The sequence below is a fragment of the Sapajus apella genome, unplaced genomic scaffold, assembly GCF_009761245.1.
Source record: "Sapajus apella isolate SASKATOON/1434 unplaced genomic scaffold, GSC_monkey_1.0 scaffold132, whole genome shotgun sequence".
In the NCBI taxonomy this organism is placed as follows: domain Eukaryota; kingdom Metazoa; phylum Chordata; class Mammalia; order Primates; family Cebidae; genus Sapajus; species Sapajus apella.
Window position 1 is genome coordinate 519,045 of NW_022437072.1, and position 72,089 is coordinate 591,133.

Consider the following 72,089-nt stretch of genomic DNA (forward strand, 5'->3'; position numbering starts at 1 on the left):
TCTCCAAATAAAAAGAGCTATTCATGACAAACCCATAGCCAATATCATACTGAATGGGCAAAAGCTGGAAGCACTCCCTTTGAAACCAGCACAAGAGAAGGATGCCCTCTCTCACCACTCCTATTCAACACAGTATTGCAAGTTCTAGCCTGGGAAATCAGGCAAGAGAAATAAAAGGGTATTCAAATAGGAAGAGAGGAAGTCAAATTGTCTCTCTTTGCAGATGACATGATTGTATATTTAGAAAACATCATCGTAACCCAAAATTTCCTTAAGATGATAAGCAACTGCAGCAAAGTCTCAGGATACAAAATCAATGTGCAAAAATCACAAGCATTCCTATACATCAATAATAGATTAACAGAGAACCAAATCATAGTAAACTCCCATCACAATTGCTACAAAGAGACTAAAATACCCAGGAATACAACTTACAAGGGATGTGAAGGACTTCTTCAAGGAGAACTACAAACCACTGCTCAAGGAAATGACAGAGGACACAAACAAATGAAAAAACATTCCATGCTCATGGATAGGAAGAATCAATATTGTGAAAATGGCCATACTGCCCGAAGTAATTTATAGATTCAATGCTATCCTTATCGAGATGCCATTGACTTTCTTCACATAATTAGAAAAAGCTACTTTAAATTTTATATGGAACTAAAAAAGAGCCTGTATAGCCAAGACAATCCTAAGCAAAAAGAACAAAGCTGGAGACATCACACTACCTGACTTCAAACTATACTACAAGGCTACAGTAACCAAAACAGCATGGTACTGGTATCAAAACAGAAATGGAGACCAATGGAACAGGACAGAGGACTCAGAAATAATGCCACAAAAATTATTTTAACACATTAATCTTGCATTTCAACAATGTAATTCAACTGTGCTTAGTGTCAAATAATTTGCCTATATGACCTTTTTAGATTTTCTTAGTAAGCTGATAGTCCTTCCCTATGACAATAATAATTTTGTCTCTTTGCTGCTATTATTTATACTTGTTTGCATTTTGCACTAGGTGTGGCCTCCAGCAAAGGTTTAATAGTAACAATGATAGTAATAGGATAATGCTTCAAATGTTTTATTCTTAATATGACATTTGCTGTTTTTCATAGAAACTCTTCATAGGATTAAGATATTTCTCCTTTATTCCTAGTCTTCTTTATTGCGAGTATTGCATATTTCATCAAATACTTTATCTGCACTTATTGAGACAACCATAGGGCTTTTATCTATTAATGAGAGAAATATACTAAAATATTTTATAATAGTAAAACTTCCTTGCATTCTAAAATAAACCCAATTTAGTTCTAATGTATTATTTTACATATTATTAGATTGGATTTGCTAGTATCTTAGGAATCCTGTATATAAATTCATAAGAAAGATAAGGTCATAATTGTCTTCTCTCATGTTGTCTTTCTTTGGTTTTGGTATAGTAGTTTTACTAGTTTCATAAAATGTGTTTAGAAATTTACTCATTTTCTACTCTTTGGAAAAGTTCATGTCACATTTGGATTTCCTGTTCCTTACATATTTGATTAAACTTCCTGTAAAAGTAACTGGAGTTGGCTTTGTGTTTCCGTGAGTGTGGATGGAGATGGCAGCATAGGAGGAGGTGTGCTGATGCACTAGGAGATGAAGATTTTCAACCTCTTATTTAATTCCCGTAATAGGTGTAGGTCTACTCGCATTTCCTAATCATTTTTCAGTCAGCTCAGGTAAGTGTTATTTTTGTAGAAATAGAACCATTTATTTTTTGGTCATAGTATTCTCCTTTGGTTCCATTTAATATCTACTAGAACTGTAGCTCTGTAGCTGTAACCTTATTTTATCCCTAATAGTGTTAAAGGTCATCTCTCTATTTCTCCTGTATCACTTTTGTCAGAAAGACTTCCTTTTATGTAGAAATAAAATTTGTTTCTTAATCCCTTTTGAATTCCTTTTCTATTAAATTATAATAACAATTGTTTTTATTCCATTAATTTGTGCTTTTGTCTGTACTATTCCTTTCCCTCCAACATCTATTATTTTGGTACTATTTCCCTATCTTCTTGTGTTAATTGCATAGCTCATTATTTTACAGTTTTCCTTCTTTTTTAAAATATAAGCATTTAATGCCATAAAATTTCTTCTTAAAAAAATCATTTTAGGCCTGACACAGTCATTAGCCCCTGTAATCCCAGTACTTTAGGAGGTCAAGCTGAGAGGATTGCTTGAAGCCAGTAGTACAAGACCAGCCTGGGCAACATAGTGAGACCCTATTTATACAAAACTTTAAAAAAATATAGCATTAAAAAAAAAAACGTCATGGTGGTACATGCCCTAGCTACTCTGGAGGCTGAGATGGGAGGATTCTTTGAGCCCAGGAGTTCAATGTTACCGTGATCTATGATCACAACACTATGCTCCCGCCTGTCTCTTCAAAAAACATCATTTAAGCATTCTCCCACAAATTCTGACACACAACATGTTTATTATATTTTATTTATATTTTCCAGTTTTTATTTTGATTCCTTGTTTGATCCATTCATTATTTAGAGTGTATTTTTGTTTTGTTTTGGCTTCCAAATGCATGAGGAATATTTAAGATATCTTTTAAAGATTAAATTCCGTCTTTTAAATTTTATTGTGGTGAAAACACGTGACATGAAATCCGCCCTCTTAACAGAATTTTAAGTGTACAGTACAATAGAAAGTACTGTTAGCTACCGGCACAACGTTTTACAACAGATGTCTAAATTTATTCATCTTGTGTAACTGAAACGTTATCCCCATTGGTTAGCAACACTCCATTTCTCACTTCTCTCGCTCTCTGAAAACCACCACACCATTCTCTGCTTTTAGGAGTTTGACTATTTTAGACAGGCTATTTTTGATAGAAGTGAATCACGCAGTGTTTGTCATGTGACTGCCTTACTCCACTTAACATAATTTAAGATTCATCCATTTTGTTGCAGAATTTCCTTCTTTAAGGCTGAGTAACATTCCACTGTATGTGTGTACTACGTTTGCTTTATTTATCCAGCTCTTTAGGTTATTTTTATATATGGGTCATTGTGAATAATGCTGAAATGAATACGGAAATGCAAATATCTCTTTATAATCCTCATTTCAATTTTTTTGGATAAATACCCAAAAAAAAATTATCCAAATTTTTTCTAGATCTCGTTAGTTCTTTTTTTTTAATTTTTAGAGGCAACTCTTTACTGTTTTCCACAGTGGCTACATCATTTGGCATTCCCATCTACAACATACGAGGGTTCTGATTTTTCTACATCCTCACCAACACTAGTCTTTGGTTCTTTGACAATAACCTCTTAACAGGTGTGAGATGATAAAACATTCTGGTTTTGACTTACATTTCCCTGACAATTAGTGACATTCAGTAGCATTTAATATACCTGTTACATGTTTTTATGTCTTTTTAAAAAATATGTCTATACAATTATTTATTTATTTATTTATTTATTTATTTTATCATACTTTAAGTTTGGGGAAAATGTGCCAAATGTGCAAATTTGTTACATAGGTATACACGTGCCTTGGTGGTTTGCTGCATCCAACCCCCTGTCATCTACTTTAGGTATGTCTCCTAATGTTATCCCTCCCCTAGTTCCCCGCAACCCCTGGCAGGCCCCTGTGTGTGATGCTCCCCTCTGTGTCCATGTGTTCTCATTGTTCAACACCCACTTATGAGTGAGAACGTGCAGTGTTTGATTTACTGTTCTTGGTATCAGTTTGCTGAGAATGATGGTTTCCAGATTCATCCATGTCACTGCAAAGGACATGAACTCATCCTTTTTTATGGCTGCAGAGTACTCTGTGGTGTATATGTGCCACATTTTCCTTATCCAGTCTATCTTTGACGGGCATTTGGGTTGGTTCCAAGTCTTTGCTATTGTGAACAGTGCTGCAATGAACATACATGTGCATGTGTCCTTATAACAGAATGTTTTATAATCCTTTAGGTATATACCCAGTAATGGAATTGCTGGGACAAATGGTATTTCTATTTCTAGATCCTTGAGGAATCACCACACTGTCTTCCACAACGGTTGAACTAATTTACACTCCCACCAACAGTGTAAAAGTGTTCCTATTTCTCCACATCCTCTCCAGCATCTGTTGTCTTAAGATTTTTTGACTGCCATTCTAACTGGCGTTGATGATATCTCAATGTGGTTTTGATTTGCATTTCTCTAATGACCAGTGATGGTAAGCATTTTTTCATATGTTTGTTGGCCGCATAAATGTCTTCTTTTGAAAAGTGTCTGTTCATATCTTTTGCCCACTTTTTGACAAGGGTGTTTTTTCCTTGTAAATTTGTTTAAGTTCTCCATAGATTCTGGATATTAGCCCTTGTCAGATGGGTAGATTGCAAAAATTTTATCCCATTCCGTTGGTTGTGTGTTCACTCTAATGATAGTTTCTTTTGCTGTGCAGAAGCTCTGAAGCTTAATTAGATCCCACTCGTCTATTTTGGCTTTTGTTGCCATTGCTTTTGGTGTTTTAGTCATGAAGTCCTTGCCTATGCCTATGCCCTGAATGGTATTGCCTAGGTTTTCTTCCAGGGTTTTTATGGTGTTAGGTCTTATGCTTGAATCTTTAATCCATCTGGAGTTAATTTTTATATAAGGTGTAAGGAAGGGTTCCAGTTTCAGCTTTCTGCCTATGGCTAGCCAGTTTTCCCAACACGATTTATTAAACAATTCTTTTTAAATTGTGTTTTTGTGTTATTGAGCTGCAGGAGTTCCTTACCCTTACAACCCACAAAACTATGGCAGGAATGTACACATAGCAAAGTATAAAGATGATTTTTAAAATACCTACTTTATTCCCACTACAAGGATGACAGGACACCTTAGCTCTCACCAACCTCTCTTAACCTGCTCATTATTGTTGGCAGCATTTTATTTCCACTTTGTTCATATCACTGATTATTGTTCATGCAAACAATAGTTGTGTATGTAAAACTCCACATGTACCATTTTCTCTTCATCATTTCTTTCTTGCATCTCAGTCTTCCTCTTGCTCTAATTTTCTTCTTTCTTGAGTATATATATTTGAATCTTTAGTTGAGAATCAAATAGTATGTATAGAACTTTATATACAGAATGTATAGTTGTTTTCTCTTAGTATTTGAAACAATTTTTCCATTATCTTCTTGTTTCTATTTTTGCTACTGTGTTAACTGAAATTATTATTTCAAAGCAATCTTTTATTTATATCTAATTACTATTATTTTTTTCTCTTTCACTTTGGTAAAATTCTACATTTTTCTCATGATATATCAAGGTGTGGATATACTGATATAAATATAGATGTATAGATAGATAAACAGATGGATGAACAAATAAACAGATAGATAGACAGATAGATAGATAGATTTCTGCTTTAGGATTTAAACATAGTGAATCTTATTAACCTTTTGTTAGTTATAAAAAATTCTCATCAAATTCCCTTACATACTTAATCTTGTTACATATCATCATCCTATTTTTCGAATAATGTTCTTAGGTCCATCTATTAGTTCACAAATCCCTCCTTTAGCTAATCTGTTGTTTAACCTGCCCACTAATTTGTTTTTAAGTTATTATATTTCTCACCTGCAGAAGTCATCTGTATTTCTTTTTTCACATCTGCCTAATCTCTTGAAATACGGTTTTGTTGTTTTCAAAATTTAGAATCCTTTTTTAAAAATAGATTATTCAGTTTAAATATTTTTGTTTTATAATTTCTATTCAGCAATTCTATTAGCTGAAGGTCTTAGGAATCTAATCTTACTTCTTTTTTAATTTGGTGTTTTTTCATGAGGGTTTGTTTGCTTGTGTGTTTGTAAATGTTGGATACTAAGCTCGTCTTCAACATGGATTTATCCATAGGAGTCGTGTGTAGCTTGTGTTAACAGATGTCATTCCAGGGATATATTGTCTGCCTTCTGCCAGGTGCCCCAAGGATGTTACACCAGCTCATACTACTTTTTATATTGATTCCTCACTTGAGAATTTTAGGAGCTCATGGATAATGTGAATTTAAATCCTATTACCATGATTACAAATTATCATTGGAGGCTTCATTTTTTTTTTTATCTGCAGCACAAGGCCAAGACAGTTAATTTTTCTTCTTGTCTCCTATGCCACTGGAAAGATATTTTCTAGTTTGACCTGTTTCTAATGGCTATCCCTCTGAAAAACACAGATTAGAGGGTTAGGGGTTCTCAGTCAATACACATTTCCCACATGTACAGACCCAAGGCACTATTTTCTGTTTCAGTGCAGGCGTCATATCCCAGATACTGGCTTCTTTCTTTCTCCTTAACCAGGAAAACATATGATAATTAGCCAGAGTGAGTCACAATTTCAGTATTCTGTCCTACTATTATGATTTTCAATTCCCTCTTTGTTTAGGAAATTGAGAATTTCCTCTCTTACTAGAAAGAGCAGCCATGAATTTAAAATAATTTTATAACTATTTTAGCCAGAAAATCTCTTCATTTTATAATGGAAACATTATCAGTTACTTGGTTCAAAAAATTGCTGTAAATAAAAACAGTCATCTTCTTTCCTATTCAATTACAATCTCCTTGAGTTGCCAACTGTGTACATAATAAGCTAAAGGTAACTACAGATAAAATATTCCTTCTATTATAAGTAAAAACACTGTTCTCAAATAATGACCATGATTACTAATCTTTAAAGGTAAATATTGTGAGTTGGCATTATCATGGGAAAATATTATCAGCAACAAAATAATATTAATAAAATTTATCAATTATTAAGCACTTGAGTTATATTAGTTATTACTAATATTTATAATAATTTTCCTCAGGAAACTAACATTTATAATATTAAGAAACTTGTTAATAATCATGTGGACAGTTTGGTGACTCAGCTGGGAATATAGATCCCTCTCTTTCTAACACCAAAATTGGTTCTCTCTACATCAGGGCCTTCCAGATGTCATAACTGACCATGATTCATGCTGCCTATTTGGGATTTGTTTACATGGGAACTCTTTAAGTCAAGCTTGCCGAAGTTAAACTCTCTCTCTTTGTCTTATTCACTATATTCACCTCTATCAGCATGTATATTCAGAACTTATTTAATCTGTAAACCTGCCTAAATTGTTGCAAATAGAGATTAAAGTCATAAAAATATGCAAAATGCAAATAAGCATACAGAGTGTGCCTTATTTATCTGTGTAATCTACTGTCTCATATAATACAACTTTTTAATACATAAAGTCAAAGTGATCTGAAAATAATTTAACTCCTAATACCATAAATATTTTTCTAAGTGCTTCATAAACTATCCTATAGCTTACAATAAAAATATAAATATAATCTTTCTCATAAATATTGAAACCTCAGCCCTGAGCACTATGTCTATAAAAACCTGAAACATTTATTTCATGTAAAAATAAAGAGAAGAGCTGAATTTTAAGATTTAAAAATTTTAAATAGTAATTCAAGTAATAAGTGTGTGAAATTTAACAAATTTAAGTGTGCAAAAAACTTTTTTTTTTTAAGTGGGCATATTTTCGGTCAGAAACTTTAGACTTACCATGAAATAAAGCACAACGTTACTTAAGTCACATGGTTCCGGGAGGAGCGTGGCATCCTGCTGTGATCCATGGTGCTAACCAGAAAATGGGGCACATTTCTGTCATTCCTCACCCTCCTCCCCTTCCAGGATTGGTCTGGGACAGGAAGGCCTAGCCACCCTGAGTTATAGCTAACTAACAAATGTTAGTTTCCTGAGGGAAATTATTATAAAGATTAGTAATAACTAATACATTCCATTGCTTAGAAACTGGCTCTCACCTTCTCAGGAAAGAAGCTTCTTGCTTCAACTTAGGCTTTTTTCTTTCCTTCTCTAATACTAAAAATCTTTATTTAATCTGGGAACAGAGGTGGGAAGAATTCTACTTGCCCTCAAAATTTACATTTTATATTCTGATTTAGGCATTTGAACTTTGAAAGCCAGTAATCCTAATTTGTTGTTGTTGTTGCTCTGCACGCTGTGTATCATCCTTCCCTGAAGCAGTGAAAGCCACAGGTCTGGCTGCCCAGATGTTTGGGATAGGTGGGAGTGGCAGAGTGCGGAAGGGTAAAGAAATTTTTAGAGAAATAAAGTGATTTGCCTACATGATCTACCAAGAAGAGACAAGTTGTAGAAGCCAACAAAAGTTGGCTTTAAACAGGAATAAAGATAATTAGCTCGACCACATAAAGTTATCCATATGCTACCATTTTTACCTTATAAAAACACAATTTCATATGGTCCAACCTGATAATGTTACATGTTATGAGTCAGTTCATCTTGCATAATGTATTCTCTCTTTAGCAGAGATAAAGGACCATTCTGAATCTATAGTTCCTTGTCAAGGAGGAATATAATTTACTTTATAATGTCATCCTAAGAGAGGAGGGTTGTAAACTCTCCATCATCGAAGAGTTTTTCCATTTCATTATAATGGAAAGGCTATTTGGGCAGATTGTGAATGGCTAGGGGGGGTACAGCATACTTCAGGGTGTAAGAGTATGCACATTGAAGCCACATGGCCTGGATTCTAATGCCCAATCCACAATCTACTATTTGCTGGATGTATAACCTTTCTATGCCCCAATCTTTGAAAATCTATAAAGCAGGGATAATCACAGTTATCTATTTTATAGATTTGTTATGAGAACTAATTGAGTTATGTAAGGCTTACAGATCAGTGCTTATTGTATTCTGTACCAAATGAGTATTATAATTGTTACTATTATTATTATATTTTATGGGTTGAATTATGCCCTCTATCCTAAATTCATCTGTTGAAGGCAAATCCTTAGAGACAGAAAGTAGACTAGTGCTTGCCTGGGACTCAAGGAGGGTGGAGAGTGGAAGTGGCTATGTGCGATGTTATGGAAGTGATGGGTATGTTCTAAAATTAGATTGCGGTGGTGGTTGCACAAATCCTATATATTTACACACAAAATCATCAATTTTTACAAGATGAATGGATTTTATGGTATGTAAATAACTCCTCATGAAAGCTATTAAAAATAACTTACTAATACTTTTTACCTGAAATACATTTTGATACTATTTGTATTTTCATAGCCAATATCATTGAGCTGTAAACATGCAAGGCAAATAGAGAAACTTAGCTTTGTGGACAACGCTGTTGCCGTAGCACAGCTAATTAACATCTTTAACATCCCATTTTCTTTCTATTAGCAAAAAAGTCTCTGGACTTCCTCACCATAGAAACATTCCTACTGTTTAATTACGTGTGTTACTTTATTGTGTTTTATAGTTTTCATCTAAGGAAAAACTGATTGATCCACTGTGGAACTGATTCCCTAATATCCAGACAGCATTCACTGTATTTATGTTCAGGATATTGTCACTTGAGAAAGGATTATTTACTGTGACAAATCTTAAATGGGAAATGAAGCAAGATTTAATTAGTAAAACATTTTCTGTGCCAGCATCCTATGTGCATTACAAGAAGGAAAAACAAACTTCCCTTGAGAGTGGTTTTAATTATTCACAGTCTCTCTGACGTGACTTCAACGTAACTCAACACAAAAGCTGCCTGATTTTTCTTTGCCAATTTTGGTGAATATTACAACAATCCACTCCACTTTTCAGGGAAGAATGCTTTCCCTTTCCAAACCTCATGGAGTCCATACTCAAAGCATTCTGACTCCCCATGAAAACTGCGTCAACTAAACGGAAACTTACATTAGTTGGGGCAGTTTCCTAGGAATCCCTGCAAGCCTCTTTGGATCCTTTCTCGGAACAAACTTTTAACCCATCTATGGGACCAGATAAACATACTCTAAATCCCCAGGCTCATGGACTGCTGGCCACCTTATTTGAAGCCTTTACTACTCCTCTAGCAAAATGCAAAGTCCCACACGACCTTCTCAATATTATAATACTATGTTGCATAATTCTTTTTCTTTATCTTTTCTCTTTTTATTTTTTGAGATGGAGTCTTGCTCTGTCATCCAGGCTGGAGTACAGTGGCACAATCTTGACTCTCTGCAACCTCCGCCTCCCAGGTTCAAGCGATTCTCCTACCTCAGCCTCCCAAATAGCCAGGATTACAGGTGTGTGCTACCATGCCCAGCTAATTTTTGTATGTTTAGTAGAGACACGGTTTCAATATGTTGGCCTGGTCTCAAACTCCTGGCCTCATGTGATCCTCCTACACGGGCCTCCTGAAGTGCTGGGATTACAGGCGTGAGCCCCTCCCCGCCCATCTGGCCACTTGCATAATTATTTCTTACTTGCTTTCTGGAGTTCACAGTTCTCTCACCTATTCATTTCCACTCAGGACTCATTTCTACCAATGAGTCTTGGCTTTCTTAAGGAAAGAGGCCATGCCTTTACTCATTTTCAAATGGACAGCACGTAAAACTGTTAAATGCTGCCCGTTTTTCAAGGGCCTTTCCACTGCTACCTCTTTAGTAATATACTTCCTATATCCACAAACAAATCTAATATTTTATTCCTTTTATATCCTCTATATATTGTACCACTTTGATTATATTTATGTTCTCTTTCTAGTAATTTGATTACTCTTCTTATTACTCATTATACTGTAAGCTTGTGAAATATAATACTACCTGTGTTCATCATTCTGCTCCAACCCTCAATCCCACTCCGTATCATTCTCAGAAAGTATTTGCTTGATAATGTCAATTAAATCACATAGTAATGATTATTCCATCCTTACCTATAATTACAACATTCAAGCATAATGTTATATCAATTCAAATGGCAGAAATAATGAACAAACAAGCTTTTTCTGGTTTATTTGTTTAAGGAGCAAGAAATTATTTGCAGTCAATGAAAAGAATTTCTCTGTGAAAATTTTGAAGGGGCTAACTCTCTCTGCCAATGTTCCTTTGCCAATATATCTACAAACTTCCCCATCTCTCTTTTTGCAAGTTCCCATCAGTATCCAGGGTGATTTTTATATCACTCTACCTTCTGATACACAAAGTAGTGTAGCATAGGAAATAAGATATGTGCTTTGAAGTTACCTACCAATCCCAAATTACACAGCTCAGGTGGAAGACCTAAGTATGCTGCTTACCCCATCTGAAGTTTAGGTTCCTTATCTCTAACATAAAAGACTGAAATAACAATTTCATACGGTTGGTGTGAAGATTACGTGAGAAAATGTGTTTAAGGTACCCTTCACAATGCCTGTCATGTTGAAGATACTTTTAAAAGTTATATTAAGAGTATTGATTCAATTAAACAAATATTTATTAAGTACCCATTGAGGGTCATGCACCAATTTGTTCCAAGGACCCAGTAATGAACAAGACAGACACACAGCCTATTCTCAAATTGCTTAGAGTCTGGTGAAGGAGGCAGACAGCTCAGCATGCAAATGTAGTACATGGTGATAAGCACAGTAATGCAAAAATAAAGACAAGAGTGCCTTAGGGTACAAATGAGGAGCACCTATAAAATCAGAAGACTCATTCTTCCTATAATTTCAAATCGCCACCTAAATTCGAAAACTCAGTATGTACAAACTGTGGTCATTATTAACAATAAGATCTATTTGATGATTCAGTGATGAAGGAACAATGCAAAGTACCAGCTATCGTATGATCCTCTTACAGAATTATCATGCCTTCTAGGCTAATATCACATTCTAGAATCCACAGATAGTCTTGTAGAGAAATAGCAATCAAATTACAAACAAACATCTATCCTTTAGAGATACAGAAAAGCCTCAAGATAAAAACATATTCAACACACAGGTCATGTATTTGCATATTTTTCTACTTTGGCAGCAACTGAAAATTCAAGGCAAAGAGACAGGGAATAATAAGTAGTTTCTGCAAAGCAGATGCCTTTGTTGTGCTTCTAAAGCCTGGTTTCTATATACTTTTTTAATAGCATGCTAATTTTAAAAGGCAAAATAATAAAAGACAAAGAGGGTTGTGAACGGAAAAGTTTCAAAACTCACAAGGCCAATTTCTCATTACAAGAGGCCCCTGGGGAGAGATAAGAAACTGGTACTTCATTTGTCAAACAGGAACCTGTGCTATTTTATACTCTGCTTTGCTTACAGCAGCCTTAGCAGACCACGAATGTTACAAGGGAAGAATGTTATAGGGGAAGGGTTTAGGTAAATTAAGTCTAATGGCTTTGCTGCTAATGTAAATGACAGCAGTTGACGGTAGGGCCCTAAGTTCATTTCAGGGGATATGCTCTCTGTCTCTGAACAGGGTGGGCAAAGAGCTGCAGCATAAAGGGGACACCCAGGTGATAGCACCTCTCCCCGACTGGCATCTACCACACTCCTGGGACTTCTACCCTGAGCTTCTCTGCTCCCAGCAGAGGGGTGAATATGTATGTGCTGACTTTTGCTTACCTTTAGCCTGAATGCCATATGACTTGGGCAAGTGCAACCTAGAAATAAACCTTTTATTTCCCTTAGGTGTCCTTCCATTTCTAGTCAGCTCTGCTTAAGTTGATTTCAAATATTGTCCTTTCTTATAATCAAAATATTTTGCTTGAGTATGTCTTCCATTGTTGGCAGATACATATATCACTAATATATTTCCATAAAAGTGGTACCCTCCTAGCTCTTATTAATTCCCCATTCCTCTCACCTGGATTCTTTGTAAGAGTGAGTATACTCTCCAACACAGAGATTAATCATGAGGAGGAAATTGTCTTCTATGTCATCAACTGGAAAAAAGGAAAAATTAAATTTCATTCATTAATTTAAATAATACAAAGAAAAAGTCTTATTTTAGTTCACTTATTTTCCCCTGCTTATTCACAGCTGTAGCATCCCTATATATAAATAATTATAAATTATCGGTAAGGTACCAACATAGGACCAGCTATGATGGGGTTCATAATGACTCCTTATAACAAAGCCTAAATGTTGCAAGATAAGTACCTTTGTAATTAGTGCCCTAGTTTTTGCTTAATGAGGATATAATGAGAGAGCTTCCACTAATGTTCTGGAGTCTGTTCAGAGATGAATAATCGCCAAAAACTACTGGAAGGTGGAAGATGTCCTAACGTTTATCTAATTAAGGGCCATGTGACATTGAGTCTCAATTTCCCCTTCTGAAAAATGAAGATAATAGAACCTGCCTCTCAAGGATGTTAAAAAGATTAGGTAAAGTTCCTAGCTCATTGTGCCTATTTCGTGCTTTATGTAATGATAGTTATTATTATTATTGCTCTGATTCATAAATACTTCATAATAGTGTTGGGGACATCTGTAAACACAAAAGGAAACAGAACTCTTCAAATACAGCCATAATGAACCTGGCTACCTAGAAAACATGTGTGAGGGCAGACAAAAGCCCTGACCCAGCAGTGATAGACATGGTCACTGGGTATGTCTCTCCATACTTGACTGTGAAGCCTGGGCCAATCACAACCTTTCTCTCTTTCAATTTTGTCATTTCAAAATTTAAGGAGTCAAGCTAAATTGTTTGCAATGCTCCAAGAGCTTACAAACTGTCATTTTTATGAATCCTCTAGATTAAACAGTGCCCATCTGCAATATCTGAGAGACCTTATATCTTGTGTCTGAACTCATCCTCAATTTTGTCAGGAAATAAATATAACTAGATAATATATTAGAGTTTTTCTGGGGAGGAGGAGCTACTATATGTATTCCCCTATAGACTACCAACCAGAACACGTGAACTCCATACCAAACCATATCTTACTAGGCAACCCTACAGATTCCAGATTCACTTATTTCTGTTGAAAGAATAGGCTACTGTACCAACTGATAAAGAGCCTATCTCTTAGGGACTCAGAGCACTTGACAGATTCTATCGCATTAAAGCTGTTTGTTATTGAGGAAAGCTAATATGGAAAATCATTCTGATAAGTAATCTAGAACACTTGAAGTTAAGTGACTTTGTCTTCAGTGCCAGTGAGTAATGGAGAACAGACTCTCTAAATTCTATTTACTCATCAAGCCTCCTAATTAGATCAACTGCAATTGTCCAAGCAACTTTAAGGACCCTTGTTAGAAACTTCTCACCCGGCTGCTACTGCTGTGCAGTAGCCCTCTGAGACCCCAGCCCTGACACTGCCTCCCCCACCACCTCATTGCTCCGACCCAGTGAATCTCAACACTATCCTTTATTCACCCAGGAACGTCACCATCAGCAACAATGTCAATGTCTCGCCACTCACTGCAACTTCACCGTCAAATGCCCTCGTGATATTTTATCCAACCATAATGTTAGGAGTATTATTTGAATGCATTTCCTCTAAACCCTTTAATACAGAACAAAATTTTTCACATCCCAAATTAAAATGTACACAAAATTTGCCTTCTGGTATCTGTCGCTTAGCTTATGTCCCCTTTCAGCAAAACCAGCTAAATAATTTGTGATGCCCAAGGCAAAATGAAAATGAAAGGTCTTTGTTTCAAAATCAAGAATTTTAAGATGGGGCAATGGAGTACTAAAACCAAATTCTGGTCCTGTGTAACTGTGGCCCATGTCACATACACATGAAGCTAAACCAGTCTGTCTTATTCCTGAGTTCTAAACTCTTCTAAACATGTGTACCATGGTGTCTTCATCAACCATGAAGTCTTTCCTCTCTCCCCACAGCAACCTCTCCAGTGAGATTTTGCCAATCCCTTGGCTCCACTGGTTTATAACATGGGCTGTTACCATTTGATAGTCCCATGTCTCAACCCCTCAGAGACCAAGCTACCTACTAATTCATTCACTAGACTGATTGTACCTGGAAGGTCTTCTAATCCTCACATTCCCATTTCAAGCATGGCCTCCAAAATTTCAGCTGCATTTTTATTGACTAATCCATCACTGATTGGCCAAGGGAATCCCTGTGTGTGTGGACAGTGTGACTCTCAGTATCTTCAAATAATTTTGCCTGTGGTCCCACTAAGAATAAGGCTTGACCCTGGGCAAGCTCTTCTCAACGGAGTAATCCATTTATTTTTTTCCAGAATGACAGATAAAATGTTTAATTTCTCATTATGTAGGCCCAATGAAGCATCTGTAGGCTAAGAGTAACTATGCCAGTTAGCAGAAGTGACAGCTTGAACCAATGAACTGCAGCCTAAAAACAAAGCCACATGGTCCCTTTGAAACACTGCTTGACTTGAAACAGATCGAAGTGGAATATTCCTTGGTTACCACTGTTTCACAATACTTTTCTGACTCCTTTTTCTCAGGCATATTTGATTTTCCAGTGTATTTATAGACATGCACGTAAGCAATTTAAATGTTTCCCTGAGCCTTGGCAGAAAGTGAAAATAAAATAATAAGAACTATATTATTAAGTATGTTATTGCTTATATTACCAGATATAACAAATGTTTTGAGCTGCTAAACTTCTTTGTTTAGAAAAGTTTGGGTGTTTTTTACTTATCACCAAATTCAATATGCATAAAATGCATGCAGAAAATTCATAAAATGCATAGAGCAAATTCATAAAATGCATAAAGCCAATGCATTTTGCTTTATGCCATGTGCTTGAATACTGGGCATAAACTGAATTTCAGGATTTTAAACTAGAGGAATTAACTAAAGGCATTCTTATGAAATTCTTTTGTAAAATAAATCATTTTCAATGATAATCATCATCCTTTATATTCTTCTGTCAGATATTTCTTTATAATTAGGCAGCATATATTGTATCTTTAAAGATGCTCAAATTGCATCATTTAAGGCAGAAGAATTAGATTCAGAAGCATAATATTCCATTTACTCAACTCAAATAGAAACCATGTTAATAACAGTTTATATATGGAATGAATTACAATGAGTAAAATAATGTAAGAATGGGGGAGAATTCATGAAACCACAGCATCTTGTCACATGTCTTTCTGGTGAAGAAAGAAGAAGAGGAGATAGATACATAGACACATGGGCCTGAAAACTCCAGGCTATTCTCTAAACCGAGATAAGAATGTAAGATATACACAATTCATCAATTTTCAACCACAAGTAAGCTGGAAAATAAATGAGAGACATTAAAGTACACAGAGTGCAGGGGTTAGGCAGCCTGGGCTGTTTTTTTGTTTTTTGGTTTTTTTTGAGATGGAGTCTCACTCTATACCCCAGGCTGGAGTGCAGTGGCATGATCTCGGCTCACTGCAACCTCCGCCTCCTGGATTGAAGCAATTCTCCTGCCTCAGCCTCCTGAGTAGCTGCGACTGCAGGCACGTGCCATCACGCCCGGCTGATTTTTGTATTTTTAGTAGAGACGCGGTTTCACCGTGTTGGCCAGGATGGTCTCAATCTCCTGACCTCGTGATCCACCCGCCTCAGCCTCCCAAAGCGGTGGGATTACAGGCTTGAGCCACCATACCCACTCAGCCCAAGTTTTTAAAGCATACAGAACGCAGGGGTTAGGCAGCCCGGGTTTTTGCCTCAGCTATGTCTCAGCTACTGCGTGGCTCAGGGCAACACACAAGAGATCAATTTCTTTCTTCAATTAAATGAAAGCTTTGAACTAGATTTTCTAAATTTCCTTTAACCTCTAAATGTCCATGGTAAAACTTCTACTTTAAAATGGGGTTGGAGAAGCAGTCTCTGAAACAAGCCCTTCCACTTTCTACACAGAAAACCAACATTTAAATGTAAAAATACCTTATCAGAAAAGTTGCCTTCACAAAGCTGTTTGCCAACGGTTATAAGGAAAGGAAGCAATCGATACAAATTTCCCATTTCTGTTTACTTGCTGCCTACTCACTTGGAAAAGCAACAAGATGGAATAAATTCCGACTGATCTTGGGGAAAATAGAACTAGAAAGCCATTTTTCCTAAGTTCCTTTGTTTGGAAGTTTTTTAAAGAGTTAAAATAAGTTTTATGGTTGACTACATATTATTTTCTGTAGTGTCTGAAAATGTTTTAGGGGAAAATTGGTATTTGTTTTTAATGCCCTGAACATTTTCAAACAAAAGTCATTCTTCTTGTGTCTCGGTCCCCTTTTTCTTCCCATTCTGCCCCTTTGCTCAGCTTCATCTATAAAAATCACTTGCATAATCTCTGTTGACCACATGCTGTACATTCAAAACGCCTTATGCAGCTCCAGGCCTCTAGGATTATGCTTCCTATAACACCAATCATTCTTCATTTTCCTTTGGATGTTATTTTCTTTGGGCAAAATTACTTTTCTTTATGTAAAAATGTTTAAGGAAGTATTTTCCTTATCTGCAAAAAGCATGTATTTGATGCACTAGTTTTAAAGTTCTTAAAGCAACTCCTCAAATATTCAAACTTGAGGGGGAATGAAAAAACACTTTTTTATGGAGGAAAGCATATAAAAGGAGGTTTCTGAAGCTTCTGAGATTGCAATTTTTTTAATTCTTTGCCTTTTCTACAAAACTGAACTTGTTTTATCTAATCTTATTTGCATTATCATGTCCTTCAGAGGTTTTACGATATAGTGTCATAATCCTAAAGGAAAATATCTGTCTTGTATTTTATTCTAGTTCCTTATTTAACTGAGTCACAAGGACACCATTGTTTAAATTTGCATGCCTCATAAAGATATATGTTTGTGTAAATTATACTTACAAAGTATTTCCAGATATATATCATTAACCACTACACAAATTATAGGTGATAAAAAGGCAGAACTACTTCTTAGGAAAGTACGAGATATGGGAACCCTATATAATATAATCCTTCCCAAACTTCACCCCATAATTTTTATCTAAGTAAAAATTGGTTAAAATGAACATTAAGGGTCATTTTTAGTTTGGATAACCTTGTTGGGAAAAAAACTATATCCATCCATTCTTCAAATATTTATTGAGCATCTACTACATCAGTCTAAATGCTATGTCCACATATGCATTTGAAGCGAGACAGAGAAAAGCAGGAGATTCCTTTGGAAAAGAAGGGAGGAGGCTAATTCTGAGCTCTATGTTGTTTTAGGTCTCTCCTAGCAGCTTACTGAGGTACCTATTTCTCTTCAGATTTTCCTTGCCTCTGATTCACTACCTAGCCATCTTCTTCCTTGAGTCACTAAACACCACATAAGTTTCCATGAATGGGTGGGATGGGGCCATTCATCGCCATTCACCATTGTCCTGGGGATAGATTTGTTTCAAGATTAAGACAAAACGTATTTAAATAGTGATCTACAGAAAAACCATTTTAATTTCTGTGATAGGGAAAAAAAACAGGAAATGTGGCACAAGGACGTCTGTTCTGCCCTTCTGTAGTAGAAAACTTATATACTTTGCACGTGGCAGAACAGGACAGGCTTACCTAAAGAATAAAGGAAAGCGAGTTGATCAGGAGATTGGAAATAGGCCTTGGCTTGGCAGCCGCACATCAGTGGGCCTTGTATGTTAAAAGCATACCTCATCTACAGAAGCAAGTAATGATGCTTTCCATCTGTGATAACAAGGAAGTACTAAAGTCCCAATTTCCTTGATATTTTATTGTATTTACTTTTATCTAAAAATGAGTATATAACATTATCTCATATAAAAGGATACCTAAAGCATGGCAGACAGGACATATCTTGAAAATCTCTCTATCAGACATCCAGAAAGACTAGAAAAACATATAATAACCCCATTTAAATGCATAGGCAAGCTTGCAAAAACTAAGAAAAATCAAGAAAAAAAACAGGGAATCCTAAATCAGCATGATAAACTAGTATTTAAAGTTTAGCTGAGTTGGGCATTTGCTAATCTCAGCAACCTAGAGATCTGGCTTTTAAGAGTTGCTGCAAGTCAGAAAACAAAATCAAAGGCTGTCCTCACTTGAGCCAGGAGCTCCTGAACTGCTACACCATTAGTGAAAGAGCAGACAGAAAAAAACAAGTCACCTACAAAAAGTGATGACAGGGAAACATGTCTATTTCAGCATAATACCAGGTCTATAATTTAAATTTACCCTACCTGTGTGGTCCAGGAGACCCAAGCTAAGAAAATAACAAAGCAGCCTTGGTTTGGAGAAGTGCCTGGGCTGTCTGACAGAGCAAAAGCAAATCGTCTTCAAAGGGGCATACCCTTAACCCCATCCTTTGAGAATTTTACAGATCAAACAACGTGAAAGTACAAAACTGCTAATAGACTCATCTCAGTGCAAATTAAACAGCTGCCGACCGTCTCCATTCTTTATTCCAGGAAAAAGAACACTTTCCTATCTATGTTAATGTTACCCTATATACACTGGAGGAAACAATAAGATTTAAATGGATTCCCCAGAATTCAGTCAGGAAGGACAGGATAATCCAAGTGCTCAGGAGAAAACAGAAACCAAGTAGGACCACTGTTTGTTTTCAATTACACTCTGGAGATCCGAAACCGGAGAGCATTGCTGACTTCCTGGGAGGGCCAAGAGAATGGATTTACAGCAGCTACCAAGAGGAAACTCGGAACGATTGGGAGTTAGTGACTAAACTTTATAGCCTAACAGGATGATGAGTATAATTAAAGGCATCTTTAAAGCAAGTCATCTGAATAAATGCAGACAGAATCAGTAACTTTATTTGCTACTGAGGTTTATTTTGTGCTAACCACAATATTGAGCATTCAGTAATCTCTTTCTAATTTTTGTTGTCAGTATATTTTATGTTCACACAAATCAAAAGCTAAAGTTCGATTGTTTCTAATTGGCAATAAGCCAGAGAGGACAGGTGACAGGCCAAGTCTCTGAGTTGTCCACTCCACGATGTGGACGCTGAATCTGTGAAGACAGAGGCTGCTCTGCGAAAAACCATGGAAGACAATGAAGGCTGAGAGGACAGAGCTGAAAGGCTGAGAGGGACAGATCAGTCGATGGAAAGCAGGAGCAGACACCAGTCTTCTTCCAAACATTGCCACAAACTGCTGCCTACTGGACACATTTCACCAGAGGATTCACCCCAGTGTCCTAGAGTTTATCTTGCTTCCGGAATACATTGGAAAGTGCCACCCTCTGAACAAATGGCAACAACTATATAGTACAAATTAGTACAAATAGGATGCACTGAAAATAGTAGGCTTATTTCTTAAGCTGCCATCACCAATTCTATCTCTCCCCTCTTTGTAGAAGATATAAATGGCAAATTCTGAATTTATAATTTCTAATACTTCATTATTCTGCTCTTGCAAAGTTCATTTTGAACTTACAACATAAAAATATTAAATATTTTTTAATTATGCACATTCAAACTTGTGTTAATTTGGACTTATTTTGGCTGAAATTGAAATACAGTGAAAGTGCTCTAGAGTAAGCAGATCAGTTAACCAGAAGGACAGCCTTCCAATGGAAAGGGCATTCCCAAGCTGCACCAACGAAAGCAAAATCCTGTTACCTGCCCTAACCTGACAGCTCTGAATTAGTTGGATCCGTACAAAGCATTATATTGAATTAGTTGGATCCGTACAAAGCACTATATTGCTCTGATTCCATAAACTGAACTTGAACTTCCCTTTTTCAGAGAAACAAAAAAAGTTTAGAAATCTGTCACAAATATCTAAACCTTGCTCTTGAATTCCTCCAGGAATTTCCACCTCCTCATGCTGTTACTCTTCACTCTATGATTTGTTTCTCAGTCCCTGTTGACACTTAGTTTTACTCTGTAGGGAGATTCTCATGTTTGACTCCATTAAGCAAGCTTTGAAACTGACACCCGCACAAGGTGTTACTTCCAGAATCTTCCTGCCAACTCTTTGCATCCAAACCATAAGAAAGAGCAAACATTCCTGAATCCCCAAAAATGAATTATTTTGGGTGAGGGAAAGCCTTGACTACGACACTGAAGATTTCCTGAAGAGATCCAGCATCCCAAATGTCCTGAGGTGGGGAGGAAATTGCACAACTAGCAACCAGTGAAAATGAGTGCTATCCACAAACAACCCAGATCCTCCCCAACTACGGCAAACCTGCCCTTTACTTCCTACATCATTGCCACATCTATACAGCTTCCAACTTTCCACAGTTTACTTTCCTTTTCTAGTCCCAAACTTATCCATCAGGTTTGATAAATTCAATTTCCTTGAGTTTGAATCTCAAAACTATTAAAGAAAAGTAAGGTTAATCTTCTATCTCATTGGGCTCCTAAATATTTTAAGAAACATTCCATCAACCACATTTTGAGCTTCTTTACTGCTGTTTTATTCCAGCATTTCTCCACTCCCACCACTCTGTCCCACACTCTCTCTCTCTCTCTCTCTCTTTCTCTCTCTCTCTCTCTCTCTCACACACACACACACACATACACACACACACACACACACACACACACACACAGAACTGGAGTAGATCCAGGCAAGGACATTCATAATCTTACCATATTCTGTTTTCATCAGACTTCATCTCAAGCACTGTGTTCAACTCAGATTTTGAAGGCATATTAACAAAGTGTAGAACAGTGGAGTCCAGAACTGCTATAGGGGACCAGCTGAAGGAACCAGAGAGGCATAACTAGGAAAGAAACCTTTTTAGGTCCTTCAGTTGTTAAAAGTCCCTAGTCATCTGACTATTACAGACAGATTGATTTTAATAGTTCTCAACTATTTGATAACATGTGCTTGCAGTGATGTCCTATGTGCTTGTTCTCAGTTCTCTGTCTTTTTAAAAAGGGAATTTTACTTTATACATTTTGTAAAACTAGAAATATTATTTTGGAAAAAAAGTTTGAGTATTACTTTGATATTTAATGGAGCTGCTGCTTCCAATCATCTGATCACTTCAGAGCTTCTGATAATGTTAGATAAAACCTCTTTATCAGTAATACACTGGAGTCCTACAGCACTACTTTCCATATTCAACAAAACCTCTCTTTGCATAGATGCTTGTGTGTAAAAACACGACATTCATACTGAGGCCAGAGTGCCATTGAAGGTAATTATAGAGACAGCAAAATCCTTTAATGCTGGGAAAAATAAAATGCTGGGTGTCTCATAAGATTTCAGAACCTGATTTCAAACGAATTATAACAAAGAGGAGATAAAATTTAGCATGGTGGACTATTCGACAGGCTACATTTGTAAGTATCAGATTCTATAAAATAGTTGATAAATATAAGACTATTGGTTTGATAGAAGTGACTAGCTGATAAATGGATGCTGATTTCCACAGTAGGACTGCTGGGAGTGTTAGTTTTTCTAAGAAGAGAACAAACTAACTAACACATACTCTTTTGCCTGGCTTTCTATAGTTCAAACAAAACTTACAGTCACTATATAAATGAATCTTCTAAATTGGGCAACAGAGGAAATACTACAGTTTTAAAGTACATTATTTTATTATATATGGTTTTTGTGTATGTGTTCATTTTAAATGTTTTCCATTTTATGTTTAGATTAAAACATATTATAAAATCAGACATTTCTGAATTGTTTTAAAAATCATGCATTACCAAATTATTAGTTCCATTACTTTATTAGTTGTACTGAACCCAGGTGTGATTATAAGGTTTATCTGAAATATTGTTAATCTTTATTTTATAGAATTCTTTTATGTTATGCTTAAGCATAACTATGTACAAATTTCCTGCATTTTTTAAAGGATAAGAAATTTGTGTGCTGCGGTAAAAAAAAAATTGCTAAAATGTAAATTGCTCCAAATTTTACTAAATTTTATGTAACATGCTTTATCATAAAGAAACATTTAAATGCAGACATATGTAAACAAAATTGCTTTAAGAAAATTTATTTATTTTTGTAACACTTTAAGATTTATTTTAAATAATAGAGGAAACAAATCTATTTCTGGCATACTACTAATACAACTCAATCCATTACCAATGCATTTATAATCACCGAGGATTAGATTTTATCAATGAAATGTATTTCTTTTAAATAATCATCAGGAGAAAACAGTGGAGGCAAAATCATTATGGAGACATAAACTTGTTCTAAATACTCTATGCTTAGATTGTAAACGCACACACTAGTTTTACCAAGAGAGTATTGAAAAATAAAAAAGATAAGCAAATTAATACACAATGTTAAGATAAATATAGATTATTTAAAGAAAAAGCAATGGAAAAATACAAATTAAAATAGTACAGAAATTTTTATAATAATAATCCATCAAATTAACACAGTTTTAGATAAAGAGTTAATAAAAAATGGGAATAACCACAATCCAGAATTTATGAGGTGGAAAAATTATTTACTTAAAACTTAAGAGTATTTATAGATATCCTTGCCAAATATGCATTCGCCAGGAAGTACACAATAATCTTTTTGTTTTTGTTTGATTTTGTTATTATTTTATTTTTAGGTCAATGGAATGTTTCCACATATTATACCACCAACATGAGAAAAAAATGATCACTTTCTTTGAAGCTTGGTAAATTTAACCACAATTTAAATCAGTTCTATGTCATGACAATTTAGATCACTCTTTCACTGGAATACTCTTTGTTCCAAAGTGGATTTATAGTTCTATAAAATATTTGAAGTTAATTATTTTTTTAAATTTTTTTGTTGAGATGGAGTCTCACTCTGTCGCCCAGGCTGGAGTGCAATGGCACCGTCTTGGCTCACCGCAACAGCCACCTCCCGGGTTTAAGCTATTCTCCTGCCTCAGCGTCCTGAGTAGCTGGGATTACAGGCACGCACCACCATGCCCAGCTAATTTTTGTATTTTTAGTAGAGATGGGGTTTCACCATGTTGGTCAGGGTGCTCTTGAACTCCTAACCTCATGAACCACCACCTCAGCCTCCCAAAGTGCTGGGATTACATGTGTGAGCCACTGCATCCAGTCATTAATTTTTATTTTTATCAGTGTTGACTATTTTGAAGGGTATAACTAAAGATGCCCTTGGTTGGATTTAACTGATAAACAAAATAAATTTATCAATAGGATGTTTTAATGAAATCTCATCCTAAAGAACATGACTTTTATAAAAAAAAAAAAAATTAGAATGTAGCCTTTATGGAATTACCAAAATATTTCTTTAGAAGTTCTCGATTGTAAATGTGAGAGGATTTCATTCTACCACTCTATATTGGTGTTATTAAACTGTCGATTAAGATGTATTATTTAATGATAAATATTGTTGAATGCAGGATTACAGATACTTCTTTTTAAACCACTGGTTATTTTGCAAATTACTCATCCTCAAACTGTGGATTATATTTTCTAATTTTGTCAGATGATATCCCAAGGCTGCCTTTTCTCTTCTCATTTTAGAGGTATGAGAATTTTAATTTCTACTTCTGAGCATCTGCCTTTCATCTTTGGAATATTTTGTCATTTTTTTTCTCATTGTTTAATCTCCTTTTTCCTTCAGGTTTAAGTCTTGCATGTTCCTTTACTAAAATATTATTAGTGCTTTGGTTGGAAGAGATAATAAACTCAGGTGGTCAATCTGACCTTTCTTACCTGAAGCTGGGTTAAATATTCATGAATTTGTCTCTTAGTTTCAATGTGAAGAGAATTATAAGGATGCTGAGTGGGGGGTTCTGTGATATTCCACAAAGTCCTGGTACATGCTGTTTATGAATCCAGTGTAATCAATAGAAAGAAACGCAGACATGTGGATAGATTTTCAGTCCTAGAAATCTTAGAATACAGGTGGGAAGGCACCAGGCTCTGGGGACTGGAGCAGTCACTGGGACAGTGTCCAGTCTCCAGTCCCATTTCCTAAAGGGCAGGAACAGCAGAGAACTTCTTATGGTCTATTTGTTCTGTGCATAACATATCTCATACACAATTCTGTCACTAAATATTTTCTGCAATTTAATCATTGATGCTTTTATGACATATCTATTTGTATCCCATAATTTAATAAATTTGTTTGACTTAGAATGCTAACCAACATATAAACAACTGCTTATATGTAATTATCAAATCACATTCTAATGTAACAATTTAGGGAACTTGAAGTCTCGTAGCAGCAGATAAGTCAGAAACATAAATAACATTATATATGTATTACTTCTTTTTCAATGTCACCTAATAAGTGGCTTTGACCAAGGGACTTCCACTGAATCAGTCACGTAGCTGAGCACAGTGCTGCTATTAGTCCACAAAGAGTCTTGACTGGAATTATTAAAAAGTAGCCTTTTCACCACATGGAGGAAGCCCCACTTGGCTCCACACTTGGCAAGGGGAGTCTGGGTGGATCTCGGCCTTCTCTCTCCTTTTGGACCAGGCATCTCCATAGAGAGAACAACCTGAGTAACTGGATTTAGAGGGAAGCTGTGGCTGGGCTATCTTCTTGTCCCTTTTTTCTGTAACACCCAAACATCCCTAGGCTCTCTGGCAGCCCCGACCCATCAGTGTGATACATTCACACAGCCAGATGTCTGTGAATCACTGTTGTAGACCCAACTAATTCTGAAGCTGGGACTCAGCCACTGCTATAATGTGTGAACAACAGAAATATAGAAACACGGGAACAATAAAAATTCAGAGAAGGAGGATTTGCAGATTATATGGTGACATGTTGAAGAATGAATAAAGTTAATGGGGAAACCTTGTGAGATCTGAGATGAAATTTAAAAAGAGGAAAAAATGCAGTCTAACAGAATATGTGTTTCCTGGTACATACAAAAGAACTTAGGACTATTTCCTGAGTGGCACTATGCAAGTACCTGAAGGAAAATCAAATATAAAGAAACAGAAAATTTTTGCATACATGCAATTTTTCTAATCTTTACAGTTCTATTTTAGAGAAAAGGAAAAGGAAATGAGTTCTTCCTCCAAAATGAGAATCTGAGGTTTACTTAATACACCTGAGGTCACACAGCTAATAAGAGCCTGGACTCAAGCACATGTCTGTCTGGCTCCAAACCCCAGAACGATTTGAATATACCCTGCCAACTCACAGGAACTGTGGGAACCCCCTAAGCTCTAGTGCAACTTCCAGAAATTGCTTTACCTTCACTGTACTTCTGACCTTAGTGAGTGCTGCATACTAAGACAGTTCTGCTTTTGCCAATTTCATTAAATTTATAAAAGAAAATATGATAACCTGTTAATAGACATACATTTGAGTTACAGGAATCACCACACAAAAACGGTCTGAAAATGCGTACATATAGCTCCAACAGATCAAGTGAGAAGGCAGTGGGAGACAAAAACCATTGTTAAAAATAGAGGGAAAGGAAGAAGTCAAGTGTCAGTAGAAGACAGGGATGACTAATTATACCTACAGAGAAGACATATGAAGGAAGTACACTTTTTCCATCTTTTACTTAGAAGATAAGCTTCGAGCCATTGTGTAACTAGATTATATGGGTGATCACAGAGATGAGGAATCTTGAAACTTGACCTAATGTAGCTTGAAATTTGAACAAATGTAGTTCAAGGTCCAATTACACATTGGACCAGCTACTGACAGCCAGTCAGTGTAACATTTCAGTGTTAATCATTTTCAGGCAGAGTTATCTTTCTAGAAAAAGGTTTTTATTTTCATCACACTGTTATTAAAAGACCTCAGTGGATTCCTTCTAACAAAATAATCTAACATCTTTAGTCTCATATTTAAGGTCATCTAGAACCTAGCTACACACACAAACATATCCCTTTAATAAACTCTCCCTTTTGCTGAAGTAATGTTAATCTGTATGTGCAATCGGAAGAGTCCTAATATGAATTCACCTACTCCCCTTCCATTGTGTTCCTTCCTATAGATATACACAACTTTCTTGTATCTTGGTCTTCCTCACTTACAGTAAAGACCCACATAGAAAATGAAGTCCATCAGACTACATTTCCCATATGCTCTTATCTCCAAACCTGCAGATGAACTTGAATCTACACCTATACTTTCACTAGTTAACAAAGAAATAGTAACTATTTCCTGCATTTCCACTCCTCCAATATCTCAACTCCCACATTCTGAATTGTAGCTCCTCCTCCTTCGGGAACCTGAAATTCTATTGATTCTCCTTCTTTCTTTTGTGTTTTCAACCTCTGTCTATGGTTACCTTTTGCCAACTTTAGAGTCACTCACATTGTAATGACTTTATTGTAACAATGCCTCCTAGAGACATATGCAGGCCAGAATGATCAAATGACAAGAGTCCTGCCTCTCTGTCATTATTGTATCTATCAACATCTTTCAAGAAAGAAAGAGAAAGGAAGAAAAGGAAGGAAGGAAGGAAGGAAGGAAGGAAGGAAGGAAGAAAAGGAAGGAAGGAAGGAAAGAGGGAGGGAGGGAGGGTAGAAGGGAGGGAGGGAGTAGGGGAGGGAGGGTGGAGGGAGAGAGAGAGAGAGAGAATGAGAGAGAGAAGGGAAAAGGGAGGAAGGAAGCAAAAGAGGAAAGCAGGGAGGAAAGAGGAGAGGGAGGGAGGGCAAACTGAAAAATTACAAGCAGGCTTTCATTTGTTCTGGGCTTCATTTTCTCTTGTTTTCTTCCTTCTTGTTTCTGTCCTCCCTGCTCTGCGGAAACCACTCTCAGCAAGGTCATTAACAAGCATCCTGGGAACAAATGTGACATTTTTTTCTCCTTTACTCTCTTAAGCTCTTCCCAGCTTTTCACACTCAATTGGTCACTCTTTCCTTTTCAACAAACTCATTCCTTGGTTTCAGTGATACTGTGTTATTCTGACACCAACTCCTTTTTCACAGTTTTTCTCTTAAAGGTTTGTGTTCAGGAGCTTATAGTGGGCTGTCTGCTTTTCACAGTTCACATTCTCTTCCTGGACCATCTCATCTTTTTTTTTTTTTTTTGGCTCCTCTTATGAGTTTTGTGAAAATAGCCCACCTTTATCTTGAAGCCAAATCTCTCACCTCAATTTCTTCTCTTTCTGTCTCACCTTCCATATCCAATGGGTCAACAAATTCTGATAGTTCCTCCTCCAACATGTCTAAAATGTCTCTCCTTCCCTTCATCTCCACTGCCATCTTCCTAGCCGTTCCTCACCTGAACTCCTGCAGTCACCCCCTAACTGGTCTCCCTGATGCCACTCTTGCCACAAAGCAATTCATTCTACTCACAAACCCGTTTCACATCTTATCATGTCTATTCTGAATTTTAAATCCTGCAATCATTTCCCAGCTCCTTACTGTGAAATCTACAGCCTGGATGGCTTAACATGCTCAGCCTCTGCCCAGCATTACAAGTTCTCCCACCACTTTCTTGCTGCAATAAACATTTTTAAACATGATTACTGGTTCAGTCATAACTCTTTAAGCCTCTTGGCTGTCTCTCTCATTCTGTCTGCCACACTGTAAATTCATGGTAATATAATTCCTTTTTTCTTTTTTTGAGACAGCTCTGTCACCCAGGCTGGAGTGCAATGGTATGATCATGGCTCACTGCAGCCTCAACCCCCTGAGCTCAACCTCCTCCCACCTCAGCCTCCTGAGTAGCTGGGGACTACAAGTGCGCACCACCATGCCCAGCTAATTTTTGTGTGTGTTTGTCTGTCTTGTAGAGACAGGGTCTCTCTATGCTGCCCAGGCTGGTCTCAAACTCCTGGGCTCAAGAGATCCTCCTGCCTCAGCCTTGCAAAGTGTTGGGATTGCAGGCCTGAGCCCCAGTGCTCAACCTAAATTCCTTTTAAGTCCTCGGTGGGACATGACTCACTGCCCCCGATCCTTTGCTCAAGTTGCCCCTCCTTCCCTCAGCATACTCTTGCGTAACCTGCTGGTTTCAGCTCAGACATTGCTTGACTGGGCTGCCTTCACTAACCCCTCAAGCCTAGTTAGGTTCTCCTTCTGTGTGTATTCACGACCCCTGCACTTCCTGTATCCAAGTTCCCATCACATTTTGGGGATTTTTTGTTTTTGAGACAGGGTCTCACTCTGTGACCCAGACTACGGCATCGTGGTGCAATCACAGCTTACTACAGCCCCCATCTCCTCGGCTCGAGTGATTCTCCCACCACGGCCTCCCAAGTAGCTGGGACTACAGGCACCAGTCAACATAACCAGCTCATGTTTTTTATTTTTGTAGAGACAGAATTTCACCATGTTGCCCAGGCTCTTCTAGAACTCCTGGGCTCAAGTAATCCTACCCCTTCGCCTCCCAAAGTCCTGGGATTATAGGCATCAACCACTATACCTAGCTCACCACGTGTATTTTAATTGCTCGTCAGTGAGGACAGGAAGAGGAGAGACAAGGTGTATACCAACCACAGGCAGCCAGAACTTGGCAGATAACAAGTACTCAACAGACGTTTTGAATGAACCATAAAGGCTGATATAAAAAGTCGTATATCCTTAATAATGATCCTTAATTATTTATTAAGAATAATTTTTTATCCTTAATGATTCATTATATATGTGTGTATATATGTTTAGCAAACCATTTCCAGCTTTAAAATGTGGATTGAATAACTCTTAACAAATCTGTGAGTTGTTTTCTGGAAGTCCTGAGTTAAAAACCTTCTGTAACATGTATTGTTATGTAAACGTGTCTGGGATGAATAAACTCTAACTGGATTTTAAAGTCAAAGTCCCTGTGCTCAGAGTAGATAAAACCAGATAAGCAACACCCTTCTTAGAACTCACTCAGAAGGCAGTTTTTTTATTTGGCTGTTTACACTATTTTACTTGTCCAGTTAAAATTAGGCTAATTCTTTTTTTTTAATATATTGAGGGAGCTTTCTAAAAATAAGAATTGTGGCTGGGCACAGGGGCTCATGCCTGTAATCCCAGCAGTTCAGGAAGCTGAAGCAGGCAGGTTGCTTGGGCCCAGGAGTTCGAGACCAACCTGGGCAATGTGGTGAAGCCCCTTCTCTACCAAAAACACACAAATTAGCTAGACACGGTGGCGCATGCCTGTAGTCCCAGCTACTCGGGAGGCTGAGGTGGGAGGGTCACCTAAGAACAGGGATGTGAAGACTGCAGTGAGCCATGATCATGCCACTGCACTCCAACCTGGGTGACAGTGTGAGACCCTGTCTCAAAAAGATAAAAATAAGAATTGTCCCAAAAGAAAAGCCTTGGGAGTTGATGAATTCATTATTAACAGCCTCTAAATGAAAAGATCTTTTTCAAAGACTGATGTTTTTTAAACCTAATTGTTTGATAAATAGTTAGGCCAGATAAGTAATGTCATTTACAAATCTAAGCACGTATATTTTTACAAAATATTTATGAGAAATGACTCATTTTATTCTCCTCTCTACTCTCCCACTGATTGTATTCCATTAACTTCAAGAACCCATCCTTATTTTTAAATTATTTATGATACTGTATATTCCTTAAAAACTGACTCTAACATATAATTATTTTAAATGACTAAATTATACAAATATGTACTATATTTCCTTAGAAAAATGAGCAGGCAGATTTGTTGGCTCTGTAAGATGGGCAGAGACGAATCTAAGAGGCCCCCTTCAAAGTAAGTAGCATTTAAGTTTCTATGGTCATTGTAAAGCATATTTATCAGATGATAAATAGGTATATATTTATGAAACTATTATAACATATTTTGTTCAGAAAGTAAAATTTGCATTTACATGAGTCACTTCACCAGAAGAGCGGTCATGTGTTACTAAGATTCTGTTTTCATTATTTGTGTTTTATACTTAGAATCTATTATGAATAGTCTCTGTTCTTTTTAAAAAACAAAGAATATTGTTTGTGTTAAAATGAGATTCTTCAGTCCAAAATATTCTCTTGGTTCCAACCCTCCACATACGAAATGCCAGGAAGCTTCATCCCGAGATAAAGAAGGTGAGACTGAAGGAGGAATCAAATGTTTGCTAAACTCCCAAGTCTCTTCCTCCATACTTTGCCGTAACTCAAAATGCACCATTTGGATGGGAACAGTGAACAGAATACTGCCTGAGAAGAGGAACAGGCCATTGCATGGGACTTGCTCACCTCAGCAAATCCCAGAGTTGAGAACCCCTGTTAGACTAACCATGAGTGCCTAACCTAAGCCATGTGCAGCCCTCAGTCCTGGCCACACCTTTCTGTATGGTCAGAGCCCCTGGCATGCTTCACTCAAGTACCAAAATGTCCACAAAGGCTTACAAGCTGCTGTGTGGCAGGGAGGAGGAGAAGGTGGGCAGGGGAGAGAGTGAGACCCAAAGCTCAGCATTTTTAATGACCAGTGAAGGCTACTGCACTACACAGGTACATCCAAGGACAAAGATATAACCTGCCAATTAAGGGACAGCTCTTCTCTCTTCTTATGATTCCCACAGAATATCACTGTCAGAGCTTGCATTTCTTCTACCTGCCTTATAGACTCACTGTGAGAAAGGGGGAAGACCAAAAAAACAAAAATCATATTAATGGAAAGCTGCCAGACAACAGTTATTTAACAGATAAAAGTTATTTAATAGATGCTTGGCATTCCTGACCTAATTTAATTTTCATGATAACACTGCGAGAGAAACATTATTATCCCCCATTTTATAGACAATAAAATTGGGGTTTGGAGATTTTAAGTGAGACCAAGAACAGTTAAGTACAGCACTGGGATTAGAACCTGGGAGTCTCAGAGACTCCAAACTTTCTTCATTCCTTTGTCCACAACATCATGGTGTCTTAAAGTGCTTTCATATCTGTGTGGTATCCACTGCCCATCTGCCCAGAAGAATGGAGGGAACACAAAGGAGAACTTCTATCAGGAAAAAAGGCATTTCAAATAATTCTAATAAAGGCACCTGGAGAGCCATAGGCCAGCAATGAACTCGTGAGATCCTCAGAAAAAAATTATAAGCAAAAATGGGGTTTAGTTAAAAACGTAATTCTATTTCCCATCTTTACTCCCAACCATAATTACTCCAATAATCTCTCCCCATAAATCTCACGAGTTTTAGAAACAGAATAATTCTCTCACCAACAATTATCGACCCTTAATTTTAAGCTAACCCAACACACCAACGACTCTTCACTTGTGTTGTAGATTTTATTCTTCTCTATATAATAGGAATGATTAGAACGAACAAGCATGCAATAAACCTTGCCTCGCTCTCCATTTCACTAGATTGAAAAGGTTATTTTAGGTCACTTTTTCTAAAGTTCTAACAAAAGAACAATGACTCAGATATCATTTCATGGAAATGTTTTTTGAAAGCAATCTTAACACAGGACACTGTTAAGCCTCCGCAGTGATGCAAGCAGTCCATCCAAAACTGGCAGGATTCATCTGATTTTTTGGAAAACAAAAGATACCTGACCTTTAAAGACTGCCAATATTTTTCCATGTTCTAAGATACTTTTAATTGCTTTAATTAATCCTCCTTCACTGTGTTAGCAGCGTGCTAATGCTAATGGCTGTTCCAGAAGCACTAATTTTTAGGCTGACTCTAACAGGTATAGCCAATGGACAGTGCCTGTGTCTGTCTATAGCCATCTTTAATTAGTTGTTGAAAGTGGGACAATTAAGAATGCACCATAAATTGAATGGCAATAAACATTTTGGTTATTTCTTTTTTTTTTTTTTCCAACTTTTAAGTTCAGAAGTACATGTGCAGATGTGCAGGTTTGTCACATAGGTCAGTTGCGCGTCATGATGGTTTGCTGCACAGATCATCCCATCACCTAGGTTATTAAGCCCAGCATCCATCATGGTGTCTTAAAATGCTTTCATATCTGTGTGGTACCACTGCCCATCTGCCCAAAAGAATGGAGGGAACACAAAGGAGGACTTGTATCAGGAGAAAAGGTGTTTCAAGTAATTCTAATAAAGGCACCCAGAGAGCCATAGGCCAGCATTAATTATTCCTGATGCTCTCCCTCCTCCCACACCCGACCCTACAACAGGCCCCAGTGTGTATTGTTCTCCCCTATGTGTCCATATGTTCTCAGCATTCAGCTCCCACTTATAAGTGAGAACAGGCAGCATTTGGCTTTCTGTTTCTGCATTAGTTTGCTGAGGGTACGGGCCTCCAGCTCCAGCCATGTCCCTACAAAGGACATGATCTTGTTCCTGTTTATGGCTGCATAGTATTCCATAGTGTATAAAGTTATTTGTATTTGAGAATACAGTCATTTGCCAGTTCACCTCATGAAGCTCACCAAAATGAACAGAATTCCAGAATCTTTCACAACTGTTTTCTAAATGGTAAATGGCTTTGTTTATACTGTTTAGGTCAAATGTAAATTGACATAATACACCTTAATAAAAATTAAAACTGATAGAAAAATAATTCTAGAAAATAAGAAACTGAGAAAATACTAGCTTTAGGGTTACTAATTATATTATGTGAGTGCATACAAATAGGTTTTGTGGGTTAACTCTAAGATTCTAATAGATAAATAGGTAAACACTTGGCTGGTTGCAACAGCAAACAGCACACAACCTTTTAAAAAGCAATTTGGCAATTTCTGCCAAAAACCTTAAAAATGTGCCTTTTTTGACCAACTTTGATTCTACTTCTGCTAGTGTCCTTGTGGCCAGTAACCATGTGGCCATGGCAAACCTTAAACACAGCAGGGCTACATTTGTGTTTTAATGGTGAAAAACGAGAGAAAAATCAATATGCTGTTTGAGAACAATTATGTGAACTATGGAATGCCCCCTTCTAGCATATTTCCCCATCACTATAAGCAATATGGCTATCAATGATTATATATTTGTAATTATAAATTATAACACTATAAATGATTAAGACAATCGTGATGACATAAAATGCTAAGTGAGAGTATACACACACAAAGTATACATACACACATTAAAGAGTGTGATTACGTCTTGATTAAAAACACACAAACACCAACATAACAAATATACAAATACAAACACAAAGAAGACTTTTAAAAACCACATCGAAATACCAATAGTGGTAATTTGTTAATAGGGAGATTATAGGACTATGGCTCTGTATAATAGTTATTCAACTATATTTTCAAGTCTATACTATTTTCATAATTTTTATAATTTAAATAGGAAAGATAACATGTAAAATATCATAGGAAGATAACTTTCCAACCAAAACCACACACGAATGGAATGTGAATATATTTTGGTGTCATTTTCAAGATAATATAATTTTATTTAGTTCAACAAAAACCTTGAGAATATTTAGCCCAAACAGTGCTTTTTGTTTCTTTTCAAAGGCTTACTTTGGAGGAAGTGTTACAGTGGGCCCAGTCTTTTGAAAATTTAATGGCTACAAAATGTGAGTATTGTGCATATGTCATCTTTGAATAACTAGCGAGTTCACTCTTCGAGGTGAAGGGGGGGATGCCAGATGATGAATGTATGCTGTTCTCACAGCCTTCTAACTGGCAACTGACACAGTTAAAAAAAGAAAACCTGAAAGTAGTTTGTTGTGTCAACCACTGTTATTTTCTCTGGTGTTAATTAAAACAAGATTCGTCACTGTGAACATTTATTCTTCACAAGTATATGCCCAAAATCCCTTGGAAAATATGCTTAAACAGTAACACATACCATAGTCTCAAAAACTTAACTAGCTGGTCTTGCTGCCTTCAAAAGTAAGAGTAAGTTTGAGTCTTGATGTTCTAAAACTCCTCCCCAAAGTTTGTTACAACTTTTGCAGTGTTTGATTTAAGTGGGATTATACATGGGTCTGTATATAGCTGTAGGTAAATATCAACATTCACATGGTATAAATTAGAGATATCAGCAATAGACGTGAGAGAGATGAAGTCGGGGCTCATGCAGTAAAAACAAAGGAGGAGGTGCGTTCAAGAGAACAGTCAATTGCATTTGGGGTCAGTAATACTGGCAGGTTGTAGAAAATGATAAAACCAGAAGACCGGTACAGAAAAAAATGTAGGGTGTAGTCACAGAAAATTCTCCTGTTGAATTTGGTAATTTTTTAAGTGGAGTTGGTTCCCGTCAACGCTTGTTAATTTTTGCCTATAGACCTACCTTTTTATTTAAGATCCCATTTTAGCCCCTCTGTGAATATTTCATCTGTTTACAACTATAGACTGTGAAGGAAAGCTAGCTGTACTTTAACTCGTGGGGGGTACCGGTGGCTCTTCTGGGCAAGGCGCCTTCTGTTACTCCTTGGGGGCTGCCATGCTCACTATCTTCTCCTTTCTGCTATGGACTCAGTTGTCATTGCCCAGCCCAGAGAGCAATGGCAGTAGGTGTAGATCCTTGGCCACTCTTACTGAAACACATTGATCAACCATTCTGGTACTTACTTCAGCCCCACCCCTAGGGCTGGATCTGCCTCTACAGGCTCGGGTCACCACCTGAGCTCTCCTTTTTTGGAGCATGCCTTTCCAATGGGCATTGGGGGCCATAGTTTCTTTCTTTGATGCAATCACCACTGCCTTTCACTTTTCAGGTATCCCTCATAGTTTATAATCCAATTTGCCAGCATGAATGAGAATTTAAAACAAACATCTTCTGGGTCAACTTTAGAACACTGAAATGGGATGAAGAGACAAAAGTGTATATTCAGTTAACTATATCGTAAATTTTTGTCCCAATCCTTTGTAATCCACATTTTGCAACCTTGCTAGATTGATCTCTTTCTTGGAGTTTCATACTCTTCATCTGCAAAATGGGAGTAATATCACTTATCCTTTCAGCTTTACTGTGCAGGTGAGATACAAAACATCTCGCTTGATGCCTAATATAGATTAGGCACACAGTAATTGGTAGTTTCTTTTAATAGTAATAAAGTACATGTCTTTGAATAGCATTCTTTTTTCTCTGCTGCCTACCAACAAGTCCAAAACCATAGTATGTGGTACTCTCTACACCCTAACCCAAAACATTTTCTAAAACTCGTCTCTAGCTATGCCCCTTCACACAACATGCCCTCCACCAGTGTGACTGTCATGCCATTTTCTACTTGTACATCTATGATTCTTCTGGCCCAGGCTTTTGTTCAAAGTCCTTTTCATCTCTACTTGCTTGTTCATCTTTGAAAGTAAAATTCAAGTGCCACTTTCTCCAGGATACTGCTTTGAAATTTTTCCTTTGTCTCCTATTTTGTTCGTATTACCATTTATTCTGCTTTTAATTGTAGCTACTTCGTGTACTGGGTTTTTTACATAGTAGCTTTCTCACTAGACTATAAATTCCTTGAGAGCACAGCTTGCCTCTCATTTACCTTTCAAATCCCTGAGAAACTGAAAATGTGCTTTGTAGCTAATGAGCATGTAATAAATGTTCAATGAATAAATACAAAAAAAATTAGTTAGAAAAGATCAAAACAGCAAGCCATATTATGTAAGCTTCTGTGCGAATCCTAGAAGCCTCATAAGCAAAGTGAATAGGCTTAATTATTTGGCAAGGATTTCAAGTGGTTATCTGCCTTGCTAGAATCAGCAATGTATAAATCCAGTGTCATGAGAAGAAGCAAAGGCTTTAGCAAAGGTGAGAATAGGGAGACATCGCACTGCCCTTTATAAACACCAGCAAAATAGGGTAAGAGCCTTTCCAGAAATCATAGTACTATGAAGTTCATGTAAAAATTCAATAATCACATAGTTAACTGATAAACCATTCTATGGATCATCCAGCCAGTAAGATAAAACTAAGAATATGAATATTAAATGTTCCAGAGAATAAAAATGTGTTTACCTTAACCAAGGACATTAGTAAAATGCATTCTTTAGCTGAGATATGCAGATGCATATTTTCACATAGATTAAAACATTATTTCTAAGAACATGTAGCTAAGAAACTCACATGAAAAAGAAATAAATCAGCCTGAGTCTCAATAGATGAACAGGAATTGGTTTAGAGATGTTTGTTGGGGAGCCATTAAGTCACAGTCATCAAAATAAAATTAAATTCAACATCTTGGTGGGAAAGCAGGGTCTAAGAAAACCATCAGTTTGAGAACAGAACTATGGCAAAATCTAAAAGGTAGTTAGAAATTAAGAATGTTAGCAACTTAGACACATTCAAGATATGCTATTTAAGGATACATTATTCACAAATGATTTTTTAAATGTCAAAGATTTTTTTTAAAAGAGTGTGTGTGCCTTTGCTCAATATTCATTCAATAAATATGTATTAAGTACTCTTTAGGCATCTGGCAGTGTGCTTAGGAAAAAAATTCCACGTGCTCATAAAAATAACACACACAAAAAAAGATTTTTTTGAAAACTGAAAATCCCCTAGAAGAAAACAAGGAAGGCTATCATTTTTGGCACATTAAGGTAAAGTAGAAAATAGTGATTAAAGCAACATCTAGTAACACCCTGAATGGAATTCCAAAGACAAAACAAATATATACTTGTTACAACTGGTAGCCTTTGACAAAAAGCTGCATGTAAGGCTGCATATGGGGCCTGATCATCAGTATTTTAAAGACAGAAAGATGGTTTAGAAGAAGTAAGCACAATCAAGATAAATAGGTACACCTTTCAATGAAGAAATGTACTGTGAAATGTTCCTCAGGATATGGTGTGAAAACCAGTATCATTAAAAACTCTCCACAATGCATTAGGCAGAGAGCACCCTGAAAATTCCCAAGTATACAGGTTACAGAAACTTCTCCAAGTTTCCAAACATCTAAGTTTTAAGGAAATAACTAATTTTCAAACGGGCACAGGATTAGTGAGAAGTTTTTAGACCAGCCAGGAAAGTTTGTCTGAGCTATTAGTCATCTTCCCATAAAACTAAGAATAACCTAAGATTATTTATTTGAATGATGTTGACCCAAACCATGGCACTGCACCCAAAAATATGGTTAAAGTTTCAGGCATTGCTAGGATGAAAACTGGAAAAAAAAAAAAATCCTGCGGGTATTTCTGACGGCTTAACATCAGTAGAGATACAGTAGAACTAGAAAAGATACCCAAAAAATGCATCTGAAATAACATGGGGAACTACAATCACCTAAAATCCAAGGACTGAAAAAAAATCAAAATCTATAATGCCAGAAAAAATTGAGCTAGAAGATTCATACCTACATTTATTGACTAAATCACCAAAGTTGAGAATAGGGATTGCCCATTGATATTTGAGTACATTATGTTTCATATAAATAACACGAAAGTTAGGAAAACCACCACTAACTGCCTTGGATGACCCATTCAATCCTGCCTTGTGTCTGGCAGAGGTTCCCAGCACCAGGGACACTGGGGTAAAAGAGGCACAAGCACAAGGTGAAACCCCGTCTCTACTAAAAATACAAAAATTAGCTGGGCATGGTGGTGTGGGCCTGTAATCCCGGCACTTTGGGAGTCTAAGGCAGGCAGATCACTTAAGGCCAGGAGTTCAAGACCAGCCTGGGCGAAATTAGTGAAACCCCACCTCTACTAAAGTAAAAAAAATTGGCTGAGGCGGGTGGATCACGAGGTCAAGAGATCGAGACCATCCTGATCAACATGGTGAAACCCCGTCTCTGCTAAAAACACAAAAAATTAGCTGGGCATGGTGGCGCGCGACTGTAGTCCCAGCTACTCGGGAAGCTGAGGCAGGAGAATTGCTTGAACCCAAGAGGCGGAGGTTGCAGTGAGCCAAGATTGTGCCACTGCACTCCAGCCTGGGTCACAAGAGCGAAACTCTGTCTCAAAAAAAAAAAAAAAAGGCACAAGCAGTCAATGTGCTCAGCTGTTGTGCTCCCTCTAGAGGGAGGAGACGGACACGCAAGCAAACAAGCAGAGGATTAACCCTACAAAGTGAGAAGCGCTTTGAAGAAAATAAAACAAGGTGCTATGAAAAAGAAAGGCAGGCACAAGAGTGTAATTCAATTGGACACTTAGAGAAGAACTGTCAGAAGGGGTAAACTTGGAGCAAAGAGCTGAATGGTGAGAAGCAGCCATGCGGGGGTCTGTGGGCAGAGTGGCCCAAGCAGGGGAAAACCATGTTTAAAGGCCCTGAGAGATGAGTGAGGAGAGCGTGTTCACATCATCAAAAGCAGCTCAACATGACAGAAGCATAGGGCCCCATAGGCCACAGGAATAACCTTAAATTGCAAAGTAGCAAGATTAAATGTGCCTTTAAAAGATCCCCCTGATTCTCTCCTGAGGAAGTAAAGTAGAAAGACTAGCTACAAGGCTGCTGGAATAATTCAGGTAAAATTGGAACTCAGTGAGGAAGACAAGGCTGGGGAATCTGCACATAAATGCTAACAAAAGCCATAAGGCTATGAGACCACTGAGGGGCAGAGTTCAGACAGAGGAAAATACACCCAGAGAGGAAATTTAGGTGTGTACTACTTCCAACTCCAGGTAAGCAGAGACGTCAGTGAAGTGGATGGAAAAGGAGCAAAAGTGAAGTAAGAATGACCAAAATAGCACATTATCGTGGAAGCCAAAGAAGGGAGTGTTTCAGGAAGGAAGCTGCAAATTGTCAACACGCTGAGAAACCAGGTGAGGCGAGGAAAAGTGACCTCTAGACATGGCAATATGAAAGTCAGCAGTGCCTCCACAAGAGCAGCTTCACGGTGCCGTGGAGACAGGTAGAAACAGAAGTGAGACATAGGGTAGGGAATCATTTACATAAGTTTTGCTGTGGAGGTCTGCAGAGAAAAGAGCAGGGACTGAAAGCGAAAATGAGGTCAACAGCGGGAGTTTGAGTCAGTCGTTGTTACTGGTTATATTTGGGAAATACAGCAATATATTTGTATGATGACGGCAACTATTCATGAGGAAGAAACTGATGACACAGAAGAGACTGGAGATGAATAATAAGAACAATAGAGGAATGCAAAGTGATGGGAAAAGCAAAAGTAGGAGGGAACCGGAAAAAAATTGTTTGGCCATCCCGAAAAAGAACAGGGAAACTTGCCTCTCAGGAGGGACGTTATAAAGGAATACAGACGGAAGTACTTAGGTTATTTGCTGGAGAGAAGACAGTAAATATCCATCTGATTAATCTGTGCTCTCGGTGAAGTCTGAGGCAAGATCTCCATAGATTGCCGAGGAGAGGATATGTTAGTATGTTTTAATGTAACAAGGGAGAAGGTGTGAAACAGTCGCTGCAGATTGAGAGAGCCGCAATACTATGGAAGGATCACTGCATAACTGCGCAGTGTTGAGTGTCTGTTTAAAATTTGAAGCTATTATTTCGAATGCAAGACCACAGCTGTGTATTTTTCTCTGGCTTGTTCAGGTTGCCCCAACACATGCACAGAGCAGACATTAAGCCATTCCAGATAAGCAAGTGCTCTGAATGACAGAGTTCGCTTCAGTCTTTTCATCAAAATCATCCTTGAATGCACTGTTTTCTACCCTTTCTAAATTATCACAATCCCATGCAGACAACCTTAGAAATGCCAGTTAATTAGTGTAGGGTTGCCATACTGCTCCGTGTCATGACCCATCTGTGTGGGCTGGCGCATCTTCAGCAGCATCATGGTGCAGAGCAGGCAGCAGAAGTTACCAACGGCTACTGTAGCTCCCTGTGTGCGTCCGGATCCCAAAGGCAGAGCCGTTCTCTTAGCTGTTTTCATCTGTGCAAGCCCCTTTGCTGCTCAGCGTGATTGGCAGTTTCCTACGCTATCACTTATTCCAATCTCTGCTACCTACTGCTGTTGCCATGGTTCGCTTCATCGACCCTTACGTGACCTGCACTGCCTTGCCTCTACCTTTCCACTTAGCGCTTTTTGTCCTCTTTAACTGCTCATGCACTTCTTCACTTTGCAAAGGGAAAAAAACCTGGCCTGGTATAGACATCACTGTTACATTAGTACGTATTTTTTGGTATTGCTTTCAGAAAAGCAAAAAGTAATAGCATATCAGGTGTAATCCTGTGGCCTTTAGTGCTTCTTAGATGTTGAATAATTAGGGTCTGCTTCTTCACTTTTCAGGAGACACAGAGTCATTTTAAAACACAGAAACATGAGGGATCCAAAATCCCAAACGGACATTTGTGTGTTCAGTACCTACAAAGCAAACTGACATTTGTGTGTTCGGTACCCGCAAACTGACATTTGTGTGTTCAGTACCTGCAAAGTAAACTGACATTTGTGTGTTCAATACCTGCAAAGCAAACTGACATTTGTGTGTTCGGTACCCGCAAACTGACATTTGTGTGTTCGGTAGCAGGCAGTGTTGAGGCACTGGGTACATGAAGATGAATAAGCTGCAGTCCTAATCCGCTAAGAGTTCTCAGGTGAATGGGAGGATAGTGGAAGGAAACCACAGCAACGAGGGCTGACCTTTGTCACTGGGGCAATGGCAAATGTTGAGGGGGGAAGGGTTGTGGCTAGATTTTTGTTTTAAAGGGTTTTCTCTAATAAAATTACAGAGAAAATTGAAAGCAGGATCAGACAGATGAATCGAGGCTTCTTCAGATTCGATGGTTTACACATACATCTAAAAAATCATAAACAAAAATAATAGGCAAAAGGAGAACAGAATGTAATGCAATAAAGATAACAGAGAGAGTGTCTTCAGTGTACAAAGAGATACTAGCAATGCAAAGAAAAAATAGACAAACGATTTAGAATTCACAGGAAAAAAGAAATGGTCAGTAAAAATGAAAAACTGTTTAAGCATTAATATTTTTAAAATGCATATTTGAACAATTACAAGTTGCTGATTTCGCCACATTAGATTGGAGAGGGTGGAGTAAGTCAACACTGACACTGGGAATGAAAAATAATGAAATCCTTCTGAAAGCAATTTTACAATATGTATCAAGAGTCTCCAAAAACCATTACATCTTCAACCTAAAAACTCTACTACTTTAAATCAATTATTTTCTCTAAGAAAATAGATATTCAAAGATTTATAAGCCAAAATATTCAATGTAGGATAATTTATAACCAAGAAAAGGGGAAACAATCCACATTTCAATAATAATTGGGAGGCTAAATATATTATGGCCTCACCCATCAATAGACTATTATATGGTCATTTAAAGTGAAAAGGAGAAAGTGTTTGCTATGTGCTATTAACTATGAAAGAATAAGAATGATACACAATTGCTTTCATATTATAATGCCGATAGGATCATTCCAGTGTGTACCTGTGTTTGTAGAGATGAATGAATTCTAGCTAGGTAGGCAATTAGTCATGAAAAAACGATTAAAAGAATGAAAGGAAATATATCAAATTGTTAACAGGGCTTATTGCTTTACTAGACGTTTTCTGCATTAAAAATGGCCCACAGTTCTTTAAGCTGTGTTTATAGTATTAATAATATTATTAATAACAATGATAAGGTAGGAGAAAAATCAAAAATTATTAACAGCATAGAAGCCATAACAGAGAATTTTAATAAAACTGAAAACTCACTGTAAAACTCCATACAGACTATTGTAGAATTATGAAATGCATGATCCTCAGTGTTACGGATTGAAAATAAAATGGATTTAAAATTGGTTTAGAGGCATTTCTAATGATGCCACAACATAGCACACCTTTGGGATTTCCTGCCTGATGTAAGCCTTGCAGTCTTACAGAAAAATATCATTCTGGAATACATGGTCCACTGTTCTGACTCAGCCATGAGAAAGCCCACGTTTCCCTTCTGCATCAAGAACACTGGCATGTGTCACCTTGTGTGTCATAGAAATACTAATTTTAGTGACTAGTTTTAGAAGAACAGGCTAGAGATTCCCCCAGGCACCACTCTCACTATTTAAGGAAAAAGTACACACTATGTATGACATAAGCCATTTCTTTCATCCTTCCAATTTAAATGAGCAATTCTGTTGTTTATCCCTCATTCACTCTGCTCAAGCAGAATCTCTTGAGCACAAATGTTCTGGAATTAGTATCATTTAAAACTTCAGAACAGCCTACATTGCCCGATTTAGAAAAGGCTTTTCCACCTTGTAATTCACTTGTGTGAATCAATAGAAATTCTAAACTGAGCAATTCAGTTGTGGCTTTAATAGTTACTAAGATTCCTGGAACATTTTTACACAAATGCATTGTCAGCTGCTAGCTTGAGTAACTTGCAGCATACTGAGACAAAAATTAGCCTGACGAAGACAGAATTCTGTAAAACATGCCAATCACATGAGCCTACTCATTCTGTACACTAGAATTATATCTGAAATATCAGACAGGCTCAAGTAGTCCAGCTTTCGTTAGTTATCACACAGTAACAAGTGATATAAAATCCTTGTGATTTACAATAATAAAGATTCACTTCTTTTTCATGATACACAATAGCTGGGTCAGCTCCAGCTCTACTCCATGCCTTCATTCCAACCTTCAGGCTAAAGGAGTAGCTCTTTTCTAGAATATGCTCTTCTTTTGGTGGCTGTGAGACATGGGAAATTGAACCACATGATGGTTCTAAAACCTTCTGCTTGAACATGTCCATGGCACTTTTGCATGTATTTCATTGCCTAACGCAAGTTCAGTGGCCAATCCTGATATAAACAGGACATGGAAATATAATCCCCTGACACAAAGATCAGGAAATAACTGAGGAATAATACTGCAATCTGCCACATCAAGTACCTGAAATATATCATATTTTAATAGTATTCATAGAATACTATATATCTAAGCAGTATATATAGAATACCATATATCCGTGCAGTATATATAGAATACTACAACTTTGGATCTATGATCTGTGTATTTATGTGTGGAGAGATAGATAGATAGAGGAAATAGATTGTGAAGACAGAATAAAAGATAGGTAGATAGACAGATGGACAGACAGACAGACAGACAAACAGACAAAGCAATGCATAGATGGCTTCATTAGCAAAAGACTTTGGTATGTCAAGAACTGTAGAACCATTTGGCCAGCCAAAAAGAAGCAAGGATACTTCTTCCAATCTATCAGGAAGAAAATTAAAGAAATCAGATACAGATACAGCTGGTACTAAAATGATAATCTATACACATTTTGCTGTACAATTAGGCTAAACATAAACACGAATTCAGACTACTAGCTTGAAATCTAATATTGGTCTCCATATCATTTTCCTGCCCTACCTACTCACCCACTCAACCCATCCAAATAGACTGTGTGACTGACTGTCATTCCATGATCCATAGATTTTTATCTGGCATCTCATTTTTTTCTGTTCCATAGCTAAGTACAAACTATTTAAATATTGGCTTCCAACTTTACTTTTAAGCCACAAACAGCCTTTTGTTCTGATTTATTTGTTCATTTGTTTGCTTTTTGGTTTACCCACGATTCAGCTATCTCTCTAATAGGAGCACCAATTCCTGCATCAGTGTTTTCTATTCCCACCTTTCTGTGCCTATGTGAGACACACAACTTAGAGTCGCTTCACTGTGAAAATAACCTTCTTGTTTGAAATCCAAAATATATCCCCCTCACGTTGGCTAGGAATCTAATCTACATCATTTTCTATGTTACGTTTATATAATGCCTCCACCTCATCTGTCGTCTTAGCTCATCTCATGTTATGTCCTTGTCGAACCATCTCCCACACAGTGTCCTGAAGGCTGCATTTGCCCATATGATGGTAACAATGCCATGCTCCAACTTTGAGTATTTCTAGGATACAATATTTATATTCAGCTTTCCCCAACTCCAACGCCTCCTTAGAAGAGATCTACTTCTATTTGCATTCTTTTTCTCGAAGACAAAATACTTTGTTATCTTTGTTCCTTTATCACTGCGAACAAAGCCAAGCTATGAAGGAGCCTGGCTTCCTAGTGCTAGAAAACTTGACATGATCTCTTAGATGAAGATCCGGGAAAATAAGATCTTACTCATCATTTTCATTCCATCTGGCTACTATTATTTCTCATAACAGTAAATGATACTGACCAAGATACCGTTAATAAAAATCCTATGCTTTCGGAGGTGATAGATATATTGATGGATTGATTGTGGTAATGGTTTCTTGAGTATATACTTATCTCCAAATTCATCAAGTTGTACGAAATTATGCACAGCTTCTGGTAAACAAAATATCCTACGCTAACAGTCTCTAAGTGGTCATTATTCAGTGTGCCTACAAAAACATCTAGTAACATCAATTGAAAGTTACATTATTGTTTTCTCATTTAGCAATCCAATTCCTCAGGTATACCAAGAGACTTTCTAGTCCCCCCAATATTTAATATCTTGAACCTCGAGAATACTTCGTCTTCCCAAAGATTCCAATTAATATGCTATATTTGTGAGAGCTCTCCTAATCCTCTTCTTCAAACATAGGTCTCAACCGGAAAAGCTCCTCCTGTGTTTATCCGTATCTAGGTGCTTCAGAAAGGCCGTTTAAGTTCAGAACTGGACATACGAACCTCTGGCATCAAGTGTCATTTGATGGTTATGCTGCACATAATCCATATCCTGTACTAGATTCTGAGATCGTTTCTAGCATCCCATTTGAATTTTTACTCCTTGCCTGCTCCCTTATATCTGGCTTGAAACATAAACCATGAATATGAAGTTAAATGTTTCATCTATCTGTGTTCTGCTCTGATTGGACACTGAGAAACACTCCAGGGTGTACACACTGAATCGGGTATCGCTCTTACATGGCTTGGATATTTTTCTCCCAACCTTGACCAAGAAGTTTACATTTGAAGCCCTGCTCTTACCCTACCATTTGGTATGAGATCTTAGATTTTTCATGTCAGCTTCAGGATGAGAGCCCTGTCCCCCTAAGCAGCTTGAAGTCCTTTTCCTAGGTTCTTCTGATGTCCCCTGTCCTGTCTGTCCTAGACCCATCTACACTGGCGGGCATTTTGCTCTGACTGGCTCATAGTAAAGGGATGACCTCACCAGTGATCAGCATTGTCAAAACACGCTTCAAATGTTAGCTCTAAGTGTATGATAGACGCGAAAATTGATATACAGAGATAGATGTAAAATAATTTAACAAGAGATACTTGTTAAATAATTTCTGAGTTTTTAATCAGACTTTTTTTTTAACTGCATTGCTTAGATTTTTTGGTGAGTTTGACCCATGAAAATAAACTTATTTCTCCTCCACTTTTAGATGGTCCAGCCATCTATGCAGCATATTTAAAAATGGAGCACAGTGATGAGAATATTAAATTCTGGATGGCATGTGAAACCTATAAGAAAATTGCCTCACGGTGGAGCAGAGTTTCTATGGCAAAGAAACTTTATAAGATTTACATCCAGCCACAGTCTCCTAGAGAGGTAACTACCTGACAATGACAGAAATGGAAATCAGTTCGTCCCTGCAAGGGCACGAATATCTGTCAAGCATCCATAAGTGCCGGGCACTTTACAACCAATATCTCCTAAAATGCCATAAATTCAGTATTGCTGACCTTATTTTACAGATAACAAACCTGAGACTCTGAGAACTTGCCCAGTGCTGCACAGCCATTAAGTGGTAAAGTTAGGATTCAAAATTAGATTTACTGGTTCCAAAGCTTCTCCTCATTAAATTATCTTATTTTCCAGGAAACTTAAAAGAAAAAAGGAGTCTGTGGCAAAAGCATTGGGCTTGCCAACAGGAACTATACATACCATGAAGAGACATGTGGAAATTCTGCGTTGTTGGGCAATGAGAACTAAAAAGTCCTGTAAGGGAACAGAGAGGACAGTGTATGAGATTTCTACCATGCAGGGCAAGCCCATGTTATTGACACATTCCCCAAAACTCTTGTCTGGAAAATACTTGGTTTATTGAAATAGCCACTTCTCTCCTCTATTTATCCAGCTCTCTTCATTTTCTTCCCATTTCAGAGCATATTCAGTTAAAGCAACATTTGTGACTATTAAAGGAAGATAAATTGTAAAATAGCACCAACTTCTCTTTTTTTAAAATGAGACGTTTGTCTTATAAACTTCCTGGTTTGTAGACTGCTACTGAAAAACCACTTACATCCTCCGGAACAAGCCACGGTTTCAGAGACTTCCCTAGTCTTGAGCCTTATGATTTTATTTTTTGTTCCTCTTGGATGTAGAAGTGGATATTTATTTTTAAAAAAGCACAATGCTTATTTTTTATATATCTTACTAGATGCCAATAAAAATACAAAGAAAATTACCCTATTCCACTGAAAAGGAGAGCAGGAAATAAATTAAATCTTTCTATTCTATGTGCCTTTTTTCAACAATGCTTACTTATGCTGTACATGTAATTTCACTTTTCAGATTAACATTGACAGTTCGACAAGAGAGACTATCATCAGGAACATTCAGGAACCCACTGAAACATGTTTTGAAGAAGCTCAGAAAATAGTCTATATGCATATGGAAAGGGATTCCTATCCCAGATTTCTAAAGTCAGAAATGTACCAAAAACTTTTGAAAACTATGCAGTCCAACAACAGTTCCTGACTGTAACTCAAAACTTTAAACAGAAAACAGTATATTGAAAGTGGTGGGTTTGATCTTTTAATTTAGAAAAACACAAAACCAGGAACACAGTACAAATAGAACAGAAATCAAACTATAAATTGACTTTTAGTTCCTAAAAAGAAACAGATGCCAAAAGCAATGGAATCTAGAATTTTTATAACATGAGTAACAAAATTTACAGCATACCTATGTAGTGCAATTAATATATAATGAAAAGGAGAGTCCTTCTTCATTACACAAACATTATGAAGTTTCTACTGTAGTAGTCAATTAATGGATATTTCCTTTATTAACAAAATTCACTGTCATACGAATTTGTTCTTTAAAAACTGTCATATGAATTGTGTGTCTAGCATGAAGATGTTCTATAGCGTACTCTTAATAACTTGAATTTATAGACAAATGCTATTCACAACACAATCAATTGTATTATACCATGAGAAATATCAAAAGGATATGTTCTTGAGAGACATTTTATCTATAAAAATTTTCTACTATTTTGTTCATAACCAAACTTCTTTATCACATGTATCTTCTACATGTATAACATTTCTGATGATTCTAAGCTCTTAAAAAATATATGAATTTCTTCATTTGTGCTTATATTTACATTGCTGTAAGGATATAAAATGTGGTCTCTATATCTTGAGATTTTTTTTCCTTACAATGTGAACTCGTTGTTGTATTGGAAATCAATAAAGCCAAATATCAACTGAAGACTTACATGATTTTTTTCAAAGGCAAAACAAATATATTTTCTAGTACAAATTTCAAAAGACCTATGTTGGTATAACAGTGACAATATTTTTTTTTCCATAGTTTTCCTGGAAAGTGTAGACAATTTAACACATTCATTGGCTATTACCATCCTATCACTTTCAAATATTAATAGAATCCAGATTCAACATCCATAATCAAAAGCGCATCATAATATTTACGAGTGTAAAATTTGATCTTTTCCATTTTATACTTAAAAGGGAACAAATCAGAAATTTCAAGTCTTGTATTCCTGAAGGAAGAAAACATTCAAAAATGATTTTTCCCTATTGGAATCATTTTTAAATATGCATGTTTTCTCTTGATTTGGAAAAGTGGCTTAAAATAGACTCATTTGACCCTTGTGGGGAAGCAAAGTTTTCCCTGTAATTCTAGTGATTCACTAATTGGTTTACCACTGAATTATTTATTCCATGAGTCATTACATTTTATTGGTACCAAGAAGTGTAAATTTGGTCAGTCAGATGCTTCTGTAGTTCACGAAATCACAGGTGTTTTTCTGTAGTGCTTTCCACTTTGAAAAGGCGGGCTACGTGACTACACAGTCTATCACAGCATAGGTGCTAAGAAGGGCTAAGTCACTAAACCATCTTGCTTACAGCTCTGAAATAAAAAAAAAAGAAAACTAGCAAATAAATAAATAAATAAGTGAATAAACAAAGAAGCATCATTAGTATAATTTAAATACACTTTGATTCAGCACAATGGAAACAATACTGAATTCATTGTTAAGAAAGTTGGGTTTCAGTTCTGGATTTCCCAGATTAGCTATATAAATTTCTTTAGGTCTAGGTAAACTATAGAATATTACACAAATTACTTATTTTCCCTGCTTCTCTGTTTTCTCTTCTTTATAATGAGGTAATTAAAATAGATAATACCTTATTTCCTTTCCAGCTTCAAAATCCTGACTACCTTTAGTACTTTAAAAAAAAATTTCCTCCTAGTGAATCATGGAAAAGTACTTTTAAATTACTGAGTTCAATATCTGAAGGGTTTTTTTTTTGTGACATTCTCTCGCCTTGCCTCTAATTTTGTAAATATAATACTATGACATATATTCAAAGCAGAACTTTGCCACAACAATCACTCTTCTAAGATCACATGTTCAGATGTTTGTAAATCAGGAACAATCTCTGGTGCTCCCACTTGCTCCCTTAACCCAGCCCTTCCCACACCATTCACTGCTGAAGCTGGTGTTTTAGCTCCAAGAAAAGCCCTCAAAAATTGTAGAAACCAGTACGGACGTTCCTCAAAAAATTAAACTACCATATGATCCAGTAATCCCACTTCCTTGTATTTATCCAAAAAAAAATGAAAACAACATCTCAAAAAAATATCTGTACCCCGGTGTTCACTGCTGCATTATTAACAGCCAAGATCTAGACACAAACTACATGTCCTTCAGCAGTTGAATGCACAAAGAAAAAGTTATACACACATACACAATGGATTATTATTCAGCCTTAAAAAGCAGGAAATTCTACCATTTGTGCCAATATGGATGGAGATGGAAGACATTTTTTAAGCCAAGTAAGCAAGACGCAGAAAGATACCATGATCTGAATTATATGTGGAATCTAAAATAGTCACACTCATGGAAGCAGGGTAGGATGGCGGTTGCCAGGGGCTGGAGGGACGGGGAAATGGAGATACATTGGTCAAGGGGTACAAAGTTTACGTAGTGCAGGATGAATACGTTCTGGAGATCTAATGTACGGCATGGCGACAACAGTCAACAACACCATATTGTATACTTGAAATTTGCTAAGAGAACAGATTTTAAATCTTCTTAACACACACATGCACACACACAAATGATAAGTAACTATGTGGAGCAATAGATATGTTAATTAACTGGATTGCGATGGTCATGTCACCATATATATATATAAACATCAACTTGTACACCTTAAATATATACTTTTTTTACATATCAATGATATATCAATAAAGCTGTTGAAAGAAGCCTTCACAGACTATCCTATCATTATAAAATGTAGAAGTTTTGTGAGAATAAAATATTAATATTCTTTACAGTATTTTAAACTTCACTGTAGTTAAACTTTGGCAATAATATGTATAAAGTGCTAGAAAGTGTATGATTTACACTGGGTGGGAGAAAATAGGATATCATTAAGATTCTTGGAGCACTGGGTAATACCATTCACTGCTGTGGAGGCCAAAGGGTAACAGAAGAATATACATTTCTTAAGACTAGAGCTATATCTTATTTTACATTATATCCTCACTGCTAGGTAGAGGACATGGACCATATGACACTCAAAAAAATAGATAAATGAATGAGTAAATAAATGAGTCAGTTCCTCACCAATGAGAAATGAATAAACTTGGTGTCACATCTCGTTTACTCTGCAATGTAGTAATACTAACTTTTAAAATACAATTCCTGGATTTGGCAAAACATATAAAATTTCAGGATAACACATATATAAAAAATAGATATGGCCTGACTTTTAACAACTGAGCAAATCTCCTATCCAATGCATAGACTGCACCAACAAAGATCAGTTCTACTAAACACAGTTGATATGGGGGGGTGCGGCAAGGCAAGCTAAACAGGGACAGGACAATGTGTAAGTTAGTCGGTACGGTCGGCTGGCTGGAGGGAGAGCAGGCTTTAAACAGTGATAATATTGGCTGTTTTCATTATAAACAAATATATTCAATTGTCTCTTGATTTTTTTTTAACAACTTGTAATTCCTTTTCTAACCAAGAGTTCTTGGTCTTCTTTTCCAAAGTCAGGAAGTTGAGTTGAATTAGTATGTGAATAAATGTGCTTATCAAATTTTTTTTCAAAATAATTTCTTAAAGCTGAGCTTCTAAATGTTCAGTTACTTCCATTAAATACTTCCATCAATTGCAGAAAGACTGCTTTTCACATCACTATTGTAGCGGATTCTTAGCATTTGTCAGAATATTTTTAGAGGAAAAAAACTCATATCTGTTTCACTTTATTCAGCACATAGCACAGGATAAATGTTCTATACAAATGGAAAAATATTCTATACCTTTGATAAAAAGAATACCTAAAAGATTTAAAATTATTTTTCCAAAGAATTAAATGTAGAAAATTTTTGTTCAAGATATTTAGTTCTACTATGAAAAATGTTTCCTGGGTCTCAAATTCAACTGAAATGTCATTACTAATTTGAAATGCTTATAAATCTGTATGATATGAAAAAGAATATTAACTAGAATTCCTACTAAGAAGCAAAAGGATTATTACAGGCATGTTGTCCATATTAAAAGTAAACTACCATTATTCTTGATCTTGTGATATTCTTGAATATCACAAATAAAATGGGAAATTTTATTTGTGATATTCCACACAATAAATATTGGAGGGTTCATTTTCAAGAAAGAGAATTAGCTGTACAAGAGAATATTTTCATTAAAAAGTATATAATTGATGAAGGTGAACTGTTGTTAGTTATGGAAGGTGTTACCACAGTAGTCCAATTTTATCTAAGCCACTTGGTTTTATTTAGTCTTAAAAATACCAGTATAAAAATACAGGTTGAAGTCTTAGATATCTAAACGTGATGATATCTAGCCACCATCAGCCAGAAAAAAAAAATTTCCATATTTCAAATTATCCTATCTCACTCCATCAGTGAATGAGTATGTATATGTACACACACACACACACACACACACACACTCATAAATATATGGGCAAGTAGGAAATGTTACACATATGGTTTGGCTCTGTGCCCCCACCCAAATCTCATCTTGAATTGTACTCCCATAATGTCCATGTGTCCTGGGAGGGACCCGGTGGAGATAATTGAATCATGGAGGCGGTTTCCCCTATACTCTTCTCCTGGCAGTGAAGACATGTCACAAGAGCTGGTTTGATAAGGAAACCTGTTTCACTTGGCTCTCATTCACTCTCTTGCTGCCACCATGTGAGATGTGCCTTTCACCTTCCACCTTCCACCGTGATTGTGAGGCCTCCCCAGCCACGTGGAACAGTAAGTCCAATAAACCTATTTCTTTTGTCAATTGCCCAGTCTCAGGTATGTATTTATCATCAGCATGAAAACGGCATGCATGGCCACAATATACATGCTTCTAGCACTTTCAGAGCACCTTGGGTCTTTCTCATTCAAATTATACTAAATCAGCTTAATACAGACATAACTAGTAAATGATATCAAAATAATTTAGCATTCTTTACTACTTATTTTTCCCCTTGAATAGATGGATATTTGCACTCCAAAACAGAGTTTTCAGTTTTGCTTAATATTCTGATTTTACCTCCTAAATACCGTCTTTCTGCCCTGCTCTCTCAGCACCTCCACATCATGGTGGGCAAGGAAGATGCCATGTGGGGTCATGAAACAAAAGGCTTTGGATTGAGGTACAAAGCAATTGGATTAGCATCTGTTCATTTGCCTCGTGTTCTTGTACCTTTAGGACCAGTAGGCTTCAGTTTCCTCATCTATAAAATAAAGTAAGATGAGGTGACTGTGTAAGCCACGTGCTATGCATGTTTTGTTAAATCCCATTATAAATGTGTTCATCATTTTCTTTTCTGTAACTTGGAATCATTTTGAAGAGTAAGTTCTCCAAAAATTAAAGTTTTCATGAGCAGGTAAATAATGATCTATTTATTATATTTTGCATTTACCCCTAAGAGTTCTTGTGAAGTATTTGACTTAGAGAAGTTATATTGTGTCTGCACTTAAGTGCTGTATGTCAAAGAATACTGTATGGAAATATGTGTTTCATTTCATGAATAGTTAAAATAGTTTCAAATTATTTTAACTTAATAATACTCTAAATATTGCTAATTTTTCTCAGGGGATTTTTAAAGTTATTAAATATTTTAATTTGGCAGGCCAATGATGGTTCACATCCCAGCACTTTGGGAGGCCAAAGCAAGTGAATCACCTAAGGTCAGGAGTTCAAGACCAGCCTAGCCAACATGGTGAAACCCTGTCTCAACTAAAAATAACAAAAAAAATAGCTGGGTGTGGTGGTGGGCACCTGTAATCCTAGCTACTTCAGGAGGCTGAGGCAGGAAAATCACTAAAACCCAGGAAGCAGAGGTTGCAGTGAGCCAAGATCACGCCATTGCACTCCAGCCTAGGCCACAAGAGCAAAACTCTGTCTCAAAAAAAATTTATTTATTTCATTAAAACAATTTTAAATGACAGTTATCAAATGGCTACAAGCCTACATTCATATTAATGCTTTTTGACATATTTGTTTTATCCTTAGTGTTTCAATATTTTTGAGTTAAAATCATATTCTTTGACTTCCAAGATGAGAACCTGAATATATTTATGATTTTTAAAAATTTTTTGATATATACTTCCAGACTCTGGAAATGTAGAAGATAAGCCTTCATTATCCCTGAATACAAATAAAATCTTATCTTCTCCAAAAAAAAAAAAAAAGATATAGATGTTTGTACAATTCAGAATTCAAGCATCTTGGCAGATATAAACACTACCCCAATTATAATTCATCAGCCACACCATGATTTCATCAACTCCAACAAAATTTTTATGAATTTTGGAAGAATTACTATGAAAAGGAGATATATAAAGCTTTCTTCAAAGACATAAAAGGTTGTAATTTGAAGAAAATAGTAAGACCCCAAATGCCCAAAAATACCTTCAACATATGCAGGGCTGTAGTTTTCACCACTTGTCATAGGTGAAAACTTACATCAAAATCCACACCATAAGAAGTGAAACACTAGTGCTAACACTTTAGCCATTGCCTAGCGGAAAGCAAAACTTGGAAAAATAGAATGCAGAAACATAGGGAGCACAGGAAAATATCAAGGCTCAGTGAACAAAGATAGCAGAGAAACTAGAGGTTATCAGGTACTGACTAGGACTTGGGGAACAAATAGAAAGGGGCTGCTTATAAAAATCTCCCTATGCTGTCTATGGAAAACCAAAACGAGGCTTCGCTTAAATATTAGGTGTTCTAAATTGACAATTATAAATCGTAGCAGAAAAAAAGATTTCTACAAAAATGAAAGACCAAGTATTAAATTCCTCAAGAAGTAGTATTTATAAAAGCATTCCTTATAACAATCTACCCAGCTCCTACTGAGTACAGATATTGTACACACAAACATTAATTAGGTGGTGTTTCTACTCTCAAGGGCATGTAAGCTGATAATTAAAATACAAAATAACAGTAGCCAAGGTAGACCTGCATAAAGACTGCTGTGGAATTCCAGCAGAAGCATCTACCTCTCTGCCCAGTGGAATCTGGAAAGAGAAGAGGTGATGTTTCAGATGGATGTTGAAGAGTAATTAAGGCATCGCTCAGAGGAAAGGGGAAAGCAGTGTGAATTGGAACAAGAGCTGGAGAAGGGAGAATCTTGTAGCAATTAGAAAGATTTAGAAGAATATAGAGGCTTTGAAATCAAACAGATCTAAGTTCAAAGCCTGGCTTTAACACTTAGCAGCTATGAGAATTTAAGAAAACTGCTTAATCTCACTGAACCTTGTTTTTACTTCATCGGTAAAATAATATATAAAAATAGCATTAATCACACTTACCTCATAGGCTTCTTTATATAAAAAGTGCATATAAAGTCCTGATTCTGTGTTCAATATAATTTAGCTGTATTATGAGTTATCACCAAATCCCAAATGAGAGACAATGTTAGTCTGAGCTAGAAAAATAAGGAAAAGAGAAACATTTCTGAAAGATAAATTATGAGTTCATCAAGGAGGGAGGGATCAAGGTTGATCCAAAGTTTGTAGTTTAAGCAGCAGGGTAAGAACTGGTGCCATTAACTGAGCAAAGGAGCTCAGAGTGATGAGCAGGATTCAGAAGGCATGTTGAGTGTGAGGTGCCACCATGCTATAAGGGGTACTCCAGAGAGAAGGTAGGCACCAGAAATGCAGATCTGGGAACTGTTGGCATAACCAGGGCACCAACCAGACGAGATTTTACAGGGAGACTGTGCAGAACAGAAAGTGGAAATCCAAAGGACTCAATCAAAGCTTAGGAAAGAATATGATCGATTAATGAATCATCAATTCTCACTATAAACTCCTCATGATATTTATAGTAACCATAATGATCACTTATGACATTTTACTATGTAGAAGGTATTGAGCTAAGTATGCATCAACGTTGATCCAAAGTTTCATTCATTCATTCAACATAGTTATTGAGCATCTACTGCATGACGACATGGTTATCAGAGATGGGATTCAACAACAAGCCAAACAAAGCACATGTTTGCCCTCTTGGAGTGTAAACTGCAATAACAAAAGGGGTACTCGACTAAAGAAAATCACATCAATTATGATAAGTGCTATAAAGAATGAAAATAAAATAAAAGAGTAAAGAGTGGTAGGTATAAGTGAGGACACATTAGAGAAAGAACTCAGAGGGGCCCTCTCTATGTAGTTCATACCCTCCTCTTCTCTTTTTTTTCCCATTTATTTATTTTATTGCATTTTAGGTTTTGGGGTACCTGTGAAGAATATGCAAGATTGTTGCATAGGTACACATATGGCAGTGTGATTTGCTGCCTTCCTCCCCATCACCTACATCTGGCATCTCTCCCCTTGCTATCTCTCCCCAGCTCCCCATCCCCCACCATCCCTCCCCTGTTTCCCCTCAAGTGATCCCAGTGTGTAGTGCTCCCCTCGCTGTGTCCATGTGCTCTCATTGTTCAACACCCGCCTATGAGTGAGAACATGCGGTGTTTAATCTTCTGCTCTTCTGTCGGTTTGCTGAGAATGATGGTTTCCAGGTTCATCCATGTCCCTACAAAGGACACAAACTCATCGTTTTTGATGGCTGCATAATATTCCATGGTGTATATGTGCCGCATTTTCCCTGTCCAGTCTATCATCGATGGGCATTTGGGTTGGTTCCAGGTCTTTGCTATTGTAAACAGTGCTGCAATGAACATTCGTGTGCATGTGTCCTTATAGTAGAACGATTTATAATCCTTTGGCTATATACCCAGTAATGGGATTGCTGGGTTATTATTACAAACAACTCTATACACATAAACTAGTAAACCTGGAAGAAATGGATAAATTCCTGGACACTTGCCTCCACCCAAGCCTAAACCAGGAAGAAGCCAAAACCCTGAACAGACCCATAACAAGGTCTGAAGTTGAGGCAGCAATTAAGAGCTTATCATCCAAAAAAAGCCCAGGTCCAGACGGGTTCACAGCCGAATTCTACCAGACATACAAAGAGGAGGTGGTACCACTCCTTCTGAAACTATTCCAAACAATACAAAAAGAGGGAATTCTTCCCAAATCATTTTATAAGACCAACATCATCTTCATTCCAAAACCCGGCAGAGACTCAACAAGAAAAGAAAACTTCAGGCTAATATCCATGATGAACACAGATGCAAAAATCTTCAATAAAATACTGACAAGAAGATTGCAACACCACATCAAAAAGCTTATCCACCATGATCAAGTTGGCTTCATCCCAGGGATGCAAGGCTGGTTCAACATACGCAAGTCTATAAACGTAATTGACCACATAAACAGAACCAAAGACAAAAACCACATCATTATCTCAATTGATGCAGACAAGGCCTTTGACAAAATTCAACAGCCCTTTATGCTAAAAACTCTCAATAAAAGCTAGGTATTGATGGAACGTATCTCAAAATAATAAAAGCTATTTATGACAAACCAACAGCCAATATCATACTGAATGGGCAAAAACTGGAAGCATTCCCCTTGAAATGTGGCACTAGACAAGGATGCCCTCTCTCACCACTCCTATTCAGTATAGTACTGGAAGTTCTAGCCAGAGCAATCAGGCAAGAAAAAGAAATAAAGGGCATTCAAATAGGAAAGGAGGAAGTCAAATTGTCTCTATTTGCAGAGGACATGATTGTATATCTAGAAGACCCCATCGTCTCAGCCCCAAATCTCCTGAAACTGATAAGCAAGTTCAGCAAAGTCTCAGGACACAAAATCAATGTGCAAAAATCACAAGCATTCCTATACACCAATAACAGACTTAAAGAGAGCCAAATCAAGAACAAACTTCCATTCACAATTGCCACAAAGAGAATAAAATACCTAGGAATACAACTAACAAGGAATGTAAAGGACCTCTTCAAGGAGAACTACAAGCCACTGCTCAACGAAATAAGAGAGGACACAAACAGATGGAGAAACATTCCATGTTCATGGTTAGGAAGAATCAATATCATGAAAATGGCCATACTGCCCAAAGTAATTTACAGATTCAACGCTGTCCCGATCAAGCGACCAATGACCTTCTTCACAGAACTGGAAAAAAATCACCTTAAACTTCATATGGAACCAAAAGAGAGCCCGCATAGCCAAGTCAATTCTAAGCAAAAAGAACAAAGTGGGAGGCATCACACTACCGGACTTCAAACTATACTACAGGGCTACAGTAATCAAAACAGCATGGTACTGGTACCAAAACAGAGATATAGACCAATGGAACAGAACAGAGGTCTCGGAGGCAACACAACATATGTACGATCATCTGATCTTTTACAAACCAGACAAAAACAAGCAATGGGGAAAGGATTCCTCCTCTTCTCTTGACAGCTCTGATCAAGAAGGAGGAATCTGATGCTTTGAGAAGTTAACCAGTGTGAGAGTGTGTGTGTGTGTGTTACTTAACATGTGCACTACTCTCTTAACAGATTTTTTTGCATGTACAATACAGTATTGTTAACCATAGGTATGATGTTGTGTGATAGATCTTCAGAAATTATTCTTTTTGCATAACTGCAATTTTATACCTATTAATTAGCTGTTCCCCATTTCCCTCTCCCCACAGCCTTTGGAAATCACTCTGCTATTCTTTGCTTCTACAAGTTTGACTATTTTAGATACAGCATATAAGTAGAATCATGCAGTATTTCTTCTTCTTCTGTGACTGGCTTATTTCACTTAGCATAATGTCCTTGAGATTCATCCATCCGTGTTGTCAAATATTACAGGTCTTCTTTCTTCTTCCTTCTTCCTTCTTTCTTCTTCTTCTTCTTTTTGAGACAGAGACTCACTCTGTCACCCTGGCTAGAGTGAAGTGGTGCAATCTCGGCTCACTGCAGCCTCAACTTCACTGGCTCAAGTGATCCTCACACCCACCTCAGCCTCCCAAGTAGCTGGAACTACAGGCAGGCACCACCATGCCCAGAAAATTTTTGTACTTTTTGTGGAGATGGGGTTTCACCATGTCACCCAGGCTCAAACTCCTGAGCTCAAGGGAACCACCCACCTCAGCCTCCCAAAGTGCTGGGATGATAGACATAAGCCACCATGCCCAGCTACTTTCTTTTTTATTAAGGATGAATAATATTCCATGGTATGTGTACAACACATTTCCTTTATCCATTTATCCACGTAGACATTTATGTTGTTTCCACATTAGCTCTTGTAAATAATGCTGCAAAATGTGGGAGTGCTATTATCTCTTTGAGATCCTAACTTTAATTCTTTTAGATAAATGCCCAGAAGTAAAGTTGCTGAATCATATGATAGCTCTGTTTTTAATTTTTAAGGAACTTTCATACTCTTTCTCATATCAGCAGGACCAACAGTATACAGGTACAAGTGTTCCAACCAACAGTATACACGTATAAGCATTCCCACCAACAGTATACACATACAAGGGTTCTCATTTATTCACATCCCCAAAAACACTTGTATTGTTTATGTATATATTAGCCATCCTAGCAGGTGTAAGTTGATTTTATTGTGGTTTTGGTTTGTATTTCCTTGATGACTGATAACATTGAACATCTTTCCATACACCTGTTGGTAATTTGCATGTCTTCTTCAGAGTATCATACTGGAATTAAGACAGACATCTAGAACAATGGAACAGAATACAGAGCCCAGAAAGAAATCAATGATCTCTGACAAAGGTGCCAAGGACACACAAGGACAAAGGTGCCAATGGAGCAAGAATGATCCCTTCAACAAATGCTGATGATGGGAAAGCTGAATACTCACATGCAAAATAATGAAATTGGACCCTAATCTTATACCAATGATAAAATCAACTCAAAATAGATTAAAGACTTAAACATAAGGCTTAAAACTATAAAACCCCAAGAAGAAAATATAGGGGAAAAGCTTCATGACATTGATCCTGACATTTGTTTTATGGATATGACACCAAAAGCACAGGCAGCAAAAGCCAAAATAGACAAGATCTTATGAGGAAACTGTGCACAACAGAAAGCGGAAACTCAAATGATCCAATCTTAGGAGAAAACATAGCATATTAATGATTCTTAAATTCTCATTGTAAGCTCCTAATAATATTTACAATTCAACTAAAAAAAAACTACCGATCTCTACAAAGCAAAGAAAATAATGAACAGAGTTAAAAGGTAACCTAGAGAATTATAGAAAATATTTACAAATCATATATTTCATAAAGGATAGATTTTACATATATATATATATTACTCCTACAACTGAATAGCAAATGAAACCTAATAGCCTGATTTCCACATGGGCTAAAGGCTTGAATAAATAGCTTCTTTAATGATCCTTGGCTAGCACCAAAGATTTCATAACTCCAATACCTTAACTATTATAAGTACTGCCTTCCACAAACACAGTAAATGGAAGAAAAATGTACAGTGATCTAATATAAATAACTCTATGTTCAAATTTAAAATCCCATCACCTATACAAACTGATCTAATATGGATGTTTGCTCTCATACCTATCTCTAGTTTCTGCTGCTAATAAAGTTACACAAATTAAAACCTCAATGATGCTTAGGTCTTAGAAGAATTACCTGGAAACTGATGTGATGATGCCCAAGTTTCAGTACTCAAGTGGAACACTTTCTCTTTAATTAGCAAATATGTTGCTTAAGCCAGGAAGCAAAAAGCACACATTGGGTACTCGGTTACATATTTATTAAACAGAGAAGAGGCAAAGGTAAAGGAGCCAAACCACCGACTGTCAAGAGGTTGAAGGCCATGGTCCAAACCATGCAGTATCCCAGCATGTCACTGATGTCTTGGATAAAAAGCAAGCAGAAGACCCAGGGTGAGGGCTGTGGGCATGCAGTACAACTGGCTTCTCCACCTTCAGTCTGAGGAGGAACAGATGTGAGCAATAGCAAGAAATATTATTAGAAACACCGAAAGTGAAAGAAAAGTACTGAAAGGATCTGAAATGTATGGCCAAAGAATTTAGAGAAAATAAACTAGAAAATCATGAGCTCATTTTATTTAATTTTAACAAGCAGCATCTTACTCATCTGATGTGGTTTTTATCTGCCAGCCACAGAGGCAGCAGCATTTGCCAATTTCTGAAGACACTATCCAGTGTTTGGCACCTACCACTATTGCCTTGTCCTATGATCTTGCTTAAAATGAAGAACTAGCCACTTTGGGCTTACATAATTTATCTAAGTATAAACAAATATGTTTATAAAAAGGACTTGCCCAGAGTCATTCTCAAATTTTAGCAGTTTATGGACAGAGTGCCTCCCCAAAGCAATGAAGTCCTCATAGATCACGAAGAATACTGGCACACATTATTTAACTTGAGCCTCCAAACAGCCCTACTAGGAAGGCATTCTTATCCCTGTATAGGGGACGGGAGCAAGGAAACCCAAAAAGCAGGAACTTTGATTTATGTGGGCCTGTGGCTGAGTGGCAAGATTCAAGCACACAAACGAAAATCTGGTAACAGGGTGAAAACAGAACCTGCCCTGCAGGCATGCTGCATGAATTCAGCAAGCTGATGGACGTGCATGCCCAGACCACAGAACCTTAGAGGACTGTTACTAAGAGAGAACACATTTTAGAAAGCAATGGCTTATAAGAACCAAAACGGATGAAAGCAATAGTTAGGATACTAGAGAAAACAAAATGGAATATGTAGTAAAGTAGGCTGAAAGGAGAATCAGCCTTAGATGTTAAACAATATTCACAGATCCAGTGTGTATCAATTTATCAAGCTCAAATTTATTCATTGGTTCCTTAACGTTTCATTAAATACTTAATAGATATGATGTATTGGGCTAGTTGCAGGCTATATGCAGTAGGCAAATAAAATATGGTTCAAACCCCCAATGTGCTTAGACATTAGAAAAGAGGGGAGATAAATGAACAAATAAGAACAATGCAGAGAGTGTTATGATAGTAAATAAGCAACATTTGTAATGGTAAACATCCTTCGTTAGAGAACTTACATTCTTAATAAGGAAAGGAAACTTTTCAATACAAGTAAGGAACATGTCAAATCTAGAAACACACTTAGTTTGATTTATACTTTAAAAGGAATCATGCAAAGAAAGAGGTGGGAAAATCTACTTGGTAATTTGACTGCTTGACAGGATTACAGCTCATCTTGCTGCTTCTAATTAATAATGCATTTTGCTATATTATTAGACACCTGATGTGTTTCCCTGGCAGCACTTGTAACTGAGTTCTCACAGGCCTCTTATGGTGAGAAGAAGAATACAAGATAGCTAAGGCAAATATAGTCTGTTTTATGCGTAACGCTGTCTGATAGCACCCTGGCCCCTTGGTGATTCATATGCAGGTTTCATCTCAAGCAACTCAATCTAAAATTAGAGTGCATGTGCTAGCATGGTTTTTATGTCTCAGATTGGCAGTTTCTATCCAGAGTTGCCACAAATTAATGGTATTATTAGCTTAAAAGTTTGGTGAAAAGTGTTATACATGCTTATTCTTTGAAAGGTGAGAGAGAAGAAAAATAAGATTCTGAGGTTTCATGTACAGGAAAAAACTTGGAAGCTAATAGGTACCAGGCACTGTGAATAGTCATTTTGCTTTTCTTATCCTGGTTAAGTCTCACAATAAACGTGTAAAGAAGTTATTATTAACCACATTTTTTAATAGTGAGAAAACAGATTCAGAGAGATTAAAAACTTGTACAAATTCAAAGAACTAAGAAACCAAGCTGAGACTAAAAGTAAACCTTCTGACTCCAACAGTCACCCTTTCCCATAAATCAAATGATATTTTTGCTTTAATTGCACCTGTTTTTTTTTCAATCATATGCACAGGGTGTAGCCTCTGACATTGAGGGGATACTTAGATGGCTAATACTGACTGTCTTGATAAATCTTGAAATAGCTATTTTCATCATTCAAATGGTATCATGAAGATGGTTGTAGTCATCATCTTAAAGATATGCCAGTTAGAAAATTATTTCTATGCAATATTCAAGCAGTATTGATATGTACATTTTAAGAAAAAAAATCATAAAGGTTTAATTTTAAAAGAGATTACTGTCATCACACAAACACAGGGAAATTCCTCAGATAACACTGAAATGAATAATTGAGCTAACAAGAAAACAATCAGAAATCATCAGAGCATCTCTTACACTAAACTATCGATTACCTGTGTGTGCTCAGAACCTATCACAGAGCCTGAAAAATAGTGTAAAACTCACTTAATGTATAAGTATTTGCTAAATAAATGATGTCACCAAGTCACCTTAGTGAGAACCCTAGAAGTCGCCTGAGATTCCCTCCTCTCCTTCAGCCCCCACTACCAGTTAGTAACCAAGTCCAGTCTGTTCTATTCTAACTGCTCATGAGGCTGTCCTCATTCTTGCCTGGATTTAGTTATCTTCTGCAAGATGGAAACTCCTCATCTCCAAGGTAACTCACCTCCATAACATTCCCTAGCAAACATGATTAGAGTTAAAACTTCTTTAGGCACTCGTTATATCTCTAGTATGATGAATAAGTCTCTCCAAATGTCTTAGTTTCATTTACCACTCTAATCTCATTAATTGATCACTCTCTAAAGTTCCTCTCTTCCATCCCTTTCTCTCTCACTCACACACATTTACAAGTCCTTTAAATTCACATGGCTTCTTTCACTGTGCAGTTTACTGTACAAGAAATGGCCTTTTTCAATTTATTCACTTCAGAAATTCCTAATTACAAGGCCAGTCAACAGTTAATCATTTATCATACTTTTAAAGTCACAGTCTTCCAATATTTGTACATCCACACAGAACTTCTAATTATTAATATGCATATATCTAATATCATATGTTCCAAATATGGAAACTTCTGCATTTTATCTGTTATTACGTATGTAATTCAGATAATCAGATTCTTATAACTAGGAAGCATTTGTAGGAAAAAAATGTATGTGATAATCAAGATTGTTTTTCTTGCATTTCTATTTTGTCAGGAGCAAGCAGTAGCTTAAAAGAGCACTTAAAAATGGCACAGAAAACAACTGATCAAAGCCTTGAGTTTTGAGGTCCAAAATAAAGTCTCAAAATTTACAGAACTGATAAAGGTCTTAAAATTTACAGAACTGGGACTCTCCAAGATGGCCAAATAGACACAACTCCGGCGCATAACACCCAGCAAGAGAGACACAGAAATCCAGAGATCTCCTAGCTCCAACCAAGGTACCAGATGCATTTCAACAGGTCTGGTCCCACGATGAGCAAAACCCATGCACGGCAGACTGAGGCGGGGAGGGGTACACCTCACCCAGAAAGTGCATCTGACCAGCAAGTCGAAGGCTCCCCCTCTGGCACTCTGGTCCAGATACAGTGCTTCCCCCAAAGCCTCAGCAACACACAGAACAGGGGATCTTTGCCAGTCAAGCACTGGGAATTGCAAATGCAAAGTTGAATAATAATCCAGGATGGTGTCCCAGATTGGCACACAGACCTCAACAGAGGCATAAGCCTAAAACGCGGCCGGGACAGCCTGTGGACTGAGCTACCGCCCCTCCCCCTGCCCAGAGAGATGGGGAGCTGTAAGCAGGAAGACAGACAGAGCAGCTGGGCGGCCCCTACCCCATGACCGGAGAGAGAGGAAGCTGAAAGGGGGAGACGGCCAGGTACGACTGGGTGGGTCCCTACCCTCCCCCACAAACCCCAGGGGACTGAAGCTCTGACTCTAGCAGGTTGTGCAGCCAGTGCTACAGTCTGAGCTGAACCCTGAATGATCCAGCCCAGTGGAGGAAGGGAACAACCCACCATTAGAGGGGTAGGAGTGGGCTACATGTTTTAACAAAAACCACAGGAAGCCTACGTAGCAATGGGACTGCATTCTTGACCACACAGCAGAGCCACCAGGTGAGTGGAAGAGGTGGGCCTAAACCCCCAATGTAAACAAAACAGACACAGGAAGCTTCCCTAGTAACCTGAAGGAGTCCCTAGAAACCCAGTAGTGCCTCCACAGGCCGACAAGTGACCTCATCAAGCAGCTCCCTGACACCACAGCCTGGTAAATCCACAAAGATGGGAAAAAAACAAGCGCAAAAAAGATGAAACCATCAAAGGCCAGAACACCTCTTCTCCTTCAAGGGATCACAACTCCTCAACAACATGGGGACACAACATGACCAAGAAGGAGTGTGACAAATTGACAGAAACAGGCTTCAGAAGGTGGATAATAACAAGCTTTTCTGAGCTAAAGGAACAGGTTCTAACTCAATGCAAAGAAACCAAAAATCTTGAAAAAAGGTTAGACGAAATGCTAACTAGAAAAACCAGCTTAGAGAGGAACATAAATGACTTGATGGAGCTGAAAAACACAGCACGAGAACTACGTGAAGCAAACACAAGTTTTAATAGCCAAATCAATCAAGCAGAAGAAAGGAGATCAGAGATGGAAGATCAACTCAATGAAATAAAAAGAGAAGGCAAGACAACAGAAAAAAGAGTGAAAAGAAATGAACAAAGCCCCGAAGATACATGGGATTATGTGAAAAGACCTAATCTACACTTGAATGGTGTACCTGAATATGATGGGAAGAATGAATCCAAGCTGGAAAACACACTCCAGGATATTATCCAGGAGAACCTCCCAAGCCTAGCAAGGCAGTCAAACATTTAAATTCAAGAAATAAAGAGAACTCCACAAAGATATTCCTCAAGAAGAGCAACCCCAAGGCACATAATCATCAGATTCACCAGGGTTGAAATGAAGGAAAAAATGCTAAGGGCAGCCAGAGAGAAAGGTCAGATCACCCACAGAGGGAAGCCCATCAGACTCACAGCAAAAACCCTACAAGCCAGAAGAGAGTGGGGACCAACATTCAACATCCTTAAAGAAAAGAACCTTCAACCCAGAATCTCATATCCAGCCAAACTAAACTTCATAAGTGAAGGAGAAATAAAATCCTTTACGGACAAGTGATTCCTGAGAGATTTCATCACCACCAGACATGCCCTACAAGAGCTCCTGAAGAAACACTACGCACAGAAAGGAACAAGTACCAGTCACCCCAAAAGCAAACAAGTTGGCAAAGCCCAAAAATGCAATGAATAAAATGAATCAACTAACAGAAAAGAAAACCAGCCAGTAACAAAATGGCAGGATCAAATTCACACATAACAATATTAACATTGAATGTAAACGGCCTAAACACCCCAATCAAAAGACACAGACCGGAAAATTGGATAAAAAGTCAAGACCCATCAGTGTGCTATATTCAGGAAACCCATCTCACATACAAAGACACATATAGACTCAAAATAAAGGGATGGGAGAAGATTAATCAAGCAAATGGAGAACAAAAAAAGCAGGGGTTGCAATCCTAATCTCTGATAAAATGGACTTCAAACCAACAATGATCAAAAGAGACAAAGGACACTACATGATGTTAAAAGGATCAATCCAACAAGAAGAGCTAACTATCCTAAATATATATGCACCCAACACAGGAGCACCCAGATACATAAAGCAAGTTCTTAACAACCTAAAATGAGATTTAGACTCCCACACAATAATAGTGGGAGACTTCAACACTACACTGTCAATATTGGACAGATCAACGAGACACAAAACTAACAAGGACATTCAGGACTTGAATGCACAGCTGGACCAAGTGGACCTAATAGACATCTACAGAACACTCCACCCCAAATCCACAGAATATACATTTTTCTCAGCACCACATTGCACTTACTCTAAAATTGACCACATCATTGGAAGTAAATCACTCCTCAGCAAATGCAAAAGAATGGAAATTATGACAAACAGTCTATCAGACCACAGCGCAATCAAGTTAGAACTCAGGATTAAGAAACACACTCAAACCCGCACAACCACTTGGAAATGGAACAACTTGCTTCTGAGTGTCGGCTGGATAAACAATGAAGTGAAGGCAGAAACAAAGATGTTCTTTGAAACCAATCAGAATGAAGACACAACTTACCAGAATCTCTGGGACACCTTTAAAGCAGTGTCAAGAGAGAAATTTATAGCAACAAATGCCCATATGAAAAACAAGGAAAGATCTAAAATTGACACCCTATCATCAAAATTGAAAGAGCTAGAGGAGAAAGATCAAAAAACTCAAAAGCTAGCAGAAGACAAGAAATAACTAAGATTAGAGCAGAACTGAAGGAGACAGAGACACAAAATACCCTTCAAAAAATCAACAAATCCAGGAGCTGGTTTTTTGAAAAGATCAACAAAATAGACTGCCAGCCAGATTAATAAAAAAGAAAATGGAGAAGAATCAAATAGATGCAATGACAAATGATAAAGGGGATATCACCACTGGTCCCATAGAAATACAAACTACCATCAGAGATTACTACAAACAGCTCTATGCACATAAACCAGTAAACCAGGAAGAAATGGATAAATTCCTAGACACTTGTACTCTACCAAGACTAAACCAGGAGGAACACTGAATAGACCAATAACAAGGGCTGAAGTAGAGGCAGCAATCAATAGCCTACCAATCAAAAAAAGTCCAGGTCCATACAGGTTCGCAGCTAAATTCTATCAGACGTACGAAGAGGAGCTGGTTCCATTCCTTCTGAAACTATATCAAACAATACAAAAGGAGGGAATCCTCCCTAACTCATTTTATGAGACCAACATCATCCTGATACCAAAACCAGGCAGAGACTCAACTAACAAAACTTCAGGCCAATATTCCTGATGAACATCGATGCAAAAATCTTCAACAAAATACTGGCAAACAGACTGCAACAGCACATCAAGAAGCTTATCCATCACAATCAAGTAGGCTTCATCCTGGGGATGCAAGGCTGGTTCAACATATGCAAATCCATAAATGTAATCCATCACATAAATGGAACCAAAGACAAAAACCACATGATTATCTCAATAAATGCAGAGAAGGCCTTTGACAAAATTCAACAGCCCTTCATGCTAAAAACTCTCAATAAACTAGGTATCGATGGAATGTATCATAAAATGATAAAAGCTACATATGACAAACCTACAGCCAATATCATATTGAACGGGCAAAAGCTGGAAGCATTCCCTTTGAAATCTGGCACTAGACAAGGATGCCCTCTCTCACCACCCCTATTCAATATAGTACTGGAAGTTCTAGCCAGAGCAATCAGGCAAGAAAAAGAAATAAAGGGTATTCAATTAGGAAAGGAGGAAGTCAAAGTGTCTCTATTTGCAGATGACATGATTGTATATCTAGAAGACCCCATCATCTCAGCCCAAAGTCTTCTCAAACTGATAAGCAACTTCAGCAAAGTCTCAGGATACAAAATCAATGTGCAGAAATCACAAGCATTTCTATATACCAATAACAGACAAGGAGAGAGTCAAATCAAGAGCAAACTCCCATTTACAATTGCTACAAAGAGAATAAAATACCTAGGAATACAACTAACAAAGGATGTAAAGGACCTCTTCAAGGAGAACTACAAACCACTGCTCAACGAAATAAGAGAGGACACAAACAGATGGAAAAACATTCCATGCTCATGGTTAGGAAGAATTAATATTGTGAAAATGGCCATACTGCCCAAAGTAATCTGTAGATTCAATGCTATCCCCATCAAGTTACCAATGACCTTCTTCACAGAACTGGAAAAAAACACTTTAAATTTCATATGGAATCACAAGACAGCCCGCATAGCCAAGACAATCCTAAGCAAAAAGAACAAAGCCAAAGGGATCACACTGCCAGACTTCAAACTATACTACAAGGCTACAGTAATCAAAACAGCATGGTACTGGTACCAAAACAGAGACATAGACCAATGGAGCAGAACAGAGGCCCCAGAAGAAACACCACACATCTATAACCATCTGATCTTTGACAAACCTGACAAAAACAAGCAATGGAGAAAGGACTCCATGTTTAATAAATGGTGTTGGGAAAACTGGCTAGCAATGCGCAAAAAGCAGAAACTGGACCCCTACCTGTCACTTTACACAGCTGGTGGGAGTGTAAATTAGTTCGACCATTGTGGAAGACAGTGTGGCAATTTCTCAAGGATCTAGAAATTGAAATTCCATTTGACCCAGCAATCCCAATACTGGGTATGTACCCAAAGAATTATAAATCATTCTACTATAAAGACATATGCCGTTCATGAGCTGTGAATCTTGTGTTATTTTGTCATAATTCTTCCTTCTTGAACTACTTTATAATATATTATCACATTCTTTGCAAGAATAGTACCCTTATTTCTGCAAATACATTCTAAATTTTTGGAGAGAACTATGTTTTTTATCTTTATCTTCACCAGAGACCACATCAATGGTTTGCCAGTAGTAAGTGCTATAAGCATATTTGATACAGTATACAAATACAATGATGACATTAGTGATGACAACAATATAGTAATAATTATATCACTTATTAAGCATTTACTATATACAAAGCACTACGTGAATCACTTCATGTGGATTATCACATTTAATTCTCATAACAAACCAATAAATGTGGTTCTATTACTACCTTTAATGTATAGCTGATAAAACTAAGACTTTAGAGGTGTTAAGTGCTTACTCCAGGCTACACAGCTAGAAGGAGAAAACCCAGAATTTGGTTTGATCCTCCACACTAAATTTTTACTTGTAGGAATCTAGTACATCCTCAAGTAGAGAAATTTTATTATCTATTTCTTAATGTCATTGTTTTAGAAAAAGCATTCCTTATCAATAACAATTCTTCATTCAAGTAACTATGCCACCCACAAGCAAAGAGAAGGCTCTTGGACATGGGTTTCATAAAGTAAAAAGTGGATGATGTTGAAGTTGGCTCATGGTTTTCATGAAGTAATATACATTTTAAGGGAAAAACTAAATCACACTAGCAGAATATATAATGCATCAGAACTCTAATAATTAATGATGATTTCATAAACATTAGAAAAAGATTTCTGCATTTCAGAGCTAGCAATGATTCTGAGAAACAACTAGGCAGTTGAAAGTACAACATGGTATGAAAGAATTATTGTCAACTAAATCACTAAGACAGAATAAGTGTTTCTGAAAAATCTTCCAGTAGAATCAATTGGCAAAAGCATCTACATGTGAATCATAAACAAAGAAAACAAGGACAAAGAGATTATAAAGTACTTTAACAGTACCATCTGCTCTTGATTTACTGCTTCTGAAAGACAAAGAACGCTTACAAACAAAGGGAGTATGGCATGTTTGAGGAACTGTAAATAGGATGTCTAATAAGTCATTGCTAAGCTTAATATGTAAAAAAATGAATTTTCGATCTTTGCCAAAACCTATTTCTCTCCAGTTTTTTTTCATCTCAAGAAACAATATCTACCAGTGATTTGGGCCACAAACTTTGGAATCTTCCTGAATGCTGCTCTTCTTGTCTTGCCCCAGATGCAATTATTAGTCAATCTTGTCATCTCTTCCCTTGACATGCATCCTGAATCCTATCACTTTTAATAGCTTGACCCACCCCGACCCCAGCCACTGTCATACTGTGACTGGACCATTGCAATAGGCTCCTACCTGGTCTTCCACATCCTACTTGCCCATGTCCCCAACATCATGCATACACATGCACATACGAGTCACAGTGTTCATTGGAAAATGTGTCAGACTGTATTCCCCTTCAAAATTTTCCAGTGATTTCCATCTCGCTGAAGGAAAACAATCAAAAATCCTTACCATAGTCAACTAGGACGATCAGCACCCAACTTCCCCCAACAACCGCCACCTAGCTAGTCTTATCTCCCTCCACTCTGCTGCCCTAACACCACCACCACCAACTCATCCCTCTTCCCTCTCTTCCAGATGATGAGGCCTCCTTGTTCCTCTATGAACTCATCATTTTCTTCCCTCTCTATCACAAGGTATGTCCACTTGCCAATCCCTGAGCCTGCAATGCTCTCAGTTCAATTCTCTGCTCATATGCCTTAGGGAGACATTCTCTGATCGCCCTATATAATATAGCAACATTGCCACTGCCACCCTTTTCTATCTTCCATGCCCTATTATTCCTCAAGACACTCATCACTCCCAATACATTATTTTTTATTTTCTGTCGTTCTCTATTAGATACAATCTCCACAAGAACAAGGACTTTGTTGAGAAGTATGCAAAATGACCAGCTAAGTGTATGTTAAAACATAGCCTTAGCTCCCAAAATACTAGGACAACCCTATAAAAAGAGCATAGATTTTGGTTAGCCAGATTTGGATATTTACCTGTATTCTATAACTTTTTCACATAAATCTCATTGTGCATATTTAGGTTTATAACATATTATAAAATATAAGTAGATCGTAAAGGTTACTACAATGAAACAAATTAATCATCTCAGATAGTTACTTTTTGGTGAGACTAGAGGAGCTAAAATCTATTGATTTAACAAAAGTCTCAAATACAATATAATTTTATTAACTATAGTTCTCACATTGCATTAATGATCTCTAGACATGTCCATTCTACATATCTCCTACTTTGTATCCTTTGAACTATGTCTTCCCATTTCATCTCTGCCTCCCCATGCCCCTGGTTGCCACTGTTTTATTCTATATCTCTGTATATTTGAACTTTTTAAAAAAAATTTCACATATGCTAAGTGAAATAAGCCAGACCCAGAAAGGAAAATGTTACACAATCTCATTTATATGTGGAATGTAACACTTTTTTACCCTTGCCAAATTTAGGGAAATTAATGCCTGTGAGCCTCCATTTCCTTATCACTGGTAAAGAAAGGGAGTATGAAGGCTGTAATGAAGTGGGACTGATGAGGAGAAAGGCTAGGGATCAAAAGTAGGAGTCATGGTTAAAATTAATTGACAGAGTTGGGTTAACCAAAAATAAAATTCTAAGGCACCCCAATCATCTGAATGGATCCCTCTTGGCCAAGGGCATTCCAAAGTTAACCTGAAAAATCCAGTTCAAGTCACAATGGGAAGTGGAGCTACACATGCCTTATTATACCTTCCTCCCTTTTGGAATTACTGATAGATCAGACTTTTTCAGTCTGATAAGAAATGTTTAAAATCTATTCTGTCTGAAGTCTGCTAGCTAGAGGCTTCACCGGCATGATAAAACCTTGGTTTCTACAACCCCTTATCAGAACCCAGACATTCCTTTCTATTGATAATAACTCTTTCAACCAATTGCCAATAAGAAAATTTTTAAATCTACCTATGACCTGTAATCCCCACTCTTAAAGTTGTCCTGCATTTCTGAACCAAACCAATGTACATCTCACAGGTATCAATTGATGTCTCAGGTCCCCTAAAATATATAAAACCAACCTGTATCCCGACCACCTTGGGCAAATGTCATTAGGACCTCCTAAGGCTGTGTCACAGGCACATCCTTAACTTTGGCAAAATAAACTTTCTAATTTGATTGAAAACTGTCTCAGATACTCTTGGTTTCACAGTTTCTACAGTTACATTATTCTCAGTAACATATGTAAAGTTCTAAGAAACTAACCAGCCTATTATGGGCTTTGATAAATGTTCACAAATATACATGTTTCTTTCTATTGTTCCCATTCTATTTTCTGTAAATGGAAAATTGCAGCTGCCTGGAGAGTGTGCTCATTGAATACTGCCATCTGACAGGTACAAAACACAATATGCTTAGTCTGAAAATTGAAAGAGAAACAAATGTAGGTCTATTAGTTTACATTTTAAAAAAGCAATCATGTCAGATGTTCATCTACACCTGGGGTTGTATAGAAAACAAAAAATAAGCTCATAAAACCCAAGATTACTATGGGCTTCATTACATTTTGGACTAAGTCTTTACACTCATATCACACCTAGACTATGTTGAGGTGTTTCAAGGACCAATTTTCAGGGTAATTTTATTCCTGTCGATATGTTTATGCAGACAGCATCTACTTTAGTACTTTGTATTTCCTGGAAGCTCTAATTATTTAGAAAGAAATGAGTAGACACTGGGTCAATAAGCCCAGGTTAGTGTCTTTTGCCATCTAATGTTTTAAGTATCTTTGAGTATTTTCTGATAACAATGCAAATTAAATGCAAACAGTCATGTAGCACACAACACCCATTATTAAGTATTTCTGCCAGCTGAGAGGATAAATAATGTAATGAGACATGTTAATTATTT

At 37.1% G+C, this 72,089-nt stretch overlaps 1 protein-coding gene across 2 annotated transcripts; it reads left to right on the forward strand.

Moving 5' to 3' along the window:
* The first annotated feature begins 21,813 nt into the window (after positions 1-21,813).
* RGS13 (regulator of G protein signaling 13) lies at positions 21,814-47,710 on the forward strand. Of its 2 annotated transcripts, XM_032262902.1 has the most exons (6): positions 21,814-21,990; positions 23,232-23,300; positions 30,188-30,256; positions 33,931-33,992; positions 45,654-45,820; positions 46,787-47,710. In XM_032262902.1, exons 3-6 carry the CDS (start codon positions 30,192-30,194, stop codon positions 46,970-46,972), a joined length of 480 nt encoding a protein of 159 aa, XP_032118793.1. In that variant the 5' UTR covers positions 21,814-21,990; positions 23,232-23,300; positions 30,188-30,191; the 3' UTR covers positions 46,973-47,710. The 2 variants fall into 2 exon arrangements, with proteins under 2 accessions (XP_032118793.1, XP_032118792.1); XM_032262901.1 differs by lacking the exons at positions 21,814-21,990; positions 23,232-23,300 and adding an exon at positions 23,752-24,149.
* Positions 47,711-72,089: the final 24,379 nt, after the last annotated feature.

Excerpts from the sequence above, each read along its gene's own strand:
- RGS13 (XM_032262902.1), top strand. The coding sequence starts at position 30,192 with ATGAGCAGGCAGATTTGTTGGCTCTGTAAGATGGGCAGAGACGAATCT. Across the intron at positions 30,257-33,930 it reads TCTAAGAGGCCCCCTTCAAA|GCTTACTTTGGAGGAAGTGT; the intron begins GTAAGTAGCATT and ends TTCTTTTCAAAG. Across the intron at positions 33,993-45,653 it reads AAATTTAATGGCTACAAAAT|ATGGTCCAGCCATCTATGCA; the intron begins GTGAGTATTGTG and ends CTCCACTTTTAG.